Source organism: Haliotis cracherodii, unplaced genomic scaffold, assembly GCF_022045235.1.
Source record: "Haliotis cracherodii isolate W230 unplaced genomic scaffold, xgHalCrac1.p SCAF_20, whole genome shotgun sequence".
NCBI classification, from domain to species: domain Eukaryota; kingdom Metazoa; phylum Mollusca; class Gastropoda; order Lepetellida; family Haliotidae; genus Haliotis; species Haliotis cracherodii.
Window position 1 is genome coordinate 10884311 of NW_027266276.1, and position 61342 is coordinate 10945652.

The following is a 61342-nucleotide window of genomic DNA, read 5'->3' on the forward strand; positions in this document are numbered from 1 at the left end:
GTTTATGGAATAGTCACACGCACAGCAAGCATGTACAATATAAAATCGATGCACATAAGATAAAAGGTGTATGGCGTGCGTCCAGCCAGACATTGGCTTATGAGACACTATATACAATACAAACAAAATGTATACATACATATAATGTGAGAGGTGGGAAATTTAGCTTCGAAATCAGAAGACTCACAGACAACAATAACAAACTCCTCAATTCAACAACGACAGAAAAAGAAACGATAGATCGAGAGAGAGGTAATCTTGGCGACGACTGTCTAGAGGTAGAGCGTCCGCCCGAAGAACGGAAGGTCCGGGCCAGGTTCTATAGACATAACTAAATGTAACAACAGTTCCTTCAATTTTCAATTGCATAAAAACAAACTTTCTTTTACCCTCAGTTTATATACACGGGAAAGCTACTCCATCCACTGTCCCCATCACCCACAATCCCTTATAAAGCCTTAATTTGGTGTTGCTCTTTCTTCTCCCAGCCAGCACTCCCCCACCCCACTCCTTCACACATACATTCACGTCCCCATCAACTCACTAACTCTCTTATCATGGTTGTGTGTGCGTGTTTGTATGTGTGTGGCGGGTGCTGCCACATGCTTATACTTTCCGCGAACAACTGGCGTCATCACTGACTTTCAGTGATCCATTCATATTATCCCCACTCTCTTTCCATCTCACTCTACCTCTCTCCACTCTCTCCCTCTTTCTATCTCTGTTTCCCCCCCTCTCGCTCTCTCTTTTTCTCTATACTCTCTCTTTCTATTTCTCCCCTCCCCCCTCACACACAAGTTGATGGCGTAGGGATCCTGTCCCAACCGTTATCTGTTGAGACTCTCAAGTTTTTATCCCCACATCCCTTCCCCATCTTCCACACCTTTGTCCGCTCCCAAACGCCCTTACCCGATGGTTAGAAGGGAGTAACAAACGCCCCAGGGTGTCAGTTACTTGTCATTGACCATTAAAACAAAAGCGGTCATGGTTGTCCGACTGTTAGATTTGCATAAGTCTCTGAGGTAATAATTATTTGTTTAAATCATATTTTATAAATTATGTAAATAATATGTTACCCTATAAACGACTGGCATCCTTTGACTGCCCGCTTGTCTAGAATTGCTTATGATAAGGACAGAACTATTACTATACATCCATGGTTTTATCATTCAGTATCGTCTTGGAGCAATGCTACCCGACTGTTAGTCCTGCACCATGACCGTGGAATATATTTATTTTATGAAAAAATAATAATCTAGAAATGCATACAGAAGCAAGTCTAGCCAGCTCAAGCTAGCTCATAGGGATTTTTTTTAATTTTTAGAGTCAAGAAGGATATTGTGTAATATAAGATTTCAGAGACTAAATGTTAGTCTACCCGACTGTCTGACACAAACGTAACTCGAGATTCAAAGAAACAGGGGAAGCTTGTTGCAAGGGACAAAACTCCTGTAGCCTTAAAGCTCCAAGCATCCGATCACAAGATATCAGTTGATTCTTGTTTTTCATATACATTCCATTGCATGTTGTGTTATTGTTGCAAAGACATTTCTGGTCCAGGAAACAAACATATGGCTCTCTTATTGAATTATTATGATTCAAGATGATCATCAATTGCCCCGATTATGTTTCTAGGTCTGTCAGCACCATAACCGTGCTCATGGGTTTCACCGAAGTGGTAAACGTCTGAGACCTGCATCACTTCAGGCCTTCTTCCCACACTAATGTGACACAATGTGATGTTACTGGAATACTGTTAGAATCGGCGTTAAAGCCCACTCACTCACTCACTCACTCAGAAGACAGCCGGGTTGATGTCATGACCTATTGCTACTGTTGCCACTACTACAATTACTACTACTACTACTACTACTACTACTACTACTACTACTCCTACTACTCCTACTTCTACTACTGATGTTTTTTTTTTCTGTTTTTTTTTAAAGCCATAAGTATTTACTGTTATTAATTAGGCTCGGTGAGTGTTAATTTACTCCGCAGTCAGCAGTGTTCAAGTCGATAACAGTAAACACTCACAGTAACCAGCCACACAGTCACACACACACACACACACACACACACACACACACACACACACACACACACACACGTATATGCACCATACCCATGTTTATCTGGTGTAGGCTTGTAGAGCAGGAGGCGAAGGCTAGATAGCACATGATACACATGGATATGTCAACAAGGCACCCAATAGGGACAAACGGTGACAATTTAAACATTCCGGTACTATTACGGCAACATTTATCGTAACTACTGAACATTATTCTTATCATTGACAAAATATTCTACTGTTATCTGGTCTCCTTACTGATATAAATTTAGCCTGAGTCTGGCCGTTCTGTTGTGATTTCAATTTCAAATACTAGTATCCATGACAACCTGGTAACTCCCAGTGCTTTTTGTGGTAGCTGAACATACTTACGGTAATACAAATCAAACTGGTATCGTGCAAAGAATAATTAATTGTTTACACACCGTTAACTCAAAGTATTTATCTATGTGTTTTAGTCAAGGTGTAAGTTTGAATAACTTTGCGTCTTGTATTTGAAGTCGAGTACAAAATATTGCCCTTTTGGCCATAAATAGATAGATGTCAGAAACTAACTATATAAATTGATATGTTGATTTTATTAATCTTATTGTAACCTATTGAGAATTTACCATCATACACAAATCAGAAGTTGCGTGTTTTGATGTAAATTGTAATGGACTCAAATACATTCCAATAAAACATTAGACCTCCAGATCGACGAGTGGTGCTGTGATTGTCATTTTAATTGTCAATGTTGACAGATTAGATAGCATGAGGTGTAATATTTCAACTGAATTATTACATACAGGTTGTGAAAATGTTTAAAGTAAAGTACAATTTGATCTGCAATTTTGTATACAATATTTTAACCAAAATGATATTTACTTTTCTGTACCAAATTAATCATGTCATGAAATGAACAAAAACCAAACTATTAATATCCAGTGAATCTAAATGTGATCTTTATGTAATGTACAGCAACAGATAACTCTTTAACAGTCTGTATTCAAATATTTCAAATTCATAATTCGGATAGAGATTACCATAAACAGAATCATTTTATGAATGTTGTGTAATTACCATGGGTATTGCAATCATAACTCATTTATTCCCTTTGATGAAATTGTGAAATCCATCTTGTTTTATGTGCTCAAACATGTTTTGAAATTTGTAAAACAAAATGAATTCTTTTGTGCAAGCAAATGTCATGTAATGTATTATTGATTATTAGTCATATTGATTTATATATAAGATGATAGTTGTGCATACTGTGTCAGTGTGCAATAACTATATTGTTATGATATAACATTTTGCTATTGTTAACAATATTTAGAACTTTAGTTTATTTTAATCACGTCAAGTGGTGTGATAGCTTTGATAATTTTGATAATTCAATCAAGACGAGAAATATAAAAAATATAAATACATAGAGGAAATTTGTTTTCCTTGTCCACTAACGATGATAGCATGGATTTGTCTCATCTTGTGATCTGACAAAGTTAATATTTGCATGAGTGGCACAGCCACAGGTCAAAATATCAACTTCAGTAAACCACAAGATGAGGTAAACATTTCATTTGACCAAAAAATACAAGTCTTATTCAAATTATATTTTCTTTGTGATCTTCATGACCTAACTCAGAAAACCACAGTGTCAAGAAGGCAGACTGACTACAGGTGTGACAAAACATGATATTTAACCTGATTTTAATTTTCTTATTTATTTCACTCTACCGAAAGTATATTTTCAGCATGGTCAGACTAAACAAAGTATTTCATGAATAAATGCATAATACAAATATCAAAACCTGTTTCATTAGAACAAGAGTGGATTTTTGTGCGACATTAAAATAAAGAACTGTAGAACACTCATTACATTGATGCATCTGTTGTGTTTACACAGAATATACTGTTTGAGTTTTAGACATATCAGATGAATTGATCCTTTTAAGATTGTTCTAAAGTAGCATTTAATGTTATTCACTATGATTAATTGTCCTAAATTTTCTATTTCAGAAGAATGTTGATTTCTGAATAACCAATATTTTGAGAGAAGGTAAATATGCACAGATTATACAAACATGTTATAGAAGTAGAAATATTAATATAATATTAGTGAATTATTTACTTCAGGCTTTGAGTCCAGAGACTCAACACAATGAATATCTATTGTCGACAGAGTGCACTCTGTTTATTTCCTTTCTAGATGGAGAAGTAGACTAACATATAGTCTCTGAAATGAACATATTGTACATAAAAAACAGTTGTTCAGTTATCTTAATAAAAATATAATAAAAAGGAGCCCAGTGACTCTCTTCATTTTCAGATACTGATACTGCAGTGATCTAGACTTGCCAAACATTATAGACTTGCATGGGCTGTATTTGATATAAATTTGTATCAGGGTCTGTAAGACAGACTAATGGAGAAGATATATGCTGAAACCAGAAACCATATGATAGATCTATTATCTGGTCTCTGCTGAAACTGAAACCATATCTGGTGATGAATGTCTGGTTGCAATGTGCTTTCTGTCACATTTCACTAAAATAAGACGAGGAAGTGAAAAGCCATTTTCACTCTCTCAACAAATGTGCTCCCTGTCACATTTCGCTTAAATAGGACGAGGAAGTGGAAAGCCTTATTCACTCACTCAACTACATGGTCAATATTTATCAGACAATAAGAAAACTATTCTGAAAGAACACATTGTACCATTTGTTTACAAGCAAAAAAAATATTTTCTCCTGGAATTTAATTAGGTGCTTTAGACTGACAAAGACACCCGGGCTATGTTAAGTTTCGAAAAGTCCGAATAACTGAAGTGGACGATAAATAAGCTTAAATTGTGAGAAATATAGACATGAAGATTTTGATTTGTTTTTCTTTGTTAAACATAAGAAATCCAGATTGTTAAATATGAGGAATCCAGATGATTTTAGATATAGAGGTTATCACGCGAGTGTGTTTGGGGATAGTAAATATCCTGCATTGTGAATAAACATTGTATTTAGCGAGCCTTGATATCTTTGTTTGGCCATAAGTATTATCAAATCATACAAACTTCATTATTTCATTTGAAAACCCGTTTTCATTGTATGAACAGTTTGATAGCCAGTGGTTTCATGATCAGTGTCAAAGAAAGAATTTACATAAGTCTGAAAGAAGACAAATTAATTTTGTTCTTGTCACTCTGAACTGAAGTGTAACAAAATTTATCTGCAGACCCAGATTGCAACCTTAATTCTTTTATCAATCTGCTGACATAGTTTCTATTGTCATTCTGAAATCAAATAAATAATTGATTAGTGTCCTGCTATGACCAAAAAAGGAACAGCAAACGTATATTTGGCTTTCAATTTGATGTCATAAATCACAAATCACATATTTTACCTCTTTACAGTGATTGATATATGCTGATTAGTTCATTTTGTCAAATTCCATCAACATAATTTGTACCTGTACATTTATTTTATTTTGGTTTGATTACCAGTTAAAGTTGACTCCTATTCATCAATCGTTATTTTATCTGTACCTATATCTGATCAAGACATTTTCGTACTATCAGGATAATTGTATTAGTAGCCTCCTTTTGGTATACAATTCCCTATCATCACATAGGATAAGGTCAGGGAGTTCAAGAACTTGATGTTTGCATCTTCTATTTAATGCAATATTTATATAATTTATTAATTTTAAGTTTCATTTTAACTTATTTTAAACATTTCACACATTAATACTTTTGTGTTGCACAGTGAAATCTTAATCGCCAAAAATCGGTTAAAAAAGTGATGTCTGAAGTAAAAGCAAAGTTTCATTTGTCATTGTACACGCTGAATAGAGTTATCGCCCCCATCTGAATATTTATTTTGACACATGAGTTATTTTGTAAACTAATTTCATTTACATCGTAATATGTTTGGATGAAAATCATAGCAGATCTAGAAAAAGTGTCATCTGAACGCATGGCAATACGATAGTGCATTGTGCGTCAAACCAGTAAACACCACTATGAAACTTGAAGTAAACATGATCGACGATCTCGAGTTCGCCAAGACACGCGTTGGCCGAGCAAACAAGGAAAATACACGGACGTGTGGCAGTCTGTAAATAATCGAGTCTGGACCAGAAAATCCAGTGATTGACATCATATTCATCGATCTACGCAATTGGGATACAATGACATGCATCAAGCAAGTCAGCGAGCCTGTCCACCCGATCCCGTTAGTCGCCTCTGACGACAAGCATGCGTTCCCGGTTGCCGGATTCTTCACGGGATATGTAGTTTGATGCCACCAAAGAAGAAGTACCGAAACCCAGACCATGTCCTTGAGAAGAGAACTTTCTGACAATCAGAAACCAGTGTACGATAATTACAATGCTGCTTCACATCTGGTTGGACTAAATTACGTACATTTGAGATGTGAAGGAAAAGCGAGTCTATTGTGTATTTTCTCATAAATCGTTATCAGTCCCCTACAACCTTTTAAGATGGGCCTTAAACAAACACGAAAGAGATTGCTCCTTGTCCAGGTGCTGTACAAGTAGGACATCACCCACACCGTGACAGGTATAGATAGTAGAGATATCACACTCATGATACTCACTCTATTAGGCCAGTCCCCGACCACCCCAATCTAGGCAGTAAGGACAAGAAAAATGTGGGGGTTCTTTTCAAACGCAGGGGGATATACGCTATGATACCCCTTTTCTCCATAAAAGGCAAACCTATTAAATTTGAAAAGACTGCAACATTTCTAGGCATAATCCTAAATCATCAGAGTTTGTTTAAAACAGTTATAAAGGCCAAGATGTATGCCGGCAATTTCAGGCAACCCCAAGAGATCCTCAGCTGGACATCGACAATAAAAGCGACAACACCCTTTCCATATTCATAAGGAAGCGATTGTACAATATATCATGAGCATGTGTTTATGAATCATTATCAAACAGTGAAAACACCAGCTGCTCGCGAAAAGGTCAGAACTTCCCGCCCCACCGGTCACCCCCTCACACACACATGCAAAGACAAGTCAACTGTTCACCTAAAACAAACATGGGAACTTATCGTTCAAATCGAAATAGGGAATTGAATCGGACATCATTCTTGTCATAGATGCGTCAAATTTGGAACTATCCTCCACGTCTACCATTCCACTTTGTAAAAGCTTTAACCGAGGCCTTGATCAAACAACTTCTGAGCACACGTTTTATGAGGCTCTTTGAAATCTTGGTAGAATGAACCCGCTCGATTTTACCTAAATAAATTTAAAATATGGGGCTGCAGTATTATTGCTCGACATAAAGGGAACTCTTGTGGGGTGTGTTTTGTCACTCTGAATCTTTATGCATAGATCTAAACATGAAACAGATGAGGCGGTCTCACTGGTCGCCTATATTTCTAAATGAGGTGGGTAAATCAGTGGAATAGAATTGGTTATTTGATGGTTATTGAATCGACATCAGATCATCGATATATGTGAAACTTAATTTAAACTTCTTGGCCAAATTACCTTGTTTTGACTTCCGATTCATACGCATTGATAGACAGTGGCTGTAAGACTTTCACTCAGCACGAGACACTGTCTAGGGCCGCCTTGATAGAATACAATACAAAGCCCAAATGTGGTGGCTGGGATTTTGTCTGGAGATAAGATATGTTTCAGCTACAGCTGCAAAGCAGATTATTTTGGGTTTTTAAAAATTTAATCAGCCTGACTATGTTGTAATAAAACTGCCTGAGGCATAGATATTAGTATCTGGTATATTAGTATGTGAACTCATACGAAGCCCCGCGATTCGCTGTGTCACTTGGATTCGAATCCCGATTCGCCCCGATTATGTTTCTAGGTTTGTCAGCACCATACCCGTGCTCGTGGGTTTCACCGAAGTGGTAAACGTATGAGACCTGCATCACTTCGGGCTTTCCTCCAACATTATGCTGACACGCCGCGATATGACTGGAATACTGTTAATAGCGGCGTTAAACCCAAATCACTCACTCACTCCTAAGAAGTCACAATTGTGAAGATATTCAGATATTAGAAAGACAGAACAAAAGGCTACACCTTTCCTGGACTTTGAAAACTCCCAAAGTTGACACTGCTTTAACATAAAAAAACACTGAATAAGAAAACACAAACATACTACTACCAATTGCTGTCAATAAAATTCAAACTACCTGGGACAGCTGGGCCCATATACATGTATACTGATGGATCCAAGACTCATGTCGTCAACACTGAGTGTGGGATGTTTCTCTATAGCTCCAAACCCCAAGCACATATTCTGTCCGCCTGTGTGATGGTCAGTCAGTATTCACGGCTGAATTGGAGGCAATTTCGCACGCACTCAAACTCACGGAACGACCGGAAGCGAAGGCAGTCATCCTATCAGACTCGTCAAGTCCTCTACAAGCCAGCAGCGGCAGAAACTTAATTCCAGATTAAATACACTCAATAATACTCTGTACGAATATACAAAAGATCAAAGCAACCAAGTGATGCTATGTTGGATCACGTCTCACACAGACATTCAAAATATGAAAAAGCAGAGACACTGGCGGGGCAAGCTCTAGGCAAAGTAGAGATACAACCCATTCCCTTCAGCAAACCAAAACCTCCACCATATGCCCCAAAATGGCACGCAAGTAAGATCGACATATGGCTATACAAATATAAACCTTAATATCCACAAAAAGCCACACCCGTACTCAAAAGAAGAAAAAGTTCACTTCAGACACGAAAACGTCGTTTTTTTCGTATATGGTCATTGGACGGAAAAACGATGTTATTTGGACGCTTTCAAACCATCGTTTTCCGTCCAAATAACGTCGTTATTTGACATCGGAATTTACAGGGAGAGAACGATGTCACAAAGCTCCTACCTTTCTTGATTGACCTTGTCAACCAAGCAACAGCGTCTACCGGTATTCCTACTTCTCAGATTTCAGAGTTCACTTCTCGCGTATTAGATTACAGGCCCGAGTTTGATGCTGTACTCGAAGCGCTCAATCGTTCTGCTTAATGCCCTGTCCAAATTTTCCGTTCTCGAGATAAGTTCGGAATCGTACTTATTTTTGTAGGAGGTGATCTTGGTGTATATTGCCAGATGTTATATGCATATACATTTTCCCGATATTGCTTATTTTAATGTTTATTAATAGTTTTAAGGTTCGTCCGCCTAATTGACGGGATTCCACCTTCTCATTTGTACATGACAATTAAGCAGTGTCAAGTTACTTTAAACAGATTAGTTTCAAATTCCACACTGGTGATGTCTATTCAGACTAATGCTTAGTCTCTAAAACTGTATAGTTTTGAAAGAAACAAGTAACTCCATTTAAATTGAAGAGGAGCCCCAGTTATATGGGAGATTCCGAGATGAAACTATTCTATGGATATCTAAGCTGCCACCAAAACTGACCCAAACGGGACTGGAAGCTTATTGTATGCTATATAGTCACATGGAAGTGCACCAGAATTATACATTGTATTCCGGACGATTGTGTTCTTTCATTTACTTTTAAGTCAGGAAAAAAGACTTTAAAGGAGAGTTGTTGAATTTAATTATTAAATGTTGTCTATACACTAATCTGGACGTACTACTCATTGTTCTATTTATGTCATCCTATATATATATTCAGAAATACACTAAAGCATGTTACCGTTCTCAAGTCATACTCTCATATAACCTTATATTGTTCATAGTATCAAAGTTTATTCAACAATATCAAGAGCAGCAATTTAAACTACTGAAACACCTAAACACAAGGCTGTTATCAAGCGCTAGTGCTGACGTGATGCATCGTAAAAACTGTATCGTGATGTCTTCAGAAATACAATTTCTTGCAACATTTATACTACGAAATAGTAAGCCTAACGCTTACTCACCGGTGGAACGTAGACAATATCGCTAATACAGATATCACGTATTTGAATGGTAATACTAAAGACAAACACACATTAGTTTTGCAGTTACGATATAACACTTATACACCTTTATTTGTGACTTTCATATGCATCAATTTTGCTATTCATTGCAATTTCACATATACAAGTAGCAATACCCGATTAGCCAGTCAAACATACATTGTACTTATGGGGCAGTTTTCAATCTTGTACTGACGTACTCTGGTATTCCCGAGTGAAGTTTATTGCCTTGGGTGCTATACCCCGTTTTTCTGGTAATCCTATTATTACTTCATTTTTATCTAATGACACCCTTTTCTCTGGATCACGGCTCCGTGACCAGCCATAAGAATTAAGATGATCATTCAGATTAAGTACATGAATGAGTTTGTTTTGACGCCAAAGTCAATCAAAGACCAATGCTGTGCGGTTTGATCACACACTTCTACCAGGTCGAACATCGTGGATCTTTATTTTCTACCTAAAGAGAATCAAAATTCATATGCTAATCCATCTACGAAAACCGTCCCGCTCAAGATGACCTTACTTGTTTAATTCATCATCTATCCACCCACTCTCACCCCCACGCACCCCCCCCCCCCCTGCACGCACACGCGCACGCACACACACACACACACACACACACACACACACACACACACACACACACACACACACACACACACACACAAACACACACACACACACACACACACACACACACACACTCAATGGATCTAAAAAACCTGGTCAGGAAATAGCCTGATAGCCTCTGGTCAACACCGCCGCGCTACCGCGGAATGTTCGTCCAACTCTGCAGGGGGCATTCTCAGTAGCTTCAAACGCGCTGAAATGTTTTTGCCTTGCATCCAAGATGGTGGACAAGTGAAATCGTATCATATTTGGCTATTTTAGGTTGCTATGTCTTTTTGGATTACCCAATAAAGTCAATTCATAGTTACACGGTTGTGGAGAAGCTTACAACTTTATAACACTTATTCATCTCATTCCAATAGAGCTACTCACATAAAGTTGTAGTTATTATGTCACTGTTTTATATTTTGAAAATATATTACGTGGTCATAAATAACAATTAATATGAACATTCAATTTCCGAGACAAGTAAATGATTAAGAGTGTTTTACGCCACAATCAGTCAAATACCAATGTTGTCCGGTTTGATGACACACAATCTACCAGGTACCACATTATGTTCACCTGATCCCCATTTAAGTCTCCTCTGTGTGGATATTCCTGCCGAAAAGGCCCCATGTACCCGGGAATCTCATTGCTACATTCATGCACGGCATTCTCTACCTCAAGAAGATCATAGTTAGCATGCTTATTATCCAACTCGAACTACCATCCCGCTCAAGATGAATGTTTTATGTTATATCCAACAGACACACATTTACACACAACCCCCCCCCCCCCCCCCCCCCCCCACACACACACACACACGTGCATGCGCATCGCTATAAAAGTGCAATAAACGTGAACGCGACGTAAAACCCCATTTTACCTCACCTCACAGTGCAATTTGTAATTGCGATCACCATGTTCCAATCGTCTCAGTGATCTAACGATTGGGAAGTAATTGTAATTTGTGTAATTTGTTTTTTGCCGGGCAAAAGTAAGTATACACCCATGTATAGTGGTGGCTAAACATGAAACAAACAAGAAATGGTTATTCGATGGAGATATATTGGCTTCGGATATCTTAGGCGATACCACAGGCATCATATCAATGAGTGTCCCACAACAGCTGACGTGCACATGACGTCTTAAGGAACACGGGGGTCACAATTTCACAGTACACAGGAGTGATATTAAAATGGAAGGCATTTTCTTTTGTCCGGTTGTGTATATATATCCTGGGAATATAATTTTAAACAGTTTGAGAATTGGTGTCGTTATTTTCTTTTACTGTTCTAATATATTTGATACTGTACAGTAGTAATTAATAGTTTCCTAGACAGAAAGCATGATCTATGAAACGGTTTCTGGTAGTTCGTAACACTCTTGGACGACATCCACCTCGTGTCTGCATCCCGACTAGCCCCTCTCCCAGGTAAGTTACATCATGTCAAGAGGTCTTTGTGTGTCAAGGACGTAAGGTAATCAGCTGATACCCGATGCTGAAGAACCGTGTTCACAGCTGACCGACTTGGTATTTTTCTGCACTGACAGAAACTGGATATACTGACACACAGCTATTATAGATATTTCATTAACCCCTGATGAAATAGATGCCTACGTTAATCTCTGTGTGGAGTATTGTATATACCTGTGATAACGATACCGGTGACGACGCTGATGCTGATGGTGGTGGTGATGATAATGATGGTGACGACGATGATGATGGTGATGGTAATGATATGCTGATATCCTTGCATTTTACAGTGGTGATAAACATTATCTGTGATTGCAAACTTTAACATTTGAAAAATGAAAACACATATAGTTGATCATATGATCAATGCCGCTGGCGTTGCCTAGTGATAAAAGCGTTCGCTCCTTGTGCCGAAAGTCCAGGTTCGATTCTCTGCATATCATAGGCACAATGTGGGAATCCATGATATTGCTGGAATAGGCGGCGTAAAATGCGACTCACTAAGTCTGGTCTTCTTCCATTATATCTCACTAGGTAGCGATACTTGCCTCGCTAGGTCGTTCATTCACCCTGTGTACATGAATGGCGGCGCCTGATCCATTGACCTAAGTTTGTGGCTCTGTGACAACACGCACAAAGAAAGTCTTTGTACAGGAGATGCAATGGGCTATTCATAACATATGACAGGCTTTTACCGATTATGAACCGGCATCGCGATGTCTAATCCATTGTCGTCGCATAAATATTAACATATCTTCGAGATCTGTCTGAATGAATGGCGTGACAACATTCAAGAAGTTCGTTGACGGTTATGTGAAATATTACTCACTCACTCACTCAAACAACCAATAAAACAACCAATAAAATGACCAATAAAACAATACAATCAATATAACAAGTAAATCAATCAATAAAACAACTAAATCAAACAATTTAATAAAACAACTCAATTAGTTAACTCAATCAATCAAACAATCAATTAACTCAAACAATCTAGCAATCAAACAATCAATCGTGCTTTCGAAATTCAAGAAAATGGAAATCGAGTGACAGATGCTTGACTCATTGTAAGTCTTTGTACGCCATTGTATCGTTGCTAGTGGTACCAGGTACCAGTTTGGGCTATACGGCGCATTGACGAAGCAAAGAGTTTAATCAGACGTCTCCTTGAGGGAGACTGGTTTCACACCTGTGATCCCTGGCGATAAGAAATGTGGGATTGCATGCTAGGCCAGCAGTCAGACGTATCAACGTTCAATCGTAAATTCTCATCAGCGGAATATATATCTTGTACGTGTGTGATAACAGGGTGTGTTTGGTAACTTGAGTAGGAAGCACAAGTGCACGAATGGATGATATTTCAGATGACAAATGAAAGAAGACAGAATGATTGTGACGCAAATTTAGTGACTGGTGCCCGTGTTTGATCATCCACACACACACACACACACACACACACACACACACACACACACACACACACACACACACACGCACACGCACACGCACACGCACACACATATATTTTGAGTTACCAATCCCTGAATTGAGAAGACTTGCGTTACGAAGCTCCTTCAAGTCGTTATCAATATCCGTAAATGTCTTGATTCATTCTTGACAACAAATGTTATAATTGGGATAACACTTTCTTAGTAAAGTACAGATGCCCGTTCGGGATTTGAACCTACACTGTGAGTGAGGCATACAATCACCAGCACACAAAGTCAGCGATCAAACCCAGCCACCGATGCTTCCACCAAAAATAAAAGCTTCGAACACACAATGCCATTAAGAACGTGGTCAAATGTAACAAATGTTATATTTGGATAACACTTTCTCAGTAAAGAACAGATTTTCTTACTCTTTAGGGTTTAGATAATAGACGTTGATGGTTGATTATCAAAAGACAAATTAAAGCCAAAACCTATCTTATGAATTATTGGTAATGGGTAATGGACAATGGGCAAACGGGAGGCCGGGGTAATTAGCACCAACTACCTGTTGGCTTCCCTTGTTACGTTTCCTCCTTTGCTATCTTTTTACTTTTGTTGTTCCCACAGGTACATATATATCTTCTCTGCCTCATAGCGTTAATTCACCTGATGAAGGAGTAAGTTTTTACTCCGAAACGTTGTGTTCCTCATAATAAAGACGTTGACATCCATACATTTTCTTCCTTATCTGTATCACTTCTTAATGCCTTCAAAGCCTCAGGGCGGTCGGGTAGCCTAGTGGTTAAAGCGTTCGCTCGTCACGCCGAAGACCCGGGTTCGATTCCCGACATGGGTACAATGTGTGAAGCCCATTTCTGGTGTCCCCCGCCGTGATATTGCTGGAATATTGCTAAAAGCGGCGTAAAACCATACTCACTCACTCAAAGCCTCAATCTAGCTTTGTTTTTAAATGTGGAGATATTTGCGTGGACTATAATATGGTCATGCCTATAAACATTTGGGTCTTTGTCTAAATGAGCATTTAGACATAAATTTTATAGCTAAGGAAATTGCTAAATCTGCAGGGATGAAGTACACTTTATAGCAAGCTGTGATCTTTATTCACAATTCAGATATTCGTAATGGATATCTGTAACTGAAGTTTATCGCACTTTTCCGCAACTCTCACCTCCTGACCAGCTGAACGTCTTAGTGCATTCTGATGTCATTGTAAAATTCTAGGCTGCCCTTCTTTCTGTGATGTTTTAACGGATGAAATCTATTGCGTGATAATACTCTCTGTTTGCTGATATTTAATATGTACAGATTGTAAAATATTTACGATATTTTAAACGTGTGATTCGATGCATGCAATGCAATTGGAACATGAGAGCGGATACATGAAGGCGGTTATAGTTATAGTTATAGTGCGATGGATGTAGGGGAATGGTAGGAGGGTGTATGTCTGTAAGCACGAATACCGATACATGAAGGCGGATATAGTTATTGTTCGATGGATGTTGGGGAATAGTGGGAGGGTGGATTATGTATGTAAGCATGCGCATGTATCCATGATGGCTGACGTAGACATAATGAGATGGTTGTAGGGATAAAGGGGAAAGATGAATGCGATGTGTGTGCGCGTGCGTGCGTGCGTGCGTGCGTGCGAGCGTGCGTTGTGATACGAAGGTTGGCGAACATTCAGTGAGATGATTGTGTAAGTAAGTTAAAGGGGCACTGATCTAACGCAATTCCCCGGGACTGGTTGTTGCCTTTGTTATTGTTTTTTCGCAGTGAGTACCCGGATGTAGAGCAGAAATCTAGACTAGCTCGCGACCTCTGTTGCGCCATTCGTAAGCGCATTAGTCATTTTTATGGATACCGGTAGTAATAAGAGCGTATGGTCACATTGATTCACAAAATGAAATACAGTGTTCGAGATAATAAGGAAATGTAGGAATCTTTGTGGGTAGCATCGGTAATGGTGACGAAGTTTTGATAAGTCACTTGCTTGGTAATTTTGCGATTTTCGTTTACACTATTTTGACTTGCAACACAAAGTAAATATTTCATCTGAGCATTGCTTTTTTTTATAGTGTGTATATTTTTTTACTGTCAAAATGTGTAACATATTTATTAAACGTCTAAATATTCAGTTATTTTACAAAGAGACTGAAAAACATTTCCATCTGTATTATTATGATAACGAATTCCAAACATTTTGATGTTTTATGTCATCACCAAGAGACTGAAATTGTTACGTTGAAAAGTACATTTCTATGTTGTTTGGCTTCTAATCCTACATAATAATCTGTTGTGATGTTTGTAGGCCCTTTTGATCGCCTTAATCAATCTGGACAGATTTTTTAGTCAAAATGACTGAAATATTTACACATTTTATAAATTGCCTGAGAGAATCACATTTTACAAATTGACGGTAATCTATACACGCTTACAAGGGAAATGACCTGTGAAAACAACGTCTATCGCGTATTGAAGAATTTCCCAACCAAGACGTAGAGAAACAAGAACCAATCGGTTCAAATGAAGGAAAACAAAATGCAAATACCATAATTACAACTTACCAAATTTATGTGTATAAATAGGCAGCTTCCTTGTTCGAGGAATGTATCCGTGAATATCCACACAAAGGAATAACGTCCCACTCATCTGCAGCTATACAAAATAACTTATTCGATGTCACGTGTCTCTGTAACTATCAAATATTCTAAAAGATATATATCGTTTCGGGATATTATAACCAGTGTTCGTTTCTCAACTGATCACTTGGATTGTTTCAGGGGTTTCACATAGGTGTCAAGTCTCAAGGGTTGGCTGAGAAAGGCCACGTGCCAACTATTTTCATTACGTCCACGGTTCCTAAAAAATCCACTGAGTTTGATAACAATGAGCAACCAATCAACGTATTATCAGTTAACCCTTTGAACAAAGTATGTTGTTTTTACATCGGAACTTCACGCCATGATATGAGTGTATTCCCTTTGTTTTAGTAAACCTAGACATGTAAACACTCACTTTTGACATATCCACTGTGCAAGATAACAGTGATTAATCAATCAACGTATTTTCTGTTAATCCTTTGATGACTAGGAACGATCCGTTGATTTACCTAAAAAAGTAAATCAACTGATCATTCATCTCTTGCTGGGCTGCCACGTGCATATTACATAACGCACATTTCACCTCACTTCAAACCTGGATTTAGATTGAATAATTACCCCAGACACAATAAATGCCAAATTAGAACCTTTGTCAGGTAATCTAAGTGGTGCTACCACTAATTGTACCTGTAATAAATTCATTAACTGAGCATCAAGTGAATGACGACAAATACACAAGTGTAGGGTTATACGAGGAAACGTGGATGACAACAAGGGAGTAGTAATCGTGTTATCGACGCAATCCGAAATCCGAAAATGCTTTCACTGCATGGATACTTTTTTTTAGTATTAAACTATAACCATCTGGGGTATTTCCAAATGACGACTTCCGATGAGCTCCGCCGTTCTTTTTGTCTGTTTGTTTAGGCTGAAGAAATTAATTAACATGCGCCCTTTGTCGAATCTTTATAGATCACATTTAACCAATCAGTATTTATTCAAAAATGCGTAAAACAAATATTGCCTCCAGCCTCCAAGTTTATTTAGCTGTCCTTGCAGACGGTAGCCCAGTCTCTGGTCACGCTCAGTTGCGTTGCGTATCATCCGGGTACCCACGGGGGAAAAAACAACAACAAAGGTAACAACCAGTCCGGGGAATGGCGTTAGATCAGTGCCCCTTTAAGTGGTTGGGGAGGGGCAGGTATGAGTATTGATACATGCAGATTTGGGGTGTGGGGGACTGGGTGTTCCTGTACTGATGTCTTTTGTTCCACTCACTTATAGTGATTTCTTTTACTCAATAAATGTTTTACGCATTTTAATGACTGAAAATGTGGTGTCTCAAAGGTCATACTGGCCGGGCATTCTACATATCTACCCGAACTACGTAGCCATTTTTATGAGTCAGTAAGAAACTAGAAATAACTGCCTTTGTTCTGTAAATCTCACCAAGTTTCAGTTTTCGCCTCTTCCTTTGTGGAATGAGGTTTCACATTTGTAAAATGACCTCTGTTATCTGTCTGTACCATCAACTTAATTGCCCTCACCCCCTGCAGTTTCCCCATCCCATATTGCCAAGCAGGTGACCCACAAGGAGGAATACAGCCCTCCCTCAGTCCACTAACATGAGTTATACTGTGCCTACCACAATAAGTTGTGAATACGTAGCCTTACTGTGGCCACGGACTTGTATATAGGTCCGTGCTCTGGCCAAACGTTTTGTAACAATTTGGCAAACTTTGATATGTAAACAGCACATATAATTCAGTTTTATTTCATCTTAATATATCAGTTAAATCCCACTTGACCTTTGAAGATCCGGGTTAGAATAGGTCTTCAGCAACCCATACTTGCCGTTATAGGCGACTATGCTTGTCGTAAGAGGCGACTAAAGGGATCGGGTGGTCAGGCTCGCTGACTTGGTTGATTCATGTCATTGTATGTCAATTCTGTAGATCGATGCTCGTGATATCAATCACTGGATTGTCTGGTCCAGACTCGATTATTTACAGACAACCGTCATATAGCTGGAATATTGCTGCGTTCGGCGTTAATCAAAGAACAACAAAAACGAAAAAAACCGGATCCTACTGATTTTGTGGATACCATAACAATACATCCAATAGATCGTTTGAGCTAGCTAAATATAAAAAAAATAGTCGATAGTCATAATTCCCTCTGCTGGTCCCACGTGAAATGTTCTTCATGAATACTGTAAATCATGAAATTAACGCAATGATAAGTCAGCACATTAATGCGAGTATAGAACCCTGGCCTAAAATTCGTCATGACATTTATGAGAGTAGCTTTGCAAAAATCACTGAAAACTCACAATTTAATAATGTATTATTGGCTGATAGACGTTCGACCGAATAATATCATTTGATAACTTCAACTGTTCATCTAATTTCCATTAATGTATGTTACATAGATAATATGTTGATGGGTTTCTTCACTGAACGTAAAGTGTTGAGGATTACTTCAGTTGAGGATAAGTAACATAAATAATGATGATATTATTATGATATTATTGTCATTATTATTCATTCAGATTATTAAAAAGAGCTATTATGTTTTCATATTAAACATAGAGAAAGAGGTATGGATATTGTGGAGATTATTTTTTAGCATCGGCATTGTTAACATAATTCTTTAAGATATTATGTTTTGTTTATTGTCTAAAATGCCGCACTCAGCAACTTAAGGATATTACAACATACATACATTTAGGTTCTGTTGTATTATCAAACTTGTTTCATTTTGCAAATGTTACAGATACCTGATATAAAGTGATAAAAAAATGTATAGTCGCTATTCTTAAAAGTAAGCATATGTTAAATTTATCAACCAGAAATATTGCACACCAAACGATAATCATATATCATGACACTATTCTATGACGAAGTCAACTATATTTGTGTTTGCTTTTGCTACATGATTGGTTATGACACGGATACGTCATGATAAAGCAATGTGAAATTGACATTTGATGATATAAGACAGGTACGCGATAAATCACAAAGAACAAAGAAAAGGAAGCCTGTGTGCGGCATACGCTTATAAGTAAGTAAGTAAGTAAGTAAGTAAGTAAGTAAGTAAGTAAGTAAGTAAGTAAGTAAGTAAGTAAGTAAGTAAGTAAGTAAGTAAGTAAGTAAGTAAGTAAGTAAGTAAGTAAGTAAGTAAGTAAGTTAGTAAGTAAGTAAGTAAGTAAGTGAGTAAGAAGGAAGCTATATTTATTTCACGATAAAACATTGTTCTATCATGACGTCAATTATGGAGATTCGAACATGCACTCGCAACTTGAGGACGTATATATATATATATATATATATATATATATATATATATATATATATATATATATATAGTTTTTTTATAAAATAATTTGATTCATAATTTAATCATTGCGTTGCTTTCGTTTTGCTGACGTTTGGGAGAATCCAGCTGGGACCAGCCTGGGTCAGTGTAATCGGATATATTGTGGAGTTTCGGGTTTGGGCTGTGTGCTGAATAGAACAAGGGCTCACGAACAAGCACATATGGTTCATTGATGAACTCTTTTACAAGTCTATATTTCAAGACATGTATTTGATATTCATAATAACTCCACAAAAGCTACACAATGGCGATCAAACGGTGCCAGCATCAAAGATACCTAAAATACATTTTTGAACATGAGATACATATAATTACATTAAAGTTGAATCATGTACAGTAAAGCACGGTCATAACGAACTCAAAGGAACTATCAATTTTAGTTCGTTATAACCGTAGTTCGTTATAAGCATATATACAGTATAACAACAGCAAATAGTCGGGACCAAAAAGTAAGTTCGTTATATCCGTCAGTTCGTTATAAGCGTGTTCGTTATAACCGTAGTTTACTGTATCTAAATAGTAAATTAGAAGGATTAAAAATAGACACTTCCGACATTTGGCGTATTTTTTTCTTTTGGAGAGAGAAGTAGTGACAGTAGTGACTGGTATCTGATGGGTGCAAACAGGTGTCGAGTCGCTGTCTCAGATGGCTCTTATTTCGTATGTCTAAAGATCACGACGGCGATACAGACCGTGACGTAGTTTGTCTCACAGCCCCTAAACCATATTATTTTCCCTTCCGCCCAGGCCTTACTGCAATGCTATAGCCCCAAATGAAAGAAGCCTAGATGTTCAACAGGTTCAGCCTGAAATTTCCATCTCACTTGGGCTCCTTTTAAATTTAAATATAGTTTCTCGTTTTAACCAAAATAATATATTTTCAGAGACTAAACGTTAGTCTAACCGTGAAGTACAACTACCCAAAAGATCCCATGCATGTCTATATTTCTTCAGACAGACTCCATGTTCCTATCGATATGTATCAAAAGACAAATGAATTAAATATAACCACACTGGTGAATAGGTTATATGCGCATGCCAGCGTCGATCCTACAATATCCTTTAGCACAAAATACACATATACTGATCAAGTAACGTAGTAATACTACGCAAATATATGTCCAGATGTATACATCAGTTTCATCTCGTGATCTTTATTCGTGCTTTTAGCTCTTTTTCTACAAAAGATTATGGGGTGTTACATCACACCAGAAAGTCAGGTTCAAATTCAAGTCATAATTTCATGGCCCGTCTTGTATGTTGGAAACCAATATCGCAATATGGCTAAATATTGCTAAACGTGGTATTTACCCGATTACTCACATAATTATTCCATTTTCTTCATGCACGTTCTACAATCATCTACGATCACTATCTATAAGGAGGTATATCTATATTCATCCAAATGTCCATACATATATGTCCACATACATATGACCAGTAAATCATGCTTGTCTGCATATGGGATTCCGGGGCAGAATATACACCAGGAAATCATGCTTGTCTGCATATGGGATTCCGGGGCAGATTATACACCAGTACTCCATGCCTGTCTGCCTATGGGATTCCGGGGCAGAATATACACCAGTAAATCATGCCTGTCTGCATATGGGATTCCGGGGCAGAATATACACCAGTAAATCATGCCTGTCTGCATATGGGATTCCGGGGCAGAATATACACCAGTAAATCATGCCTGTTTGCATATGGGATTCCGGGGCAGATTATACACCAGTACTCATGTTTGTCTGCCTATGGAATTCCGGGGCAGATTATACACCAGTACTCATGTTTGTCAGCCTATGGGATTCCGGGGCAGATTATACACCAGTACTCATGTTTGTCAGCCTATGGGATTCCGGGGCAGATTATACACCAGTACTCATGTTTGTCAGCCTATGGGATTCCGGGGCAGATTATACACCAGTATTCATGTTTGTCAGCCTATGGGATTCCGGGGCAGATTATACACCAGTACTCATGTTTGTCTGCCTATGGGATTCCTGTGGCAGAATAGATATCATGTACCCCATGCTTGTCGAAACAGCTGAATATTCAAAGCAGCCAAGAGCGTACATAAATAAGTACAGTAAAGTACGGTTATAACGAACTCAAAGGGACTACTAATTTTAGTTCGTTATAACCGTATTTCGTTATAAGCATATATACAGCATGACTACAGCAAATAGTCAGGACCAAAAAAGTAAGTTCGTTATATCCGTCAGTTCGCCATAAGCGTGTTCGTTATAATTGTAGTTTACTGTACTTCAGTTCACAGCCTGTCCGTTTATAGTGGGTGGAAAGCACGGATTGATACAGGTCTACCATTTCAGTGGTGACGGGTATTTTACTAAAACGTTTTTTAAAAAGGGTTTGTCAAGGAGAAATTTGGATCCGATCACAGGATTATATCAGGAATGGCATTACGGTGCCTCAGACAACTGTGCTACCAGTACTCAAAGTTAGTGACTTGGATTTAATTTCGGGTTAGATCACGGCGTGTCAGCTTATTGTGGGAGGAAAGCCCGAAGTGATGCGGGTCCTAGACGTTTACTTTGGTGAAACCCACGAAGTCTGGCGCTGACAAACCAAGAAGCATAATCGGGCAGGACCGGGATTCGAACCCACGATCACAGGAATCTGGACTGCACAAGGGACGCGGCTCTGCACAGCCAGTAATCCAAAACACACGTGAAAGTAAATAGTGTTTAACGTCGCATTTAACATTATATCCGGATGGCCTGTTTTACATTTAAGCCTGGAGGGTCGGTGGGGTAGCCTAGAGATTAAAGAGTTCCCTCGTCACGCCGAAGACCCGGGTTCGATTCCAAACATGGGTACAATGTGTGAAGCCCATTTCTGGTGTCGCCATGATATTGCTGGATTTTGTATTGCTGAAAGCGGCGTCAAATACATCTCACCGACTCACTGGAGCAAACCGGTGATAGGAAGCTTAGGCAATGAGCAATGTCACTAAGTATGGCTGTCCGACCCCCTTTTTTGGCACGGGTACCCAGGTACTTTACGTTATACAGGAATGTACCCTTATCAAAATCAGAATACAGAACGGTATCCTGAGATGGATCCCTTCCGAAGTATCCTAAACTGGTTCCTTACACGCATGCGTAGACGAGACTTCCTGTGTGACAAACAGCGGTAGAATCCAGCATGGCAGTACAATATCGTCAAAATGACTCTAAAAGTGGGATACTTTTTTCATTTTCTGAATCGGAACTGTCATACTGTTGTGCGAGATACACTCCAGGGTGCCATCTTAAACAACCATACATGGAGCTGTACGCATCCATACAATAATTCCTCGATGCACAGCACGCACGGGTTTTAAGCATGGCAAGCCCAACACCAACATAAAGCGTTTTCTATGTGGGTAATATGGGTGCCGGGTTCTGTATTCTGATTGTGGTTGGGGTACATTTCTGTATACCGAAAAATACCTGGGGTACATTTCTTTAGTACCGTGCCAACAACGTCCCTTCCGCGGCACTTACAACTCACATGGGACATCGATTGCATATTCCCACAGAGCCAATACAAACTGACAAAGACCGACAAACAAAGAGGAATTCACCAGCATAGTGAAGCCAATATACGTTTATGATTGAATATGAAAAGCGGTGATGCAGAACAGATCCTATCAAACAGCAGTAAATGCAACGTGGACGCTTTCGAAACAACACAATGGGGTAACCACGTTAACGACAGCGCTTCACCTGGAATGCATATGCCCCGTACTGGAAAAGGATTTCGAAAGCCAAATGTTGTTATTAGTCCCGGATGAGTCCAAACAAGCTTGTGATATAACTTAGAATGCATTAAAGAGAGTCTCGCTGGAGCCAATTAACAGTTCTAGAAGACTGGATTCGTGTCGTCCACACAGTTGATTTGAACGCTGACTCAAATTTCGTGAGTTGTTTTGATCCCAGAGTTTGTGTTTATTCACACGCATATCACACAGGGAACTAATTACATATTCCAACACGGTTCCTCCTCCCCACGTTTAAAGCATACTAATCGTGTTATCGTTTTAAAATATAGCTGACAAATTTGGTGACATGTCTCCAATTAAAACATATTTGACAAATTTCAAAACTTGTTTTCCGAATCTTTTAGTTTTCTTTATCAAGGGTTTGTTTATTTTAAGCGTGTTATTAAGGAATTGTGAGCATACAATACCTAAATGAATCTGTATCTGCGCTTGGATCACAACGTCAAGGCCTCGAGTGCCCTTTAAGTAAAGTCAAATACATGTAACAATGAATCATGGTTCACAACAGTGAAGAGAAAGACTGAATACCGACTGCTGGGAAGACATTATAGATATGCTAATAATGTGTATCAGCACCAGCGATACTCGTTTCAGTCAGTAGACACGGGTAGTTTTTGAAGGAGTTACTTTGCGGGATGTTATCTGTTAGACGCTTGTTAAAGGTAGGTGTATTTTAAAATGTGGTTTCAATTAAGTGACAATTTATACTATATATTTTTGTTCTGATTGTGTTTGTCGTAATGCAAATGGAGCATAAGTGACAATTTATACTATATATTTTTGTTCTGATTGTGTTTGTCGTAATGCAAATGGAGCATAAGTGACAATTTATACTATATATTTTTGTTCTGATTGTGTTTGTCGTAATGCAAATGGAGCATAAGTGACAATTTATACTATATATTTTTGTTCTGATTGTGTTTGTCGTAATGCAAATGGAGCATAAGTGACAATTTATACTATATATTTTTGTTCTGATTGTGTTTGTCGTAATGCAAATGGAGCAAAGGTGTCACCATTTTCGCTTTCTTCCTATTTTTCGTGTATAAATTATGATTAATTTTGTTGTAGTTTAGTTTTAATTGTAGTATTTTACTTCTTTTGTTGTGATTTACCTTTTATCGTATATTATCACCATTTTGAATTCGTTCACGACATTATCCGCGAGTAACTGATGTGACATAAAGTATTATTTATTCACTCATCCACTCAGCTATCACGTGCCTAGTATTTATTGTGTTCATGTTTGATGGTTCAACGAACTAATTTTGCAAGTAACATGATTATACTCACCACCAAAAGAAACGCGAACCATTGAAACATACGGAGAAGAATGCACGTCAAGAAGAGATGTTTCCAATGTGTACCACTTAATGACAAAACTAACAATCAGTCAAGTGTTACCACAGTGTTTATATTTTAATCACGATATGCTGCACGTGATTTACACGTGACATAGGTGCATATCGAGTCACGGGTCTATGACGTCACATGTGATGCGTTCATGAGCGTCGATTGACACAACAAACCAGTATGTTCGTTTGTGAGTCGAATCCAATCTAATATCTCTTGAATTCATGATATATTTACCAACATGTATGGTATTCGCGTTTCTTTTGTCTATAACTCACATACTCTGCCCTATCTCACCTCATATGGTCAGATACCTCATTTGTAATATACCTCATTTGTCACATACCCCCTTTGCCAGGTACCTTACAATCTCAAATGCCACTGTTGAGTTCTCCCACTACAAGGGGGCGGTCGGGTAGCCCAGTGGTTAAAGCGTTGACCCGGGTTCGATTCCCGACATGGGTACAATGTGTTAAGCCCATTACTGGTGTCACCTGCTGTGATATTGCTGGAATATTGCTAAAATCGGCTGAAAACCATACTCACTCACTCACTCACTCTCTCACAACAAAATGTTTGTTACCCAATTTGTAAAATGGACTACTCCCGACCATATCCCACTTGTCAGACACCTCATGACAATATAATCCTTGTAATTGTTGCTATTCTCTTGTCATTATAAACGAAGTTTCACTTCTGCGTTTCAGCACTATCAATAGGATATATTAAACGTTAAACACATGTTTATGAAGATTCTGTTTCTCCTTTTGGATGTAGTTAGTTCATGTTGCTTTAAACACATTTTAAAAATGTATTTTATATGAAACAAATCTCTTCAGAAATCTGTACCTTATAAGATTGATAACGTATTCACCGTGGTATGCCGTTTGGTATTGAATATATAATCAAGCTCAATTAAGATGTATGAGGTGTTTTTTGTATAAACGTTGATTAATGTAGGCTACAATAATTATGCTAAAACAATTTTTTTGTGATGAAAAGATGAGTCAATATTGTCACTATTGTTAGAATGCCCCAATCTTCTTGCTGAAGATGTAAAGTGATATTGAAAGTGTGCCTTGGGCGTACCTCTCTGCGATGTCAACTTCCTGCAAGCCTAACATGTTTGTGAGGTGAGGTGAGGTGAAATTGGGTTTAACATCGCGTCCAAGATTATTGCACTTATATAGCGACGTGTGTGTGTGTGTGTGTGTGTGTGTGTGTGTGTGTGTGTGTGTGTGTGTGTGTGTGTGGCTGCTTGTACTAGTCCGGACTGATGCCGATTTATAGTGCTAGCTCACTGAGATACCATGCCGCAGTTTAACGCGAATACCCCACTCAAACACAGTATACTGACTCCGAGCCGACCAGTCCTTGTTTTAGCCGAGCTCCAGACAGTGTAACAACAAGTACCATCTTTTAACGTCTTTTGGTATGAACCCCGAACCTTCCGCTCTCCGGGCGGACGCTCTACCCTAGACCAATGAGGCGGTCACCATATTTGTGACAAATTCAGATACATCTGACAATTTGTGCACAATTTAGTAAAAACATGTAAATCTTAATATTTTTCATTAAGCTGAGGTGAGAATTTAGAAACTGAAGTTGACCAAAAGGATCAATGGTTAAATCCACACGCGAAGAAAATAGTTGAAAATTAAACAATGTATCGTATAAATAATAAGTGAATGTCTCGGCAGGATAAAGGCAAACGATATCCGTTGGGGTCATATGCGGATAGAGATGCAAATATCAAAGGTTAGTATGGACTACTTTCAATGTTTACGGTGATCGAGTCAGAATTAACCATCGGGAACCAGGAGAAACTACTGGGATAATTTCTATCATTATCAAAAGAATGGTCTAATATACTAAAATCAGGGTCTAACTGTGGCGTAGCTAAGGCATTTTCAAAGTTTTGGCAACTTTGGATATATAAATTGCGAAACAATTTAGCGAGGACACTATCCTAACGGGATCAGTTTCCACATCTGTCCTTGTAGACCTCTGCAGCTTGGAAACTTAGATAAAGGGCAGTAACTCTAGCGGGTGCGCCGTTGGATTGCCGCGAAATGCAAGCAGAAGCAATTTGTGTAGGCAATTGTTGTTTTGTCTATATGTATTTGTCGAGCCCGGAATTGAAAAATGATATATGATAAAGAGGTTACTACGCTTGTGTGTTTCGTAATGGTATCCTGTAATAGAAATAAACACTATGTATTAAGCTCGACAAGGCTCGCTAAATACAATGTTTATCCCTAGTACAGGACATTTACCACCCCCAAACACACTCGCGTGATAACCTCTCTCTCTCTCTCTCTCTCTCTCTCTCTCTCTCTCTCTCTCTCTCTCTCTCTCTCTCTCTCTCTCTATGTATATATATAGTCCCTTTGTATACGAGTAGATTATTTTACCAAAAACCTTTAAACATGTATGTTTATTTTATCGTAATTATACAGAAATACGTCTGCAACATACATCAGGACTGGCTTTTACCACAACATGTTTTGAAAGCCATCTCTACTCCATTTCCTAAGATCTGGGGAGTGACAAATTTGGGTATCTGACAAATGGGGTATGAATCTCTGCCCATAGGCCAATGAAAGTTTTCGGAGCAGGTGTATTTGTTTCATTGTTTCATGATAGCTTCACGCCATGATCTGGATACTGAAGGTATACGGGGAATCTGATATGTTTCCACAAGCCACGGTGTCCTTTGAGTAAAAGTTCTGCATGTTTGGAGGTCTGGTTTGAAGTACTTAGATATATGGATCAGCGGAATGTGACCCGTGACCCAGTTTCACAAAGCAGTCTTAAAGCTACGACTATCTGAAGTCTATGTTAAAGCATGGGAGTTGCGATCATCGGAGCACTAAGATTCCTTTGTGGAACGGGCCCAAGGTAACAAAACAATCTTACCGTTACGACTGTCCTTAGTCTGCATTAAGTATGGGAGTCATCTGAAAACAAAAATCGTTTTGTGGGACGGGCCTAGGGCGCCATTGAATATATATATATACTGAGACAAGATTGGCACAGTCATGTTTTCCTCCAAAATATTTGACCCCCAACAGAACCAATAGTTCTATATGGCTCGGTGTATAAAGATTTTAGAAAACAGAATAAGTGCAGTTATGTCATGTAAACTATACCTGGAGGTAGGTCCACATAATACGCTTCAAGACAGATGGATATATCCGCTTCATGTATATGCTTTGTGTGGCGCTTGACAATATTGATTGGTGGTTGGTTGTGTTTTTGTTTAACGCCTCTCTCAGTAATATTCCAGCTATATGACGGCGGTCTGTAAATAATCGAGTCTGTACAAGACAAACCAGTGATTGATATCATGAGCATCGATCCACGCAATTGGGATCGATGACATGCATCAGCCAAGTCAGCGACCCTGACCACCCGATCCCGTTAGTCGCCTCTTACAACAAGCATAGTCTCCTTTTACGGCAAGCATGGGTTAACGTTGCTGAAGACCTATTCTACCCTGGATCTTCACGGGTACAATATTGGTTGAAGCTTATTGACATGCACAAAGGAAGCATTCTCTGAATGGTATATGATACTATTGTCAACACCTATTATGTATAACTGATCTGTCTTTGTATATGTTGAATGGCCAAACTGTATATAGATTTCGTTGTATTTGTGTTGTACATAGACTTGTGGTCTACACTTGTACAAAAAGGAAGTGGATTCAAAACAAGCTCAGTACTGATCTAGACCTTGGATAAGGATTCTGTGGGGACAATCACGTTAAACCATTTATCGAGACAGTTAAAAGTGGTTCAGAGCGGAGGAACCTGTTACAGTGGATACATTGTATAATTAAAATATTAAAATGACCAGAATCACAGAACTGAACAGTGAGGTCGAATTTTACTGTCACATGTAAAGCTGAGTGAGTGAGTGAGTGAGTGAGTGAGTGAGTGAGTTGTTATCTCATTTAATCACTATTTCAGTTATATCACAGCTTATCCGCATGCTGTGAGAAGAGAGCTCAAAGTGATCGTTTAAAAAAATCGTTTACAGTTCACACGTTTAGAATCTTGTCAGGGCGAAACTGGGTTTCGAACTCACGATCAGCGATTTCTGGCACGGCAAAGGGACACAACTCTGCAGCTGATCTGCGGTGTCTCAGGTCTTAGGTCACCGAAACCATTTGGTGAGTGATTGTTTTTGACAGCAAGGAGGAAAGGAATGGAGGATTATTCCTTGTCAATATCGACAATTCGATGCACCGTTGAAGTTTAGTGAAACCCAACATGCATTGGATATTGGGTAACGTCATGAGACAAACCCTTTCCGTTGTCAAAACGCCTTGGTCATGACAGTGTTATACTCCATGTGGTATGCAGTGCATGTAAAGGGAGTGGTAACTTCTTTGAACGACTGATGTTGGCTTTGACGTTGGCGTTAGCGTCAGCGTTGACGTTATATTTTTACAGGACCCGGGAGCTAAAGTATGACATAATCTTTTGTAATAGCTCACTTAATCAATCACCAGTATCCACATAACAGGTGTACTATGGCAGGTACATAGACAAAGCCACTGTGCCGTCACTAAGTATTGAACCAGCACGTAGTGTCACATTTCACTTAATGAAATATCAATAGCTATTGAACAGTGATATTATTGCAGACAAAATTAAATCAGGGTGGAGGAACAGCGGTACATGGAACAAACACATATTGAGTATACCAGTTACAGAAGCTATCTTCAAAATGTATCTCCAAAATGTGATTACTTTCTTCCACACCTGATTACGTAGTGTCAGTGAAGACCCTTACCTCTCCCTATTCGTTTAGGCCGCATTACAGAAAAGAAGAAGAAAAATAGTTTATTATTGTGTCACATATCATATTTTGATGTGCAACAATAGAGGACAAAATTAAAAACTATAAAAATATACAACATCCGGCCAACACAGACACACAGCACAATACAGTACATAATAAAATGAAAAAAATAAAGACGATACATACAAAGACCTAATCGCAGTACAATCTGTAATATGATACTAATATTATGGATATATAAGGCAAATATTACCTGCTAAGGCTACTCCTACGGCGCAAGTACATTTGCCTTACTGGGGCGGCTAGGGGTTTAATAACCTTGTTGCTTTGTTAAAGGACACGGCCTGGTTAACAGGAGATAGAGTATCACACAATGGTTCTGATCTAATTATTTCCAGCCACAAGTCGTACCTTAAATCTGAGTAAAAACTACAACAGATCAAAAAGTGAACTTCATCCTCCGCACAATCAATATTACAAAACTTACATGTCCTATTTTGCAGTCTTAGGGCTAGTAAATCTACCAAGTTCTATTTCTAAAGGCAAAGTGCCACTGCGTAATTTACCGAGAATACTGCTTTGGGATCTATTCAGTATTGTAGTTACATATGGTTCAACTGACAAGAAGCCTTCAAAAAGCCTGTAAGTAAGGAGTTTATTACCATATTAAAATGGATACAGATTTCATCCAGACCTGCCTCTCTACTAAACACAGAGCACACGCCATTTTCTTATCACCAAATACCTACACATGAGTGGGGTAGCCCAGTGGTTAAAGCTTTTTCTGGTCACGTTGAAGGCCGGGGTTCCATTCCCCACATGAGTACAATGTGTGACGTCTGGCGTCTCTCGCCGTCCTATTGCGGGAATATTGCTAAAGAAAAGCCACGTAAAACAACACTCACTAACTCACTCTCCTACATATGAAACAGTTATCTACACGTGTTTCCTTCATTCGCGGGAATATTGCTAAAGAAAAGCCACGTTAAACAACACTCACTAACTCACTCTCCTACATATGAAACAGTTATCTACACGTGTTTCCTTCATTCGCGGGAATATTGCTAAAGAAAAGCCACGTTAAACAACACTCACTAACTCACTCTCCTACATATGAAACAGTTATCTACACGTGTTTCCTTCATTCGCGGGAATATTGCTAAAGAAAAACCACGTAAAACAACACTCACTAATACACTCTCCTACATATGAAACAGTTATCTACACGTGTTTCCTTCTTCTTTGAATGAAATACCCCTTGTAGTCAAACCACACATTCCTGCTTCATGAGTATCACACCCGCCGACCCACCGACTCTGTACACAGATGGTTTAAAAAGGTTTTACAAAATATAATTTTAAAAATTGCCTCCCGTTTGACATTCTTTTTTAAATGTGGAGAAACATCTAATAATTTTTTCTATTGTTTTCCTTACTTTCAGTTCGAAATAGCATCGGATTTTGATATTTGTTGTGTTTGTAATTTGCATTATATCAATAGTATGATTTACTAGAGTTATCAGGCCATCGTGTCCACGTGGTCTACAAAGAAAATAAACAAGTAAAAACGCTATGCTATGCTAGCGTTAAATTAAATATCGTCGTACGTGTATGTATAAATGCAGTTATTGTATCGGACAGAAAACAAGATCAATCAAAATCTATCACAACAAATGCTTTTCTATTTCGGTTCCACCGAGGGAGTTTTGACAAAGCATCAACGGGAGCGATATGCACGCATCCAACCTTCATATACAAGCCAATTATTGTTGTCAAAAAGACATTTACATCCGTAAAGAATAAATCCAGCCAGGTTTTTCAATTTAATTCGCCCTGTTTTCATAGACCAGGTATTGTGTAGTTGTATGGGGTGATCAGGATTAACTTCTCTGTTAGTTTTGCAACGGTAAAGCGGGACACGACCGTGAGATCTGCATGGGTCCAGCAAGTTTCCTTGTTGAAATAAAGTTGTCCTTATTAATAGCGATTGTGTCCAGCTGTGTGATCTGTCGATTTCAGGTAGGTTTATAGCATTTGTGAAAACTTTGATTATCATATTTACATATGCAATACTTGAGATATCCCCTTTCTCTAACTAAAGTGCCGGGCAAAAGAAAGTATACACTTGAAAATTGGATTTGACCCAACTTACAAATGATACTAGGCTGCTGAAAAAAATGTCGAAACATTGCAAGCGTAAGATCCAAACAGAACTTTTGACACCCGTATCAAATACATCCAATTTGAATAACTATTTCTTGTTTGTTTCATTTTAAGCCATCATTAAACATCAAACGCCGCACTCAGCAATAATCCAGCTGTGCCGGCAGTATGTAAGTAACTGAGTCCAGACCAGACAACACAGTGATTGATATTATGACCAACGGTTCTCACCATTTGGTTCGATGACATGCAATCATCCAAGTCACTGACCACTCTGTCATCATACAACTAGTTTGTTGGAGACCAGTGACACTAGTATCAAGTCTTAAGTCCCTCAGTGATAATGCTTTGAAAGCAATGTTTTGCCTGATAAAAAAATCAAGAAATTAAAATTTACCTTTGGACTGTGTATTATCAGCTTTTGATACGATGGTATTACCAATATTAACTTATGGTTCAGAAATCTGGGGCTTTGAAAATTTAGAAATTATAGAAAGAATACACCTCAAATTCCTCAGACTTATCACAGGATTAAGAAATTCAACTCCTCGTTATATGATATATGGCGAATTAGGTAGGCTACCATTAAGAATAATAATTTGTAAACGAATGATATCTTTCTGGCACAAATTAACATATCAAACTGGTGTGTATAAACTTTCACAGCTGTTATATCAATATCTGTCAATTAATGGGAACAAGACTATTGCATCAACAAATACCTGGGTTAGATGTGTTATGGATATATTAGACAGTATTGGATTATCTTATGTATTTAACAATTTGCACAACAAAGTGGCTAGTGTCAGAAGTAGAGCAAATACGTAAAGATCACTTTTTCCAGAAATGGAGAAGTGACGTTAATTCTAGTTCTAAAGGCTTATACTATAAACATTTAAAGGACACTCCGGTTCTCGATAAATATCTTCTATTGCCAAAACGAATAGCAATTCCAATACTACGATTTCGAACCTGTAATCATAATTTACCTAATGAGACTGGCCGATGGAAAAAAATTCCAAAGGAAAATAGAATTTGTAAATTATGTAATTCCCCATCTATTGCTGATGAATTTCACTACTTATTCAGATGTAATTATTTTAAAAGAGAGAGGCGAACATTTCTCTCATCATATTATACTGAATGGCCAAATATTATAAAATTTGTAAAACTCTTATCAACAACAAACACACAGGATCTCATATGCATAATTATTTATTGTAATATCTCTTGTACCACCTTTTGTGGTTTCTGAGAATAAACTGATTCTGATTCTGATTCTGATACTATGGAATCCCCACGGGTAAACTAACTATATCTTATTGTGACGACTAAAATGCTTTAATGAAAGACATAAGAAATCGGTGTTCTGCAAGGGTTGTCTTTCACACACCCCTTTATCAGATTACGTGTTTCTTTTAGAATATTCATGTGTTAAGTTTCAGTTTCTTCTTGAACCTGTCGTTCACAAGTACAGTTTGTAGAGGTTCTGCAATGTAAAACCTATGCATTTCGTTGCCGAATTTGACATAATATAAATACTCACGTGAAGCTTCAGGATTTGACTTGGTCTTTAGCAAATCATGTAAGAGACGATGAAAAAGATGGGGAGATCAGGGTCGCTGGATGTCATCGTCTCCCATTTGCGTAGATCGATGCCCGTGCTGTCAATCACAGGATTGTCTGGTCTAAACTCGATTATTATACAGACCGCCGTCAAAAAGCTGAAATATTGCCGAGTGTAGCGTTAAACAACAAACAAATAACGTATAAACACTTCAAAGTCACATATGTGGCATGTCTCGATTATCTGGACGGTACAATTCACACTGATGCTGTCTTGATTAACAGATGTCTGGATTATCGAAACATGGGTAGTTGGTTTGCCTACTTAAATTAATTAATGTTCCCAGTTGCTCGTCCAGATGGCTGGCTTTCGGGATTAAAAAGGGTCGCCGTAGCTCTGATTTGTTGCGAGTATACTTGCGCAATATAAGCAAAATATTTCTACGGGTTCATTAACTTACGCAGTGACACATGTCTGTCTGATTAAAACCACACATCACAAACGACTACTTATAAACACCAAACTCATATTACAGTGCGATACGAATATGATCCATTGGATTATTAAGTGTACTTTCAGTCTTGACAACATTTAATCCCTGTCAGTGCGAAACAATTACCTTCTTGAATTTTATATGTAATTAAACATGACAGCTCGGCGTGTTGACACTTTGTTGACTGAAAAGATGTATGGCGATATCACTATAATGTTAAAAATTTAAGGAATGTCTGGTTTTGGTTTTTAAACAAGAAATAAATCGTATAAAGAGTTTGATGTAAGACCATGAAATTGAGCCTGAGGTTGGTTGATAAGACCATAGAAGAAGCAATGCCTTGTGAATAACAATAAAAAACAAACACCGCAGAAGGAATTATGATACGTTACGCTACCGGGCCACCCGTGGCCCCCGTACATTTAGCTATACGAGGAAAGTATTTCTTGATAGATATGCACAAGTTAAGGTTGGAATATATATACTCCTTCGCGGGCGTTTTCATATACATACTCCTTCTTGCATGGCTAACATGTCCATTATATTAAGATATGTATAAAGATACCTACAAATAGACCCGTGAAGACCCGGGTCTTCAGACACCCATGCTTGCCGTAGAAGGCGACTATGCTTGTCGTAAAAGGCGACTAATGGGATCGGGTGGTCAGGCTCGCTGACTTGGTTGATGCATGTCATCGATCCCAATTGCATGGATCGATGCTCATGATGTCAATCACCTGATTGTCTGGTCTGGACGCGATTATATACAGACCGCCGTCATCATAGCTGGAATATTGCTGAGTGCGGTATTAAACAAACAAACATACAAATACTTCCATAAACGATCCTCGAGTATTACGAAACCCCAAGTCTCTTAATTTCAGTGTTGAAAAGCTGGATGAGTCAAGGCCTCTCGAGCTAAGACGTGGATTGCAATGGAATGGGTGGCTGATTGTATTCTTTCGCAGGTCCTCTTGAGTCTGTGAAGGAGACTAATAAAACAATGTTGCATACGTGTACATTGTACTTTGTCCATTCATATTCTACCCCTAATCCCTCCTAAGAGCAGAGCCCACTGTACAATTCCGAATTTATTATGAGCATGTGTTTATGAATCACTATCAATTAGTGATGATACCAACGGTGGCACACGTCACAAACACATACAAAGGCAGGTCAACTGTACCATGAAACAACATGGGAACATATATGGCACAAGTCAAAAAAGGGAACTTACCCCATATATCCCAGTGCCACAGTATGCTATCTAACCTCAATTCCAAACATGTTTTGAACTTTGCTGGTCTACACTTCATCATTCTTGTGGCAAAAGCAGACTAAAAGGACGATCGGATGGGTACAACTTGTCTGTCTGACCTCATGCCATCGACCACTAGTTTGCTTAGTTTAGACTCAACTATTCACAGGCTCTTGGGACAAAGCTGGAATATTGCTGTCTGTTTTCTGGTGTGTGTGTGGGGGAGGGGGGTCATTCACGTTTTGAAAGTTATTGTTGCGTCATAAGGCAAAGGTATTTACGGCGGTTGCTAACATTGCTTCGTTTCGTCAATTCCGGTTTTTACAAGAAGTAATCATCTGATCTAAAACATAACGTCCCAGTCGCAGACAAACTTTGCGTCGCCAGCAGAGTACGAAATGATATTTTAATTTTAAGAGACCATCTGATCGTATCTTTACTTGGCAGTGATTCATGTGTTTGTTTGTTGACATTCAAACTTGAGTACACAACGGGGTGTCTGTGTTAAAATCATGTTCAGCATGTCTATGGTATTTCACATTTATTTGATATTGTATTGCACATAAATTTACATACATGTGAATGTAATCATACCAAATAATTACATGTTCGGGGTTTCTGTGATTTCTATGACGGCTTACCAATTAAATCGTACGATAAAACTTGCATTGAAATATGCCTGCACATAAATATTGCATACACAAAAGGCGAAAGATGAGCTGTTTAATTTACTCAACCGGTTTCACGCATGTGATTTTCAAGAGTACAGTTATACCGTTACGCTGTTTTGACGTCACAGTGCACTCTAACATAGTATGACGTCATAGTGGAATCTAACTTTGTGACGTCACAATAAGACAGGCGTCTTATATATATATATATATATATATATATATATATATATATATATATATATCGTAGAAAATAAAGCTTAGGGATTTCTATGTAAAGATTAAAATCATAATTTCTTTGGAGGCTCACATTGAAATCAGTTTGCACATTATATTGTATATATATTTATCTTAATAGGACGAAGTAAATCTAAAGAATTCTATGTAAATATAAATTTCACCAAATTCACCAAAACCTGCACATTAATATTGCACAAATACTCCGGACGCCGTGTTACACATGTATACATGAGTAAAGGTATGTTTAATCTAAAGCGTACAACATTAATCTTAGGATATTTGTGTAAAGACTAACATTGAAAATTTTATTGCACATACATGTACAAATGTATGTGCGTAAGTTGATATGTAATCATACAAAATACATCGTAAAATTAGGAGATAAACATATTGTGTTTTCAATGTAGAGGTAGGTTACCTGTAGATTCAACCGCACATTATGTTTATTTCGGCCATTCTACCATGACTAAATAAAACACGAACTCTTTAGCGTTTGCAAAAATATTGTTGTTTTTTTTTGTTTGACACCGCACTTGCAAAAATATTGTTGTGGGTTGTGTCCAGTGTTTTGAGTGGGTTGTTGATCTGAATTACGAAATCTCCGACAACGGACATTAAACAAAATATGGCATTGTATGTGCTCAAGCAGTTTGTTTACACCGTAATACTTCAGTCTTACACAATGCAGGCATTAAAAGCATATAAGCACAGCAAGTTGGTAATCTAACTTGAGGTGGGCTACCCTAAGGAAAACTGAGCCAGCTTTGCAAAGCTTTCGTTCTACGCCCCAAGTCACCATTATGACGTCATATCGCTCATTGTAAGGCAAAAGACGTTACAGTCGTATATAGCGCTTTGTTGTCACCAACATCTAAAACACATTCTGTTTGTAGATTTCTATTGTGTTTTCTGCACTTAATGTATTGTCACACATCCTTTGAACATTGCAGTAACCGCAACTTTGAATTTTGTAACCTATTATTGTAGATATAATTATTAAATATGCCTACCGACAATGACTAAAAAATGATTCTATGGGAACGTTATCGGGCCGTCACATGTTTCAATCAGAGGGTTTCATTGTGATTTAACAACATCTGATTGACCAATCAGAATCAATTAATTTCCAAATTCATGGTAGAATCGTAAGCATACCACGTTTGTCGTAATCAGTGAGAACATTTGGATACGTAGTTGTTATTTAGCCTGGTTGTACTGTTGTGAATTTATACCCCGGTTACCTCATGCTGTAGGTCATCGTTCACTTGCACAACACATTTTTGCAGAGTCACAACGAAGGAATGTTCAATGTAACAAATAGCGTTTTGTTTCTAGTGTAAAACCGTCATCGCTCATTCATGAACAAATTATCACGGGGAGAGCCTACATTCAAAGTTCTACAAAGTATGTACATATGCCATAGCATAATTAATATTGCAAAGATTTTTAAACATATAGGAAATGCCTGGCTTGGAAACATCATGTAATCACCCAGGAAATGTCATGGTTATTAACGAGGAGCACCAAAGTTCTTTTTAAGTAATAGAAATAGTTCCTTCGCAACCTTCATCAACTATAAACGTCCTGACATGTATTAAGCTTACAATTACGGTGTCACATCTATATATCACTACCAGAGAGACAATTAAACACATTTTATTAACAACCTGGAACACACACTGATCATAATGTTTGTTTGTTTTTTTAACGCCCGACTTTGCAATATTTGTGCTATATGACGGCGTTCTGTAAATAATCGCGCCTGGACCAAACAATATAATAAGCATCGATCTTCGCATTTAAGATACGATGACATGCATCAACCAAGTCAGCGATCCCGATGAGTTGTTACGAGAAGACTCAAAACCGGATCTTCACGGGGAATAAAAAGCATAATTAGAGGTTTTTACTGTAACAAGTTAATGTGAGGCATTTGTATTAAAAACTACATCCGCTTTAAAATAACTCATTTATTCCAGTAACGAGTATTGCTGCGCGCATTCGAGGTACACGTGCTTTTTTCGAGAAAAACACATTTCCTGAAATGATAAAACATTTCTGTCCCCATGAAGGATACAGATTTTGAGGATTAGTGAAACGTCAAAAACATGGTCTTTCATAACATGGGAAAAAATGTCAACAGTCACACACAGAGAAGTCAGGCGTATCCATCTCAAGCAATGTCCCTAATGAGATTTCTAAACGGCAGCTAATTGTTATCTTTGCTAAGGATAACACATTTAATGGCGGATGTGGTTGAACAATGCCAAGGTCGGCGCCAGCTTGAAGAAGGCGGGCAGCATATGCTACATGAACTGAAACAACACAGGCAGAAATATAAATACATGAGAGAGGTCGGCTTCCATCGCAAAGAAAACAATGATTGTGGAGGCACCGTTGGTTCCAGCAGTTAGACGCTGAGACAAAGGTTTATTTTTAACCCTTAAGCGTGTGGCGGATATCAGAGTATTACATGAAGCTGAGCAGATTCTTTTGTGTAATAAGCATTTCCCCAAAGACACAGGAAATATTTATTTCTAAATCCAGATGCATGGATTTCACTTAAGCTGTATAACGACACTTCTCAAACACGTGAAGAACATGCTAGCAGGTTTAGGACATGTGGCACACATGGCTTTTAGATTTTGGGGCAAGCGACTTAACCCGTGAAGATCCGGGGTAGAATAGGTCTTCAACAACCCATGTCGTAAGAAGGCGACTAACGAGATCAGGTGGTCAGGCTCGCTGACTTGGTTGATGCATGGCATCGTATCCCAATTGCGTGGATCGATGCACATGATGTCAATCACTGAATTGTGTGGCGCAGACTCGATTATTTACAGACCGCCGTCATATTGCTGAGAGCAACACATAAACAAACACACACAGTCAGCGACTTATTCCGTCAGTTCCTTTGCGCATATCGTACTACAAGAATGTTTTTCTTTTTGTCAACGATCCAAACTAATTTCAAACTTGAATTAATGTTTCTTCAGGACGACAAATTCCAGTAACAATGTACACGGCATGCTATACTCGTGTTGCATGTTAAATGCACCCTTTTCTGTTCACCAAAAGCGTACGCGCGGAAGGTATGTGAAGATGCGATGAGGTGTAGAAATCGGCTTAAAATGCGTCATAATTTCTCATTTTAGAAATGTCCTTAGTAAATGCATATCTATATTTCTCAACGATAGGATAGGTTAATCCTGCATGACGTAGAATATATTAATTTTATGAAAAACAACATTATATATATATATATATATATATATATATATATATATATATATATATATATACATATATATAATAGCATGTCCAACCATCCCTATCAACATCAACATCAGGACATATTTGGTTTAAATTTTAGAGGAGAGAAATGTATTGTGTATGTTAGTCTTGGATTGGGTATTTATTCTCTGAACACCCAGCTTGGTGCTGTGGTGGTAATGTAATGAGGACTGCAGGCGTTTGCAGATACAAAAATATAAACCGTCAACGCAAGAGAATAGTCAGTATCGCTTATCCGCTGGACAGATTCAGCTGTGAATAAATAAAGCCATCTGATATTTTTGTAATGTATTGACATTAACACTGTGCATGCCTTATAGGCTTAAGGCTTCGTGTTTGGTGTACTCTTGCAGACGTTTCCTGGTTGTTTTCAATTACTGTTCCGCTGTACATAGACAGGCAGCGAAGAACCACCTAAGTCGATGTTTGGTTACACGGGGCTTGGAAGTGGCCCGGGGCAGCGGAAAACCAGACTTAGAGCTCATAAAATATTTCAGGGATATTTTTTCCCCACTAGTTTATTATGAGTTTCCCTCCCCGGCAAACACCTCTTCAAGACACTTGGGGGGTATCATGTGGTGTGTTGGACAAATGTATTCTGCTTCTACAATAATTCGACCCCTCCTCTCCACGCCACGTTCATTGATAAATGTCTCCATCGGTTTGCGGAATTTTGCAATTTGCCACCAAACGCTTCATTTTTATTGTTTCGACTTGTATTTAAACCCTCAAGATGATTGTAGATAGCGTTCTAGGGGTTATCAGGAACAACCCGAACTCGTAAATGTAAGTTGTAAATGTTTACCGTCCTCACATCCTTTCATTGTCATAAGGGGGCACTGTTGGCCCAGTAGACCGTTTGACGTACTAGAAACCTATGTTCATGGGTTCGAATCCAAGTTTGCCCTAATCATGGTGCCAGGTCTGTCAGCACCATGCCAGTGCTCGCAGGTTTCACTAAATTGGTAAACGTTTTCGACGTGCATCACTTAGGGCTCTCCTCCAACAATAAGGTGACATGCCGTGACATTCTATTCAAAGCGGAATTAATCCAAACTCACCTGCTCTCACAAATAATTGTACTTTAAGAATTGAATATAATGCAAAAATATTCGGATGGAATCTACGCCTAAATCATTCTCTTTAAAATCAGATGTTGGTTCTCGCTACCGCTAAACAAAGATCTGAGGACATCCCATTACGGGTCACGTCAGACCGACCTTAGCTCTGTATCATATAACTGGGAAGCAACACATACTGGCAGATCCTGGCACAGTCAGACTGGCTAGGGTCATCATCAGCTCAGGGCCCTTGCCCCCTCTACACGCAAGCTAGACAGCGAATGGGACTTCTCCCAGGAAGCGCTGCCTAGTCAAACCCACCCAAAACCCTTTCGAAGGGTGTGAAGACTCCCCAACACTGCAGCCTTCTGCATTACCCGGATTGTGAGAAGGGCTGTATTCCTGGTAGCAAACCCGTGTACTCTACCAATGTCAGTCAACTGATTTGGAGGTACCAACCTTAGGGAACCGAGAACAATGGGGAGTCGAACGTGGCATTTCGATAGCGAGGTCTGAATATTTGCCATGTTTTTCCTGAATTTTTTCAATCACATTAATGTCAAAAGGGACAGAAAACTCAATGATATAAATGATTTTATTGGATTTATCAAAAAGGAAACGAGCATGTTTGTTGGCCTGGATACGTCTGAGGCTGTTTTCGGGCCTTTTCCAAAGATGTTTGCATTTATCATTTTCCATGACGCCCTCCACATATTCCTCCACATATTCTTTCATGTCGATTAAGATACCGTGTGTGTGTGTGTGTGTGTGTGTGTGTGTGTGTGTGTGTGTGTGCCAAAGCTGGGCATTCACGGACAACGTGTTGGACAGTCTCATTAAATTCATTGCATAATCTACATTTCATGTTTACATTTTGATGCAAAACACACATTGAAGGTTTCGAGTGGAAAGTGACTGGTCTTCAGTTGCAAACAGAAAGCCTTCTGTTTCACTTTTCAGGCCAGCGGACCTCATCGAAGGACTCTGCGGGGTTGCCTACCTTCTCAACACACTGTACATACACTAAGGCAGGTCGACTTCATCTAAGAGAAGGACATTGCGGTGTAGCTGCTCTTCTCAGCACACTGCACATAACCCGATGCAGTCGTCGTTTAGATAGCCTCAACCTTAAAAGTCTGGGCCGATATGTGATGTGATATGGCACTTGGTTGACACCCATCTATTACAGTACCGTCCAGGTGCACAGAACCATCAACAAAATCAACACTGACATTGAGATTATGTCCCACATCTTATTAAACTTACACTTGCGGTGTCACATCTATATATCGTTACCAGAGAGACAATTAAACCAATTAAACACATTTTTATGAACAAGGAACACACACTGATCATATTGTTTGTTTGTTTTTTTAACGCCCGACATTGAATTTATGTCCCACATCTTTGGCTCGTTTAAGAAAACTGTGGAATGGCCTGTTTTCAGCATGAGTCTTGACATGCTTCACAAGAGGATCATCAGACAAATAAATGTGTGTAAAAGTGCACAATACAATTCTATCACAAAGAGCCTCCACGTTAATCAAACCCCCCTCCCATTAAAATTGGTAAATATATGCGATTGGGGGAAGAACGAGGGTGGTGCGATCTATTGTCTGACCTGATTCTTAGTGTGAGGGTATCAATACCCTGAATTTCTTCTTCTTCTTCTTAATATTATTATTTAATTAATTAACGGGCATCTTGCCGAGTGCAGCCTTAAGAAAATAATCAAACATTATCGTCTTTATTATTAATATTCTTGATTATGCTATATGCAATTGTGCTATTGCTACTCAAGCACACGTAAGTTTGCCTGAGGTCAGGAGTAATACTGTCAGGGGCTAGTAATTTAGATAAAAACCATGTCACATGATCTATGTCACATTTATTTCCACTGATTTAAAAAATAAATAAATATGGAATAAAAAGTCTTTTTTCATGACGATATAAATCGCCAACATCGGTTTTTTTAACGTTTATCATAAGCATGCGTAAGATGTTTAAGGCCGCATATATTAGAAACCGAATGTCAAGAACCATTTAAACGTGATAGGAAACTCGACACCAAAGTCGTGTTCAACACAACGTTCACTGAAGCCCGCTTACGAGCGAGCAATATTGACTGGTACACTATTTAACACAGGAACAAAGGATGATATGGCGGAATGAGGGAGCTTATGCCAGGTACATATTTTGAGTTATTTACGTCACATGAGCATGTTGTTTGTAATGGTATTGCCTAAAACAGGGCTGTTTGTTTATGTCCAAAGATTGACTGCCATGTTGCATTTTAGGCAGCTCTGCGCGTTGCGTTTAAGAAAACAGCGATCGGTTGACTGCGACGCAAAGACACTGTATATTCACTGCAGGCATAGATGGTGCTTATACGCGTAGAATTTTCTTTAATTTCTAAGATTCAGAGTTTAAAGTCTGATATTATTGTCATTGATTACACAGGGCAGTGTTTGAAATTGTTCTCGAAAGGTATGCATGACTTGGCTGTTATTGTCAATACGATATGCTAGTTTTCTAAATATTTTGTGAATTAGTTTTGGGTCATGCTCGAGCTGTTGTACATTTTCATAATAAAAGAGGACTATTCAATCCTTTCAGAACTTTACTGTGTGAAGCACATATTTCTTAAGTTATAGTAATGATTTTGTCGCTTTTAACAGTAACAGAAATTGGAACTGTGTCACAAGCAAACAGTAAACAAATGTTCACCTTTTCATTGCAAAATGATTACTTGCAAGGACAAATGTCAGCAAAATGACAATTAGAGCATCATTCATCCCTTCTCAACAATTCAAACTTTTTTGCTATACGTGCATTTTTTCGTCATGTTTACTTGAACATGTCACCACGTTTTCTAATAACCTATATAATGTATTAAGCGGATGATAACACGATACTTATCGGATAACCAGTAGAACGCGTAATAGGAAGTGAAATCTGTTTCAGTGTCTGTGAGCTGGCGAGTGACAGCTAATATCCCCAGAGAGTGTTGGGAAAACAGTTTGACCTAGAATTTATCTCGAAGCATCATTCAAGAGGTCATGGCGTGTCCTACTCGGCGTTTGCTGGTAAGAATAACCTCAGACAGGAGCGTATTCAGTTCCTTCAGATGGAAAGTACGAGCAAGTACTTCTAAGCATTTACGTTTTGCCGACTAAGCTGCTCAAATCAAATGTGGTTTTCATCAAGACACTGCCTTATGCGCCCTATATTCCAAAGTTCGCTTTTATGGTTTTCCGCACTAGCTGGCAACCCTATCGGTGTTGTATAACAATCATAATAATCTTCACAGCTGCTGCATTGCGAATACTGACGTAACGTAGTGGTTGTTGGGAACATGTTCAGAATGTCGTTCAATACAAAGTGATAATGATAGGATGGGCGTGGATATCTTTGAGGACTTTGCTGAAGGTATATTTTTTGTTTACTTTGTTTTTCTTCGTGAATGTGTCGTTGCACATGAATAACTTGACACTGGACACGTACAATTACCATCATATATCCCTTGTGTCATGGGCATGCATTTAGCATGTGGACATACTTATTTTTTTGTCTCTTGCGTCATTATTTAACTTGAAAAAACATTCAATATTTCGATGTTGCTTTCGAAGAGGTGGACCGTAGGGTGTTACAGGAAGCAGGACACGCTTACCCTTTTTGCGGACACCCGATGCCATCACTGATTTTAAGTGATCCATTCGTATAACTTTCACCGCTATTTTGTCTTTCACGCCCAATGGAATCTTTTTCGTCGGATAATCCAGACTGGTTATTATCTGGCGTTGACGTTTATTTTCAAACGTCATTATGTTATTGATAGATGTATTCTTTGACCCTTGATTCTTTTCATTCATGAGCAGAGAACAAAGGTTCATATTATTGTTTGCTTTTATAAGTACATTGACCCGTGAAGTTCCGGGGTAGAATAGGTCTTCAGCAAACACATGCTTGCTGTAAAAGGCGACTATGCTTGTCGTAGAGGCGACTAACGGGATCGGGTGGTCAGGCTCGCTGACTTGGTTGGTGCATGTCATCGATTCCAGTTGCGTGGATCGAGGCTCATGATATCAATCACTAGATTGTCTGGTCCAGACTCGATTATTTACAGACCGTCGTCATATAGCTGGAATATTGCTGAGAGCGGCGTAAAACATCAAATCAAACCAAACAATAAGTACATAAACGTTCCAAAAGTGCTCTCTGTCGTATATAGTGCCATCAGGGATATGGGGATTCCAGAATGTTGTGGCGTTCTTCCGAATATATTATTTGTGATAGCAAGTCCGACCTTATGACAACGGCGATGTTAGCTGAAGGAAAAGACTGAAATGTGATACACAATTTTTATGTTACTTTTGAAGGTAGAGCAATGAGTTGTGTACCCCAATAAGACGATATATTGTTCATTCTTCCCCGCCCTGAAGGCAGGGAAGTATGCGGGAAAGGTTAATTTCATATAGCATGTATGTCGACATATTGGTTTATTTGAAATTTCAAGCCACGCAGTTACCTTAACGAAACATACAAATCACGAGAGAAACAGACAGAATGTACCTTGCCGTAGCATATAACAATAACTATAATAATATAACAACTGAACAATAAGGATTATGAATATTTTGGGGGATATTTTTTAAGAAATTGTTACCCAGTCTTCACTACAAAAACATATCCCCAAAAATATTCTGGACCCCTAACTTCGTTTGCTCAGTAGATCTATGTCCTATACAGGTAATTATATAATATTTCGTCTCGATATCAATTATTTGTCTTATGCATAGTATTCTCTACAGTGGTGTACCGGGTGTGGGGTTATCGAGATCATGTTGTTATCCATATATAGGTATCAGGGGAGGGAACATGAACTTGTTTGATAGGATTTACTTGGGCATACACATGAAAGTATATAAGCAATAAACAAATGATGCCAATCACTGGATTGTCAGGTCCAGACTCGATTATTTACAGACCGCCGTCATAAAGCTGGAATATTGCTGAGTGTGGCGTTATACAACAAAGAAACAAACAAAACACAATTATCGTCTTTTCAACAGTTTACAATGATATTAAATATACGTGTAATTAAATTTAATTTCAATTTTGAAAATTATAAACATACCACACGACCATGTTTACGAGAAGGTTTCACCTTTGACGAATTCATCAAAAAACTACTGAAAGATACACTGTATGAAATGTTTCATTTCCTCCACATACATATACATCCAGTGAAAGCCTCTACCATGTAGAACGCAATGCTCCAAGGTCATCTAACCTCATCCTGGCGTTAGTTAGTGCATTGTTAACGAAGTTAGGCAGGCATACAGGTATTTGTGTGTTATTTTAGGATCGTGGATTTACCTATGGCATTTTTATTGCTTTGACTGTTGCACGGGGCAATGAATTCATTTCATATAAAGCAATACGCAAGTGTATCGAGAATTATTCCTTGAGAACGTTTGTTGTTAACGTGGATATACTATACGTGAGTATTCTAATAATTTTATACTGACTTTCATATAAATTTATATTTTGCGTCGACATTTTAACGAGCTGGTACCGAGCTGGTACTCTGCGTCTGTTTGATAATTAATGCTTCCTGTTTTCCACCTGCATGGAAGAATTCAAGCATATATTGGTAATAGGATATTTATCGCACATATTGTTTTATCCGTCCTAGTATCCAAACTATATTTTGCCCATCTATTGTCACATTGGACGTATTTCGCGGGTAAAGGTAAGGGTACCAAGTGATGCAGTGTTGCTATGCTACCATGATCAGGCCCCGTGAAGATCCGGGTTGGAACTGGTCTTCACCCGCCCATGCTTGTCGTAAGAGGCGACTAACAGGATCAGGTGGCCAGGGTTACTAACACGGATGATGCATGTCATTGTACCCCATTGGTTTAGATCAATGCTTATGATGTCAATCACTGGATTGTGTAGCCCAGATTCGGTTATGTTTTTGTTGTTAAACGCCGATCACAGCAATATTCGGGATCGGGTGGTCAGGCTCGCTGACTTGGTTAATGCAGTCCATCGTATCCCAATTGCGTAGATCGATGCTCATGATGTAAGTCACTGGATTGTCTGGTCCCGACTCGATTATTTACAGACCGCCGTAATATATGCTGAGATATTGCTCAGTTCGGCGTCAAACAAACAAACAAACTTTAAGCTGACGTGTGTTATATGAGCGCGGCTAGCACATAGGCTATGTTTCTTTCCTGCTAAGATTCGCTGGTCGCGGGTTCGAATCCCAGATTCCCACCGATTATAACACTTGGATTGTCAGTAATGTGAGCGTCCACGACCGGCGTCACATTAGACACGCAGTGATATGACTGAAAACTGTAAAAGTGGCGTTTAACCCAAGACACTTACTAACAGTACATAGGAAGTTTTGCATTCATTTCAAAATAAATAAACCATTGCATTCATTTCATAATAAATAAACCATAAAAATAAGTATTTTTTTCCAAAATAATAAAAATCATATGTACGGTGTATCCAGGTTAGGAAAGACGTTTAAACTAATTTGTTACTTATATGAGAGAAAAAGAAAAAAAAAACACTTCATAAAGCTTAAAGTTTCAAAATGCTTCAGTAAAATATTAACCTTCGAGTCTCCGAGATATTATCAGAAACGCACCGCTGCTAACTTGAAAGGGACAGATATAATTTAGCTTATCTTGGAAGAAATCTGAGATACCAGATTAGCAGAAAATTAAAAATGAACGAAACACGTTTTTGTCATAAAATGTGCATGTGTGAGAAAAATAATAATTCAGTTTTCGAATCAAAAACTCATGAATGAGATACGGACACACGTGATGAAGGATATTTTCACCGCGACTACTCATAGCTAATAAAAAATATTGTTTTGCAAGAGAAATAAATACCATGTCAAAAGTACAGATTGATTCGTGACGACAAAGTGAAGGTGTTGCCATAGTAACTAATCCGACTTAATATAACAAATCAGTGTTAACAAAAACGGTTAGTGTTCAGACATTAATTAGACTTTGGACCTGAAGACTCTGTCTTGGCTGTGTTGAGATTATGGTGGAACCTTTTAGTTCGTCATCGGCACCATGGCACCGGTGTAAATGTATTGATAGACCGATAGGAACTAACATACTCACTGGGACAATCGTTCCCAGCTTAGAATTTCCTTCCCCGGATTTTGCTTAATGGTAATTTGTGACGAGGTGTATGATTCCAAGAGAGGCATGTGTCCTTTTACCATACTGTTCGTCGTGGTTTTATTTCATTTGTTCATATTGTCATCTATGCATAGAAATTCAGAGTGTCAAAACACTCTCCACAAGGCTGTGTGGCAAGAGGGATGACTTTCCTATTGTCAACTTTCCTTTATGTCGAGTAATATTCCTGCAGCTCAAGCCCTGTGTCCACATTTCACAATTTTAGAGGTCTTTCCAGTGAGATTTCAAAGAGCGTCATACGATTCTTGCACAGAACCTGTTTCATCAAGGTTACAACATTCAAGGCCTCAGTAAAGCTATCAAGAAGTTTTATGGTAGACACGTGGAGGACATTTCCAAACTTGACGCATCAGTGACAAGAATGATGTCCGATGCGATTCCCATTTTTGACTTGTACAACATATCCCTATGTTTTAACAGGTGAACAATGGACTTGCCTTTGCGTTTGTTGGTGACGCGGTCCACCGGTTGGTCAGGATGCGCTCACCTTATCGCGAATCCCTGATAGTGATTCATAAAACACATGCTCATGATACAGTCCAAATCGTATAATCGACTTGGCTTTTGGCAGAGATTTCTTATGAATATGGAAAGGATTTTGTTGCCTTTACTGATAGTGGCACATGGTTCCCTCTTCTGTGAGACATGTAACTAAATTCTAGCATACAGGTAACTATTAGTAATCTCGAAGTATTGTTTTATTTGGCGGTGACTTTAGTTCTTAGTGAGTACGTTGTGCTCAAGAACACTGATAGGACATTAGTTACACGCCCAGGGCATTGCTTCCTTCGGATGTGTAGCTTGGGGACATTGTTACCTAGATAGGTCATCAACAACCCATGCTTGCCGTAAAAAAGCGACTGCGCTTGTCGTAAGAGGCGACTCGCGGGATCGGGTGGTCAGGCTCGCTGATCTGGTTGTTGCATGTCATCGAATCCCAGTAGCGTAGATCGATGCTCATGATATCAATCACTTGATTGTCTGGTCCAGACTCGATTATTTACAGACCGCTGTCATATAGCTGAAATATTGCTGAGTGCGGCGGTAAACAAAAAACAAACAAACTGTTACCAAGAAATGAACGCCCAAGGAAATCAGACACCAGGTTGTCCTGGATTACTGATCCCAGGATTCAATGTCCCGGTGACAATGAGTTTGTAGGACTCTGCACCGCCTCTCGGTAGCTCCATGTCATTTCTAAGGTCCAGGGTCCCGTTACTCAGCGTTACGACTGTCGTAAGTCTATGTTAAAGTAGGTTGTTTATGACCCCTTTGTGGAACGGGCCGAGAGAGTATGTACATCTTTTCATTCTGTCAGAGACAAGTACGACTCCTCACGCCGTTTCCAATGAGGCTACAGTAACCTTTGCTTGTCGAGGCGACCATATATTGGATGGTCAATCTCGGTCACACTCACAAGCCCATCTGATTCCGATGCCCCTAATCGCTGCTAATACATTCAGTTATTGGTTTGCTTCGTTAGGATTCGATTTTGTTATGGCACCTGTGATATAGCTGTGATTGTATTGCCTTATCTTTATGCTGGGACGTACAATAACATGTATTCACTGTCATACGATCCATGATTGGCTTTCAAAGCCTAAGCAACCCCACTTAACACAAAAGTAACTGATAAACAAAGGCGAAAAAATTAAAAACAAGTCTCAAAAGAATTTATTAGCGTTATCGTAGGTTCCATATCTAAAAGATCAAATGAAGAACATGTGTATGGTGGGCAGAGGGACGTTCGACGTAAGTGTGTTAAATGGCGAGAAATCGTAAATGAGGTCAGTGAGCTAATCAGTGCATAACCTTTTTCTTGAGCTTTTTTGGTGAAAGAATTTAGGAAATGTCAATATCACAAGACTGAAGAATGACACCCCTTTCTGTGCCAACATACAGGCTGGTCTACTCCACGAACGTGCACTAAGAGGCACGTCTACTACACCAACATGTACTAAGAGACATGTCTACGCCACCAACATGTACTAAGAGGCTAGTCTACCACACCTACATGTACTAAGAGACTTGTCTACCACGCCAACATGTTTAAAGAGGCGTGTATGCTACACCAACATGTACTAAGAGGCACGACTACAACACCAACTGGTACTAAAAGGCCTATCTACACAACCAACATGAACTAAGAGACATGTCTACTACACCAATATGTGGACTAAGAGACACGTCGACAACACCAACATGTACTAAGAGGCTTGTCTACTACACCAACATGTACAAAGATACATATCTACGACACAAACATGTACTAAGAGACTTGTCCACTACATCAACATGTACTAAGAGACTGGTCTACTAGACCAACATGTACTAAGAGACTTGTCCACTACACCAACATGTACTAAGAGGCACGTCTGCTACACCAACATGTACTAAGATAAATGTCTACTACACCAACATGTACTAAGAGACTGGTCTACTACACCAACATGTACTAAGAGACTGGTCTGCTACACCAACATGTACTAAGAGACATGTCCACTACACCAACATGTACTAAGATACATGTCTACTACACCAACATGTACTAAGATACATGTCCACTACACCAACATGTACTAAGATACATGTCCACTACACCAACATGTACTAAGATACATGTCTACTACACCAACATGTACAAAGAGACTGGTCTACTACACCAACATGTACTAAGATACATGTCTACTACACCAACATGTACTAAGAGACATGTCTACTACACCAACATGTACAAAGAGACTGGTCTACTACACCAACATGTACAAAGAGACTGGTCTACTACACCAACATGTACTAAGAGGCTTGTCTTCTACACCAACATGTACTAAGAGACTGGTCTGCTACACCAACATGTACTAAGAGACTGGTCTGCTACATCAACATGTACTAAGAGACTGGTCTGCTACACCAACATGTACTAAGAGACTGGTCTACTACACCAACATGTACTAAGAGACTGGTCTGCTACACCAACATGTACTAAGATACATGTCTACTACACCAACATGAACTAAGAGACTGGTCTGCTACATCAACATGTACTAAGAGACTGGTCTGCTACACCAACATGTACTAAGAGACTGGTCTACTACACCAACATGTACTAAGAGACATGTCCACTACACCAACATGTACTAAGAGACATGTCTACTAGACCAACATGTACTAAGATACATGTCTACTACACCAACATGTACTAAGAGACATGTCCACTACACCAACATGTACTAAGATACATGTCTACTACACCAACATGTACTAAGAGACATGTCTACTACACCAACATGTACTAAGAGACATGTCTACTAGACCAACATGTACTAAGAGACTGGTCTACTACACCAACATGTACTAAGAGACATGTCTACTACACCAACATGTACTAAGATACTGGTCTACTACACCAACATGTACTAAGAGACATGTCTGCTAGACCAACATGTACTAAGAGACTGGTCTACTACACCAACATGTACAAAGAGACTGGTCTACTACACCAACATGTACAAAGAGACTGGTCTACTACACCAACATGTACTAAGAGGCTTGTCTTCTACACCAACATGTACTAAGAGACTGGTCTGCTACACCAACATGTACTAAGAGACTGGTCTGCTACATCAACATGTACTAAGAGACTGGTCTGCTACACCAACATGTACTAAGAGACTGGTCTACTACACCAACATGTACTAAGAGACTGGTCTGCTACACCAACATGTACTAAGATACTGGTCTACTACACCAACATGAACTAAGAGACTGGTCTGCTACATCAACATGTACTAAGAGACTGGTCTGCTACACCAACATGTACTAAGAGACTGGTCTACTACACCAACATGTACTAAGAGACATGTCCACTACACCAACATGTACTAAGAGACATGTCTACTAGACCAACATGTACTAAGATACATGTCTACTACACCAACATGTACTAAGAGACATGTCCACTACACCAACATGTACTAAGATACATGTCTACTACACCAACATGTACTAAGAGACATGTCTACTACACCAACATGTACTAAGAGACATGTCTACTAGACCAACATGTACTAAGAGACTGGTCTACTACACCAACATGTACTAAGAGACATGTCTACTACACCAACATGTACTAAGATACTGGTCTACTACACCAACATGTACTAAGAGACATGTCTGCTAGACCAACATGTACTAAGAGACTGGTCTACTACACCAACATGTACTAAGATACATGTCCACTACACCAACATGTACTAAGATACATGTCTACTACACCAACATGTACAAAGAGACTAGTCTACTACACCAACATGTACTAAGATACATGTCTACTACACCAACATGTACTAAGAGACATGTCTACTACACCAACATGTACAAAGAGACTTGTCTACTACACCAACATGTACTAAGAGACTGGTCTGCTACACCAACTTGTACTAAAAGACTGGTCTACTACACCAACATGTACTAAGAGACTGGTCTACTACACCAACATGTACTAAGAGACTGGTCTGCTACACCAACATGTACTAAGAGACATGTCCACTACACCAGCATGTACTAAGAGACCGGTCTACTACACCAACATGTACAAAGAGACATGTCCACTACACCAACATGTACTAAGAGACTGGTCTACTACACCAATATGTACTAAGAGACTGGTCTGCTACACCAACATGTACTAAGAGACTGGTCTACTACACCAACATGTACTAAGAGACATGTCCACTACACCAACATGTACTAAGAGACATGTCCACTACACCAACATGTACTAAAAGGCACGTCTGCCACAACAACATGTACAAAGAGGCATGTCTACACACCAATATGTACTAAGAGGCTTGTCTACTAGACCAACATGTAGTAAGAGACGTGTCTACTACACCAACATGTACCTGGAGTCATATCTACCGCACCAACATGTCCTCGGAGGCTGGGCTGCTGCACCAGCGTTGACTAAGAGGTTCTAATGGTTCATTTAAGGCCACTCAGTATATTCTTGTGGTACGGTTAGCCGATATAACCCTGCAGTGTCTGGTCGAGGCTCGATTATTCACAGATCGACGTCACATATCTGGAACACTGCTTCGTGCGGCGTTAACAACAACAAGGAAACACTAATCCTTAGTTGGGAAGGGCGAACTAAACACAGAAACATTTGCGTGGATCAATATATTTCATATAGTAGGTCGAATCCCAGAGTTTCCTCTACTGATATGCATATTATTGTCTCAACACTATACATCAACAACGACAACCGACGTTATCTTTGGGCTTTCCTTCCTCATAGGGCTGATAGGCCCTGATATAACTGAAACACTGTTGAAAGTGTCGTTTGACACGCTGTAGCCTAGGTGCCCCAACGTGGTCAAGTGGACTGAGCGCCCACTGGTTCAGTGGCTCGATCCCGTCTCTATAAGTATCCAATAACAGGACACGTCTCTATAAGTGTCCAATAACAGGACACGTCTCTATAAGTGTCCAATAACAGGACACGTGTCTATAAGTGTCCAATGTCAGGACACGTGTCTAAAAGTATCCAATAACAGGACACGTCTCTGTAAGTGTCCAATGGCAGGACACGACTCTATAAGTATCCAATAACAGGACACGTCTCTATAAGTGTCCAATAACAGGACACGTGTCTATAAGTATCCAATGACAGGACACGTCTCTGAAAGTGTCGACCTCCTCCGTGGTCTAAAGGTAGAGCGTCCGCCCGGAGAGCGGAAGGTTCGGGTTTCGATCCCCGACCGCGTCATACCAAACGACGTTAAAAGATGGTACTTGTTGTTACCCTGTCTGGCGCTCGGCATTAAGGGTCTAAAACAAGGACTGGTCGGCTCGAAGTCAGTATACTGTGTCTGAGTGGGGTATTCATGTTAAACTGTGGCATGGTAGCTCAGTGAACTAGCACTATAAATCGGCATCAGTCCGGACTAGTACAAGCAGCCACACACACACACACACACACACACGTGCATGCACGTCGCTATATAAGTGCAATAATCTTGGACGCGACGTTAAACCCCATTTCACCTCACCTCTGAAAGTGTCCAGTGACAGGACACGTCTCTTTACATGTGGGGGCGGTCGGGTAGTCTAGTGATGAAGCGTTCGCTGAAGACCCGGGTTCGATGCCCGATATGGGTACAATGTGTGAAGCCCATTCTGGTCTCCCTCGCCGTGATATTGCTGGAATATTGCGAAAAGCGGAGTAAAACCAAACTAACTCACTCACTCTATACGTGTGCAATGACAGGATACGTCTCAAAATGTGCCCAATGGCAGGACACGTTTCTATACGTGTGCAATGACGAGACACGTCTATGTAAGTGTCCACTAACGGGAAAGACTATAACGGGATGTTTCAGTCGCTAACGGGACACCACTCGATAACGGGATATGTCATTATGTGGAAGGTGTGCTTTGATGCGAACACCACTTCCTTATTGAAAGATGATCCACGACAGTCCAGCCCGAGCGTAATATATTACGTGACCCTACTATTCGACTATAAAACGTGCCCTGACTTCGTACGAGGAGTTTAAGAGTCTTACGCATTGGTGGCCATTGTCACTCGTCTAACAGTTAGATACATTCACAGTCTTTGCCGAGGTGTACACGAGGGTGACGTTCGGTTGAGTTCCATTTCCTTATGTGTCGTTGTATCAAGGTGAGATTAAACGTACATGCATAGATATGTTTTACTAATGTTCTAGATGTTTGTAGTTTTTGTCGAAAGGTAGAAACGATGGGAAAGATTAAAACGGGGGTGAAATTGGGTTTAACGTCGCGTCCAAGATTATTAAGGGGTATTCATGTTAAACTGCGGCATGGTATCTCAGTGAGCTAGCATTATAAATCTGCACCAGTCCGGACTAGAACAAGCAGCCACACACACACACACACACACACACACACACACACACACACACACACACACACACACACACACACACACACACGTGCATACACATCGCTATATAAGTGCAATAATCTTGGACGCGACGTTAAACCCGATTTCACCTCACCTCACCATAAGAGGCGAGTAACGAGATCGGGTGGTCAGGCTCGCTGACTTGGTTGAAGCATGGCATCGTATCCCAATTGCGTGGTTCGATGCTCATGATATCAATCACTGGATTGTCTGGTCCAGACTCGGTTATTTACAGACCGCGGTCATATAGCTGGAATATTGCTGAATGCGGCGTTAACAAACAAACCAACAAAGCTTCACCCTTCACAAAGTCACCAATGCATGTACTTGTGTATGAGTAACAAATGGTCCATTTCAGTCACGTAGACACACCCATGTGTCATCATAGCCTTTGTAAATATGTGGCCTTCAAACTGTTTTGTTTTGCAGAAGATGTTTCTTCCGACGAGGACGGTGCGTTCAGTGCATGTCGTGCTGACGGTGACGTTCGCCATTTGTACATTCGTGCTGTCCATGAGGGAGATTTCCAGGTAATTATTCTTCACGCGTTGGATAATAATAAAGCATTATCAGTTATACCTTAACATCTTTGTAAACCCTGAAGCCAAATTATGTTTTTCCAGGATTTGTTTTTGAAGAATTAATTTATATTTCTACTCACCTATACTTCCTATCTCGTAATAACCCCTTGGGAGTTTTTACCTTTTTTTTGCAAGACCTGGTATTAAGTATGGTATCCTTATTTTTCTTGTATTTCTTGCACTTCACACTTCTCGGTTTTGGTGCTTACATTTTCAACAATTTTTCGTGCAGCCATTGCTATCGCCAACAGTCGTACACATAAACAGGCTTTATCACTGTCTTGTTGTAACGTCAAAATGTAAATTGGATTTCGGAGGCGTGTTTCCTCTCTTACACCGAACATGTCGTGTTATCCGTACTTCGAGACAAGTGGATTACCTACATGTACCCAGTGTAGTAAGGATTCTGCTGCGAACGTAGAATATCGTCATACTGAACAATATGGGGTTGATTAGCTTAGTGGTTAATATGGGGTTGGTTAGCTTAGTGGTAAACGTGTTCACTCGCCACGCCGAAGGTCCTCCCCTAGCCTTGCTCCAAGGCTGTACTGAAAGATAAATCAATGGATGTGTACTAATTCTATCTTCCTATTGGGCAAGTCCAGATATGTGGACAGTACAAGGATTCTTATAGGGACAACTTGTTCTTTTTATTTACATGACCCGTGAACATCCGGGGTAGGATAATTCTTCAGCAACCCATGCTTGCCGCGAAAGGCGACTATTCTTGTCGCAAGAGGCTCGCTAACTTGATTGATGCTTGTCATTGCATCCCAACTGCGTTGATCGCTTATTTCAATCACTGGATTGTCTGGTACAGCCTCGATTATTTACATGTAGCTGGAGTGAGGCTTAACACAACTAACAAACAAATATTATTTACATAATCTGGCAATTATTTTTTAAACTAATAACTTTTGCCTTAGAGACTTGTGCAAGTCTAGTCCTCCCCTACCGTGATATTGTAAGATTATCTCCAGGAGCGGCGTTAAAAATTCACTAACTTTGGAAAAAGGAGTGATACTTGGCTGTAACCGACTTGCTTAAATCTATCAAATTAAATTTACGTAAAAAGTTCTAATTTACATATGATTCAACATATTTTTTGATATTCCAGATTTGAGAAGCACTTCCGTCGACGTCATTCGATCTTCGGGGATGCAGATGTCTTGAAAGATAGTACAGAAAAAAGACGATTGATTTTCCCTCATATCAACGAAAGCATGTTTAATGCGAGCTCTTCAAAGCGAAAAGAATCTCACGAGACCAAGAAAAAAAGAAAATATACTAAATCAATTGTGTGGTTCAATACACCCAACTGGTTTACTCGCTTTTCGTCCAAATCCATATTCTCTGGATGTGAAGTCAGCCAGTGCACAATGTCTTACGATCATCATGACGTTCCCACCGCTGATGCCGTCCTCGTGAACGGCATTAACATCAGCGACAGCTCACCACCACCTCGACGACCGGAGCAAATGTTTGTGTTTTTCAGTCTGGAGCCACCAGTGTACATGGATATTTCCACCAAGTGGCAACATGCTTTCAATTGGACAATTACCTACAGACGGGACTCGGATGTATGGAGATCTTATGGAGAACTGCGCCGCAACAGGACAAAACTCAGCATGGATTATTTTGAAAAGATTTTGAAAAAAAAGACCAAAGCTGTTGCTTGGTTTGTGAGTCGATGTGTGTCACACAGCAAACGGGAGAGATATGTTCGCGAATTAAAAAAATACATTCAAGTTGATATTTACGGTCGGTGTGGTCCGTACAAGTGTGGCCGCAACTGCTATCAAAAGCTTGAGCAGTATCGCTTCTTTCTTGCCTTCGAGAATTCCCTGTGCGTTGATTATGTTACAGAAAAATTCTTTAAAACTTTCAAATACGATGTTGTCCCCGTGGTTAGAGGTGGAGCAAATTACTCGAGTTTGTTTGGTGATGGGTTTCTCATCAATACAGCCGATTTTCGCTCTGGTAAAAAGCTTGGCGCATACCTGAGTTTTTTAATGCAGGATGACACAGAGTATTTAAAAATATTGAGAGAAAAGCAGAAATATTATGTTGCTTTTCCTCGGCCATGGTGTGACTTATGTAAAAAGCTTCACAATGCGGAAGAATATAGTAAAAGAATTGATATCCATTCCTGGCTTGGGGAACGTAATTGTCACTTGCCTACAGATTTACGTTCAAGTAAATCATAATAATTCCTTACTCCTTACTGATATATATAATCCAATTGGTATCAGTTTGGTAAAAGCAGGCCAACACTTCCTTCATCCAGGAGAACACTTAAATGTGCCAATACATTTAATTACTGGGTGGTAGACATTCCTTGCAAGACAAACGTAATTGTCACTTGACTTCAGATTTACATTCAAGTAAATCATAATATTTCCTAACTCCTTACTGATTTTTAAAAAGAAAATATAATCAAATTGGTAACAGGTTGGTAAAAGTAAGACAACACTTCCTTTCATCCAGGAGAACACTTAAATTTGCCAATAAATTTAATTACTGGGTGATTGTCATTCCTTGCAAGACAAACGTAATTGTCACTTGCCAACAGATTTACGTTCAAGTAAATACTATGGTTTCAAATTAACCCCATAGTATAACATTCTGACTTTAAAATCTTTCGGAGCAAATTTGTATCAGTGTGATTGCACTAGGAACACCTAAACTTGTCCATGTATCCCATTTTTGGGAAGACTCTAGCTGAATAATATACCATTTTTAATGTCATAAGGACACCGAATTGCATTGTCAATGCCAGTGATAAGCCTGATGCCGATCCCTGTCGTATTCAGGATGCCAGCGTGTAAGGACGCTGGGTGTCATGTAAGAGTGACAAATGAGTAAAATATTTGGCCTTTAATCTTTGAGCACGCATGGCCATTTTTATTGTATGTGAAAGTCCCGGTCTAATTAATTTGTACCAGCTGTGCTTAGTTATATGAGTCAAGTGATGCCAAGACAATTTAAGTTGTATGCCGGATGCCAAGATAAGGGGCATTGGCACCCTCCTACCACAGACGGTTTCGCCTGTTAGATGAATCGGTCTCACGCAAGTAGGTTATGTCATGTCACTGCGGTCCGTAGACGACAATGCTTTGCCGTTGTGTCCTCACAGCGCTAAGGTCAGACTCGTCGAGATATCCATCTTGATCTCATAAAAGTTATCGTTTCTTCCAAAATATGTACATTGGCCTTATGATGCATTCCAGTGCTCTTTTGTATATTTTCCAGAATTTGTACAACCCATGAAGATCCAGGGTAGAATAGGTCTTCAGCAACCCATGCTGGCCGTAAAAGGCGACTATGCTTGCCGTAAGAGGCGACTAACGGGATAGGGTGGTCAGGCTCGCTGACTTGGTTGATACATGTCATCATATTCCCATAGCGTTTGTCGAGGCTCATAATGTTAATCACTGGATTGTTTGACCCAGACTCGATTATTTACAGACCGCGGTCATATAACTAGAATATTGCTGAGTGGGGCGTTAAACAAAAAAAACCCCAGTGTTTGTAGGAACTGATTATTTTTCAAAATTTCCGCCGCTATACGTAATGTGGAGTTGCGTGCTTTGACGTGCCATAAACCTATAATCGAGTGTTCGAATCCCAGATTTACCCTGGTTATTATTCCAGTTTTCTAAACTCCTTCCCCATACTCGTGGGTTTCCCCAAAGTGCTAAACGTTTTGGACCTGCTTAACTTTGTGCCTTCCTCCCACATTAATCTGACAATCATGATACAACTGAAATACCGTCAAAAGCGGCGTTAAACCTAATTTACATTTTTCCCCCTGGTCTATGAATCAATGTGCACTCAAATTTTATTCTCACCCCCCTGGGAAGGACACACAATAAGCTGCCGTATGAGACGCTAGATGATTTACAGACACATTGTCATCTTTTGCTACCGGGTACCCCTTCACTGCTGGGTAAACAAAGGCGTATTTCAGACGAAGTTTCTTGCCTTTTGAGATATAGAATGTAAAATGTATTTCAGTGTTGGATGGGACCGAAGCCCTAGAAACTCTTAGCAGTCAAGCTAGCGAACTCAGTCACCCATCCGCGTACTCTCTGCGACCAACGTTGTTTACCTTCGTCTGAATTGCAGTACATAGTACCACGTGCTACCATAGACAACGTAGTTTAAGTCAGTTCATTGTCAAGTGTCGTACCTAGAATTTCCTTGAATATTAATCTTGTTACTTGATGAAATTGATACTTGATAAATTGATACGTTATACAGTTGATACTTGATACTTTAGACTTGAGCACGATTTTCATCTCTTGAAACTTTACACGTGTGTTCGATTTACCAGCAAGTTTCAAATTCGTCGTGTGTCACTTTTCATTCTGAACCTCTTTTCTTGAAACACAAACTTCAGATAAACTGGGTCAAATTCCACTCCCCGACAAACTTCTCTTCACTGCAAAAACTTCCAGGTTCACACAGTTATATTGCTTCCCCGAACTAATGTTCTCAACACCCTTTTTGCCAGTGTTTGGCAGTGTTGTGTGGCATTCATTTAACAAACAGTGTCAAGCGGCATTACCTTTGTTGTGTTGCAATCAGTTATGTTTCACACATAAACTTGTGTTGCATTGACTTTTGTTTCATATGCATTGTGTTGCATTTACTTATGTTTCACACAATGAATTGTGATGCATTCAGTTATGTTTCACATGATGCAATCTATTGCAGTCACAATACCGTATTGCATTCAGTGATGTATTGCACATTGTTGTGTTGAATTCAATTGATTCACACAAAACGATGTGATGCATTAGGTATGTTTCACACAAGATGATGTGATTCGTTCAGTTATGTTTAACACAAGATGATGTGATGCATTCAGTAATGTTTCACACAAGACGATGTGATACATTCAGTTATGTTTCACACAAGATGATGTGATTCATTCAGTTATGTTTCACACAAGATGATGTGATTCATTCTGTTATGTTTCACACAAGATGATGTGATGCATTCAGTTATGTTTCACACAAGATGATGTGATTCATTCTATTATGTTTAACACACGATGATGTGATGCATTCAGTTATATTTCACACAAGATGATGTGATTCATTCTGTTATGTTTTACACAAGATGATGTGATGCATTCAGTAATGTTTCACACAAGATGATGTGATGCATTCAGTAATGTTTCACACAAGATGATGTGATTCATTCAGTTATGTCTCACACAAGATGATGTGATGCATTCAGTAATGTTTCACACAAGATGATGTGATTCATTCTGTTATGTTTCACACAAGATGATGTGATGCATTCAGTTATGTTTCACACAAGATGATGTGATGCATTCAGTAATGTTTCACACAAGATGATGTTATTCATTCTGTTATATTTCACACAAAATGATGTGATTCATTTAGTTATGTATCACACAAGATGATATGTTGCATTTAGTTTCGTTTCACACACATTGTCGTGTTTTTCAAGTTTGTGCCATGAACGTCACTTTGAAATTTCTATTCTCAGGAATATTCAATCATTTGCACATATGACCTTGCACACATTTGCAAAAGGAAAATACAATAATCTTCATATGATGATTATGTTATTAATGTTTTTAATTAGACGTTGTTTCTCAATAGTGTTTCAAAATCAGTAGTTTCACACTGTAAGACATCATTGCACTTGTTTTGAGGCATATGACTGCTTTTCCAACATTCCATGTCTTGTTTTATGCTTTGTAAATACAACAGGGGCCGACTATTTGATATTCTTGGGAGTGGGATTGGGGTGAGAGGGTTTATGAGATTTTACGGAACACAAATCAATGAAACAAAAATTATGCTTAAGACAACTGAATAAAAAAATACATTGCTGAAGATGGTTTAGAGAATGGGCTCTTCGTTTTGACTGAAACAGTTCCTGGTGGTTTTGCGGCTCTAGCTGAAACAATTTCGCATTCCATACCAACCAAACCCCCGACCCTCTACAAGATCAATTGGTCGGTCCCTTAGAATCAATATTTAGATGATACTTTGTATATTTTGATGTATGTTGTTGTTTACATGCATTGTTTACACGTACGGTACAGTAACAAACCTGCTCATCGACAATGACTTATCTGCTCATTCTTTGATAAAACACAAACCAACAACAAATATTATAATTCCAAAGGTTTTATCAGCATTCCTTGTCATCCTGTCTACATGGCAACCGACTGGCTAGACTGTCTCACAGTCCCGGAACCATATTGTATTCCCTTTGCCCAGTTTTTACTGTAATGCTCTACGTCTAAATGAAGCAAGATTACGTTTTCCACATGTTCTCACATCTCACTGGGGCTCCTTTTCAATTTGAATTTAGTA

General features: G+C 39.1%; 1 protein-coding gene across 3 annotated transcripts; it reads left to right on the plus strand.

Moving 5' to 3' along the window:
• The first annotated feature begins 23351 nt into the window (after positions 1-23351).
• Positions 23352-59854, plus strand: LOC139470112 (glycoprotein 3-alpha-L-fucosyltransferase A-like). Of its 3 annotated transcripts, XM_071252405.1 has the most exons (4): positions 23361-23432; positions 43171-43292; positions 54829-54929; positions 56098-59854. In XM_071252405.1, the coding sequence occupies exons 2-4, from the start codon at positions 43266-43268 to the stop codon at positions 57185-57187; spliced, it is 1218 nt and encodes a 405-aa protein (XP_071108506.1). In that variant the 5' UTR covers positions 23361-23432; positions 43171-43265; the 3' UTR covers positions 57188-59854. The 3 variants fall into 3 exon arrangements, with proteins under 3 accessions (XP_071108508.1, XP_071108506.1, XP_071108507.1); XM_071252407.1 differs by lacking the exon at positions 43171-43292 and having other exon boundaries at positions 23352-23432; XM_071252406.1 differs by lacking the exons at positions 23361-23432; positions 43171-43292 and adding an exon at positions 54059-54135.
• Positions 59855-61342: the final 1488 nt, after the last annotated feature.

What these genes read in the sequence shown, in the direction of transcription:
- LOC139470112 (XM_071252405.1), top strand. Translation starts at nt 43,266, where the DNA reads ATGGCGTGTCCTACTCGGCGTTTGCTG. An exon ending in GTCCTACTCGGCGTTTGCTG is followed by an intron (nt 43,293 to 54,828) that starts GTAAGAATAACC and finishes TTTGTTTTGCAG; the next exon opens with AAGATGTTTCTTCCGACGAG. An exon ending in TCCATGAGGGAGATTTCCAG is followed by an intron (nt 54,930 to 56,097) that starts GTAATTATTCTT and finishes TTGATATTCCAG; the next exon opens with ATTTGAGAAGCACTTCCGTC.